General features: G+C 39.9%; 1 long non-coding RNA gene across 1 annotated transcript; it reads left to right on the top strand.

Moving 5' to 3' along the window:
• The first annotated feature begins 21,241 nt into the window (after positions 1-21,241).
• Positions 21,242-50,732, top strand: LOC135580265 (uncharacterized). The gene is made up of 3 exons (XR_010474942.1): positions 21,242-21,346; positions 47,390-47,481; positions 50,363-50,732. It is a non-coding gene; the product is annotated as an uncharacterized LOC135580265 (long non-coding RNA).
• Positions 50,733-72,089: the final 21,357 nt, after the last annotated feature.

Raw genomic sequence — 72,089 nt, 5'->3', positions numbered from 1 at the left:
TATAAGAAAGAAAAAAACATTAAAGCATAAATTAGAATTTTTTAGGTAACAGAAACCTGCACTGAGAAATCCAGGAGCCTGAGAAAAAACTCCAAAGCAAAATAAAGCACAAAAATCTGGAGTCTTTCTTCACAATTTATGCAATGCAGCTGAGTGCATCTGTAGTGGGAACTCCAGAAATCACTTGTCATTAAATCATACTTTTCCTGCCTTTAGTTTTTTCCATATGTCATAAACCAACATTGCTTTGCTCTCCTGGTCAGATGAGCCAAGTAGCTTCTTCTAGTGGCAGATCAGGCCACAGGCTGCATCCTGTCTCCCATCATAATGGCAGCACTTGGTAATATCTGCTTTATTGCACAAAGGTTATAGTCTCATGCTTCCCAGGATTGCTGGGCTGGGTAAGACTTGCTAAACCCTGTATATGCTGCAGGGAAAATTTTACATGCTTCAGAGGGGTCCAGGAAAAAATGTGAGGACAGACTACCATGATCAGAAAAATGCCCACTGCTTATAAGCATCTTCTTGCTTGAGGACATTCCCTGTTCACTTATAAAGGATTTGGAGCGAGAAAGGCTGAATTAATTGTCTAGCAAGGCTATCGGGATGGGTATCCCTTTCATAAACCTGGTGCTCAGCTAGAGCTTTCTTAAGCACTTGTGAATTTGAGTAGACTCTTAGGCTCTCAACTACTGAAGTCTTCTTTTCCAGATCAGTTTGCCAGCTGCAGACCATCAACATGTTTATGAACAAAACCTGTCACCATGCATCGTGCTTTAGGGATGGATTGTGGCTCTCTACTGACCGGAGTATGAACGTGATGTGGCTCAAGATGAGATAGTTTAGTCAATAAAAGCAAAATTCCACCTGTGGTCCTCAGGTCTGCCACACACTTCTCTCTCATTCTGGCACACAGGGTGGCCTATGGCCTCAGTCTCATTAAGACTAACTTTACTTCCCTTCCTGGAGATAACACTTCTGATCATGATGTTCAGAAAAAATATCCTGAGGGCAGAACAGAGACCTAAGACTAATTTTTCAGGCATTGTTTCAGTACTGGAAGGTTGATTATCTTCCCTTATTATACCATATATTTTGAATTTTAAAATATCCTGATCTGAGGGCAAGACAGACAGCTTTTCTCTCCTGCTTTCCAAACCTTAGAGATAATAAAACTTACAATGCTGATGTCCATTTATCTTAATTGCCAACATTAGAAAGAGTAATTCTATTTCTTCTTTCAGATCTCTTTTCAGTAAGCTTTTTTCCCCCATCCCTTTTATTTCTCTGTCTGCTTTACCCTCTCTCTTGGGGCTCAACCTTGTCAGCGTTCTAGTTCATTCGCATTTGGCATTGCTGGTCAAGGTAATGCGCTTAGGGTTATGAAATGTTGATGGATGGCCAAATTAAGCTGTAATACCATGGACCTCCTAATCTTTTGTATTTCATTAGAAATTTCTCAGGAACCCTCAATTCTTTAAATTCTTTCTTGAGTGAAATCTATAGGGAGACACAGCCTCCTGTTTTCTGTAAGAACACCAGCAAGGATCAGGAAAGTGCTTGGTGTTGATTATAAACAGCCCCACGAATTCAGGCTCAGCTGAGGCTGGGTTGTTCAATGAGCTAAGGCCTATGCTGCACAGGTAGTTATCTCTGTATGTGAGTTTGATCACAGGACTTTTGGCTAGTCAGTGTCGTCTATATATTACAATTGCCAGCTTTGAAGGCCAGGAATAGTTTGTAACTTTTAGGTATTTTTAGAAAAATGGACCCTGAAACTGTGTTGTTGAGGATGTTGCATTATGGAAACAGAAGGATCAGATGATAGAGTGTCATTATTTCTAAAATTTGGAAACTGTTATTTTCCTCTAAATCTAGTAGTAAGAATGGTAATAGTATGACTGATAGGACCTCACTTCCCTTCCTCCACTGGAGTATATAAAGGCTTTCCATACCATGTAGCTCGAAGTCTACTTTTTCAAAAATTCTTTTAAAGCCAAACTCTGAGAAATCTTTCAGAGTGAAAGCAATTGAGAAAACTCCATACTTCCTTCCCTAGCCTTTAGCTCCAAACTTTCCACAAGTTTTCCTGATACTCAAAAAAGGGACATAAATTATCCTTGTATTTGAACTGCTTATAGTAGATTAGAATATCTTTGTAGTAATCCTGTTTTCAGTCAGATTTTCTTTAAAATGGTCCATTGGCAGTAAAAATGATCATGTGTCAGCTCGGTTTAATAACAAATGTGTTTTGAAAAGAAAATTTGGAAGATTCGTTCAGTCATTTTGCAACTGTGCAAGTGTGACCGGCAAGTAAATTAAGTTAAAAAAAAAAATTGCAAGCAAATTTTATGACTTGAGATAGTTCTAAATATATGACTATATATTCAGCTGGTGTAACCACAAGTTGACTTGAATGATGTAATTAAAACTGCTCTCTTTCGATTTTGTTAAGGACACAATGACCTATGCAGGTCCAACTTGAAACAATCAGCTTTCTCATTGACTCAAGAGAATCTTGCCAAATTCAAAAGGGAAAAAACATTAATATTTTTAAGCTGTGACGGTTTAAAGTGATGAATTTGCTTAAGGTTGGGAGGAAAAATTTAATCTGACTTATTGTTTTGAATTAAGAAAAGTGCTTCCAGAGCCCTGAATTTAAGTGAAGGTTGGCCTCACATTGGTCCGTAACAGCAGCACTTGTCTTGGAATCTGAAGCTCTGCAGGGACTATGAGAACACGGAATTTGGAGAAATTTGGCTGAGTCAAAAAGTTTATTCCCCTGCAAGAGTTGAATATTCCATAAACAGATGATAGACCAGTCCTTATGTGCAAATCCTAGTGAATTTACACAGTGGGGAGACCAAAACTGCAGTAGCAGTTACTTAAAAAGCATATGAACTGTGATCACAGAAGATGAAAACTTTTCTATAAATTCTTGCATGTCCTATAGCATGTTGCTGCTGGATAGTGAGGATTGAAGGCAAAATCAGGTGTCGTGGGAACTTGGAAATATGATTACGATATTATTAATTCATTTCGTCTTTCTCTAAAGGTGATATTAAATAAATATTAAAGCTAAAGGTTTAACTTCAGATTCAGCTTTGGCTTGTTAAGTTTCTACACTGCTATGACACCTAACAAAATCTGAGAGTACATCCCACCTCTTGGCAGGAGCTCATAGGCTGATGATGCATCTTTCTTAGTTATTATCTGGAGACATCCTTGTTTACGTGGTTGGGAGACAAAGAAACAACAATTTACAACATTACTGGGTCACCTCTTGCAGCAGTCTGAGACCTTTTACAGATTTGCAGATATGTCTGTGCATGATGTCTATATGGATGATCTTTCATCATCACCTGACCTATCACTAAGGTGTACAACATGCTCAAACTCTGTCTTTCAGCAAAGAAAGCAAGGTAAGAGGTAAGTTTGAGTAATATTACTTTTTTTCTTTCTCCTGGCTATTAGGTTTTCCAGACAATGCCCTTCTCTCTTTTGGCAATTCTAACCACATGGAATTTGAAGACTGCCTTTATTTATAATGGATTTTCAGATGTTTGACAACCTGCTTGGGCCTAGTGTGTAGTTTAAGCCTTGCTCATTATGTTCAGAGATCTGTCATACTGAGCATGGGTGAGATAGTCTTAGAAGCAGAAAGACTGGGATTTCCATGGAGTTTATGATAAAGAGACAGTCAAGGACAAACAGAGGGAAACAATATTTTCCCACTTCGATGTATCTGTTATGGTATTTGCTTGCTTCTCTTTTATATCAAAGGTGTGAGTTTATTTGCCTTTTTTTTTATTTATTACTGTACCACTGATCTTGGACCAGATGTGCTAAGTCCTGCGCATCTTGAGAGCAGCAGATTTACTGGATGTGTGCAGACCATCTGTACCCTGCATGTGTAGCGGGTCCAGACCTTCCGAGAACTGTTACATTTGCTGAACTTATGCTACGTGGCTTGCACACCTCGGAAATGATGAGAGGAATTGCTCTAGTTTTTGCTCTTCTGAGGGATTAGAAAGAGGAAAAGAAATGTCTTCCACTGTAGCAAAACTGACCTTCAAGAAGGGGTGCTTCTCCATTCAGGAAACCTACTCTGTAAGCTTTGGACAGAAGGCAAATTCAGTGACTATGAAAAACCTTCATATCTGAGAGAGAAATCTGTTCAACAGTTAATATGGCTTTGGGCTTTATCATCTCCTGAGGCAAAAAAGCAAACTCTGTGCCTTAGAAACTCCTTCAAGGCATCAACCTTGTCAGTGTAACACTTGCGAACCACTATGCTGGCAAGCCAAGGGCATGGGATTAGATCTCCAGCCTGCAAAGGCTGAGGGTCCCAGATCGTTAGTCTGGTTGAGGACTGTGGAGCTGGTGTAGCTATCCACAGCAATGGGAAGTGAGTGAGATACCATGACAATTTTTGCACACAAATTAAGCACCAGGAGGTAGCTGATGGTGCTGGGAATAAAAAGGAAGGAAGAAAGTACCTCAAGTGGAAGAATGAAGCAATGAAATATTTTACTGCAGAGAAATCTCTGGATGTGTGGAAGATAACAGTAGAAGCTGTAAATTATCCTGTATTCCTACAAAAGGAAGGACAGCTGGAAGATAATAGGTCTGTCTGACAACAGGAGGTACTGAAGTCCTGGCAGGTTTCTTTAGTTCCCAGTAGCTTAGGCAGTCAGAATTAACTGTGAAAGTGTTCAGGAGTATTTTACTCTGAAATAATGAAATATGAGGGCTTTTGTAATGAGAATGTATTAAAAAAGAAAGTGAGATCTGCAATAGTCAAAGTCTCTGTGGCTGAAGAGAAAATTTTGCAATTTCATGGAGCAAGACTATGATTACTGACAACGTTGTAACTGGGATCTGGAAAAAATCGTTGGAACATCCAGAATTAACTCTTGATAAAGGAGTTAGAGTTTGTCAGACTAACCAGTTCCCCAGCTCAGAATGAAGGGGAGGACACAATGGAGAATTCAAAATAGTGCAAAGAAATATGCTTGATGAAGTTATAATTGGAGTCCTACAAGAGCAGCACCTGGATCTGCAGATGGTATGGAAAACAGCACAATCCATAAATTGGAAAAGAGTATGTACTAGATTACATCACTGTGAAATAGTTTGTGAGAAGCAGCATACAGGAGATCAATGATAGCACCAGTTGCTCTGGGGGATTCTTCATAAGAGCAATTCATCAGAAGATGAATGGACTATCACCCTGAAAGCAAGTAAGACATTTATTCATTTTAAATTGGATACTGGTGCACATGATGGTGTGTTGATTGAAATAATGTTATCCTCCTGACAAGAAGCAGATAATGGAGAGAAGAGGGAGGCTTACAGGGGTAAGCTAATAGCAGCTAAAATTAACGTGAAGGTAAATAAAGTGGACAGATGCAGTCTGTATTAACTTTATGGAAAAGAGAATCCATTATGGAATAAATAATTCGTTGAGCCTTTGTTCTCAACAGGATGATGCACCCATGGGGGAGGACAGGAGGATAATTTACCTGAGGAAGCATTAGAGGACACCAGTTAGGGAAAAAGCTGTCTCTGAGCAGAACACACATCAGAGGAGGGAGTCAGCCTCCCTCCAGTCCCTCTTCCTATTCAAATTCCTTCCCTCTTAAGGAAGAGGCTAAAAGAGGAACTGGGTGAGTTTATTACCCCAAGAATCACAAAATGCGTAGGAGGATGAACTGTGGGTACATTCTTCGTTCATCTCTGGAGAAGAAAAGAGGGACAGAATGTTTTGCATCTGGATAGACCAAAAGAATTGGGTAAATTATAAAAAAAAAAAAAAAAAAAAAAAAAAAAAAAAAAAAAAAAAGCCAAAAAGTCACAGTAGTTGTTAGGGGATCATTTTCAGGGAACTTTTCTAATACCAGATATTTTTACATGCTGAATGTATCAGCAGGGTTCTGGGGAATGTCTTTGGAAAAACACAGCACATGTTTTGTACATTTTCCATGTCTTATTGAGAAAAGCCTGTTTCTTAAGTCTTCTGTTTAGGTTGTGCACAGCACTCCATTTGTACCATCGGAAAATACAAAACCAGTTTTGATAGTACAGAAGGAATCGGGGCACCATAAATGATATTTTAGTCTGGGAAAAATGGTAAAAGAAACTGAAATGTCACAAGAGAATGACTGGAATCTCTGAGCATCCTGGAACAGAACCAGAGCTGCTGGGTTAGTGTGACGCCAGCAAAACGTAAATTTTCAGTAACATAAATAACACACCTGAGAGAGAAGGTTATTCAGCAAGACATACAGGTAACAGTGAAACCACTGCACTTGACAAAGAAATAGTAGATTTCTTGGAATGATGGATTACACTAGGACAATTGCACTTTATACTGCCGCCTGCATAAATAAATAGAGAATGCTCCTATGCAATGACATTGCCTGACCTTAATAAAAAAGTTTAAGAAGTAAAAGGAATTAATTTAAGAGAATGGTATGTACAGAACTATATTGTCCACAGGTACCTCTAAGAAGGATTTTGGTACAATCTTCTTTCAGGAGGGTGGACCCAGCTAGAGACCAAGGGTTTATGCATAGTAGATGCTAACAGGAAATGAGAGTTAATAAGCTCAGATAGAGAAGGAGGCTTTGGCATGGTTGTAAAAGACTTCATGTCTTAGTTGTGGGAGGCCTTAGCTATTACTATTTTATTAGCTGAAATCGACTGCAAACCACTTATTGCTGTTACTGAAAATGGCCTTGTGAACACTCCAGAGAATTCGCAGATTACTTTTTTTCAGCTACAAATGGATGATTTGTAAATTGAATCTGAACCTGGAAGAGATTTGGAGATGCAGACATGCTCTTTAAAGCATTTGACAGAGGTGGTAAAGTCCAACATTAGCATGTTATGCTAATAAAAATAAACTTTGTGTTCTGAGGCGAGCTGAGGACCATGAGTTTCAGACTGACTACTTAGGATGAGGCTGTACACAAAGTAATTAAGGTTAAAATGATAGTGGCAAAACCAACATATTCCTCATCACTGTTTTCGGTGTAAAGAGAACTAATACCACTGCATGAAATCTGGTTTCAAGAATCATTACTCCTAAGTTGCTGTTAAAAAATGTGCGAAAACTAGTTGTGGAGGTCGATAGGGATTCTTTGAGTAAAAAAAATCTAAAGGAAAGAGGAGAGTTATTTTGACCTTAAAAGAACAGTAGTATCAAAGAGGCTCTTAAGTTTTGCTGCACATGCCAGAAATAAAGATCAAGTTGTAGAAAAGTGTTGTATTGATGGTACAGAGAAAAAACTCACTGGTGCAAACTATGCATAGATTATTTACATCGATTAGGGGGAAAAAAAGTCCAAAACAGAACTCTATGAACTATGTACTTACTATTATTTTGACTCCTCTGTGATATTTTTGTTGGAACATAACAGGTAAAGAACTGATGATAGACATCAAAGATCTTGTCCTGCCAAATACACTTTACTTGGCAGCAGGATTAGGTGCATGTGAATGCAAACAGTTTGCAGTGCAATATTGGCTTAATCAGCTATGTTGGCTTAAACAGTTGTGTGTTAGTCCCGGTGAGCTCCTGTCCAGCAGGCGGGTGAAATGCAATGTCTGAGACAGGAACAAACCCAATGTGTTTAGACAATAGGTCTCCAGGTTATGAACTAGCCAGGAGAAGCAGCCATCCTGTCTTCTGACAGGAGCAGGTCTGAGCTTCCAGAAGAAGCAAGAACCCACTTCAGACACTGTTGGACAGTTTAGTTATTATTGTGACTTCATGTGTTTGCATTAATAATGATTTTAATTATAGCTGTCATTACATTCTGCCTTGGAATGGAACGTGTGGTATTTGGGGCTGCGCCTTCAAAGGCCAAGCAGCTTGGCAGGGCACTGTGAGGCTCTTGTTGCAGCGCACAGGCAGCTGGAGGCAGACAGAGGTTTATTCCCAGCACCTCCACTGCCCAGTGGCACTGCAGACCACAGAGGGAAGAGCTACTGAGGGCCAGAAGACAGCCAAGAGGCAACTTGCCCTCCACCTATGATTGATCGGCTAAGACCCTGTGGGAGATAGGCCATTTGCTCCCGCTGGCAGAGGAGATGCCAACCCACCCAGAGACAGGGATTCTGAGAAGTCTCTGAAAGGGGAACCTCAAGGAATGTCCGTCCTCCTGCCGGCAGTCATTCCTGCGGGAAACACCGCCTGCCTCTTAGGGAGGTGGTGAGTCCCAGCGTCTGTGACAACAGGCAGAAAAGCTCCTTCTGCCCATTTTCAGGGATGTGAAAGGCCATCAGGATTTGGTCTATGGACAGTAGAAATTGTAAGGCTTACGTTAATATGAAATAAGCTGACAGGTACTGCAGGTGAGACATTTTTCTGGTATGTACAACTTTGGCAGGTTGAGATGGCGTGACTTGGTTCCAAGCCTAATAAACCAACAGAACTTGTGTTTCCTATGAATGGGCTCATTCATTTCAATGGCAATGTGTGTACACATATGTTTGCGTGTGTGCCTGCATGTAGAGAGAAGAGAATCACTCCTCTCCCTTCTCCTCCTGGCCTATATCATACAGCATGCCGACATATTCAGTCTATCAAGTCCTTCATAAGGAATCTGAAAGAGAGAGTCCAAGGAAACTTTAACAGCTTCATAGCTTGTAATTCTCTTTTGGCCACATTTTGTTTGTCAGGGAGAGCACAAGAATGAGGCCACACATAATTTAACACCTTTCCCTATTTAGAATTTGTTAGTTTAACTTTTTCTGAGATTGTTTTTTTTAAAAATGTTTGTCTGAATTTAGTGGTTGTGAAGGAAAGTAACAGCCCTAAAGATGGTAGTTTTCCTTGCAGAATGGGCATGGGACAAGCTCCAGGAGCAGAGCGAGCTTCCCCATATTACCACCCTGATTTGACCTTGAATGACCTTTTGCAGAACTTGGTAGAGTCAGTCTTCATGTCTTCCCAGTTCTTGGCCTTTTTTCTAAGACTGACAGCTGGGCTGTGCTAAACAGGGTGGTGCTTCTGGGAGGCCGATATATGTCCAAATCAGAACCCGACTTTTTTCACATAGGCACAGTGTTGTAATAACCTTTCCAACAATAAGGAGGCTGGCGAGCAGAGCTAATGAAATGGAAATCTCACGGTGAGTATTTCAACACCTGCAGCCATGGAAGGGCCACCTTTCCCAAGGGCTCTATTATTACAGCCGTGTTTGGGCTCTAATGCTTGCTAGGCCTTGTATTAACCTAGAGCAAGACAGGAAAAAAAACGTGGGAGGAGGAATGCTTAAAGCCACAACTCCTCCTACCAGATCTCTTCAATAAAGGAGCAGAGTGAAATGTTAACAGAATAGCTTTCCCTACCACAGTTAAGTGGTCAAAAGGACTCGGCTACTCCAGTGTCCTGGTTAGCACGGTGCATTGATCCTGCTGTGTTTTGAAGGTGGATGATGAGAGGCTGAGCTTACCTGCAGCGAGTAGGTAATGGCTCAGGCAGCAACGTTTTACTTTGCTGCAAACCCAAGTTTCGATATGTTTTGGAGGTTTTTGAAAACAAGGTCCCACTCCTGAATATGCTTTAGCAAAAACTTACTAAAGCCCACCCCATAACATTTCTTAACAAAGATTCTCCAGTCTAGGCACAGTGTCCTCAAACCTCATGCTGGCATCACCATAGGGGCTGGTGAACTCGCCACTGCAAACAGTTTTGTGCTCATTCCACCCCTGCTTTAATACAACATTATTTATTTTTTTCTAGCAAGATGTGACCAAAATCTGAATCTGGATTTTGATTTCAGTGTCTGGGAGCATGACTCTGAACATGGTTTCTTGTGGGAGTTTATTTGGGACTGTAATAAAGACAGAGACATTTAGACTCTGTTTACCAACTTCCTGCAAAATTCTGGCTTTTAAATCCAGAAAGTTTGTTGGGCCTATCTCTGTAGAAAACTTCTCTATCGCATTTAATCTTTTTCACATGGCATCAAAGTTAGCAATGGCTAGTGAAGAAATTACTATTATTATTCATTAACTCTGGTCTCTCAGAGGAACCATATGTGCACAGCAGACAGAAAAGAATACTGTTGGTTTTTAATACTGAATCACTGTTGCTGATTAAGTATTTCTCTCTTTTTTTTTTCTTTCTGAGAAAAACAAATGAAAAAAGTCTTTTTTTTTGATGAAGCCTAAATGTCAGGAGAGCTGATTTCCTCTAGGTGACACAGTGTCTTCAGAAAGTCTTAGTCCAGCAGGCCACAGTGATATCAACCAGCACTTGTTTTAAAGGATATCTGTAAAAAATTCCTGGTTAGATTCCTGCATCTCAGGTCACAGGAGAACGTGACTATTAACAAGTTCCAGCTGCTTTATGGAGTTTCACCAGCCATTTGTGGATATTTTTTTTAAGGAAATCTTTTAACGGCATTTTTTTTTTTTTTTCCTGGAGGTATATTAAACCTTTAAATCTTTTTATTTTTTTAAAGTTCACATTAAATACTCCCTTTGTGTCCATGCTGAGGAAGTCTTTAATTACATTAGTTAAAAAAAAAAGAAGAAAAAGAAGGAATAGTTCTGATTTTGCTCTCAATTGCTCTATGATTGCGCGGTCTCCTCTAGTCAGGTTTTTTGTATTTATTTTCTCAGCAAGGTACCTGTTTTAATACTGCAGCTGATGATCTAAAAATGCATGAGATATGTTTTATTATACACAAAGCGCATCATGTGGATGGCCTGCTCTCCAGGGCCAGCTGAGCTGTGCTGCACTCAGCACTGAGAAGAGCAGCTCCAAACATCTTGCTCTTCCACACCAGATCCCCATTGGAGTTCGTGGCAGCCTTGGTGGTGGTGGCGAGGCAGCACCGTTCGGGCAGCACCTGAGTTCAAGGAGGTCCAGCTGTGGCTCCTTGCAGTCTCAGCCTGCTCCTCTTGCTGGAGCCTGTCCCAGCGGCTTGATGCCACCTAAGAACTGCCTTGCTCCCTCCTCCAAGGAGTTTTGCTCAGCGCCCCGCAGCTGCCAGAGCTGGGGCTCAGCACCAACCAGTCTGTTCTACCTCCACTGCTGTTCGTTCAGAACTGGAAAATGCTGAATAAGAAAAACAAATATAACGACGCTGTTTTTCTCTCCAAATTTAGGGGTCTAAAATTTTGGCAAGAAAATCTTTGTTTGGGCATTTGGGCCCAGATCATGAAGAGAGCAAAAACAGTGACTTACTGTAATATCTGTATTTGAATTTAAATGAGAGTAGGCAAAGGGATTTCTTCATTTAAAGTTGCAGTATTCAGAAAGTGAGAGTCTGCTCAAAGATGCATACCATGAAGAAACCGCAAGAACAACCCTTTGCCAAGTGATTATTAACAGCAACAAAAATATGCAAATTATTTCTTGCAGATTTGGTGTTTGCTACACTTGTGTTTATCCTACATGCATATATAGCCTCCTGAATGTAGGTATGAATATCTATATCACACACATGTGGGTGTGTACTTACAATATGTGTATATATCTGTCTATATATAAATATATATATTTCGTAGATGGAGGTCATCATTCTAGGTAAGGAAGACGAACACAGAATAAAATAGCATTTTAGTCAGTGTCTATTCAGGATTTTATAGGAAATCTGGGGCATTGCCATGACAATTCCAAAAATGGTTAGTTAATACTTTTGTATTCTTGTAAGCACGTACTCACTTACTGCAGCAGTGGTGAAAACTTATTGAGAGTGCTTGTTCAGGCCAAGTATACATAGAAAACTTAGAATAATCCTCCTTCTTCTGTAAAATTATTGTTTTTCTTAGCACAAATGTAAATTGATACAAATAAATAAATTCTAATTACCATGAATCTCTGCATGTCTACAAAGTTTGGCATGAATTAGGAAATGCACCTGGAACTTTGTAGCTCTTATGTAAAATTAATAATAAATGTTTTCTTGCCAACATCAATATGTTTATATTATGGTCATGGGACTCTCTCTGATGCCTAAATTATTTAACGCATTAATTTTTTATCTCCACTCTAGCCTGCTACAGAAAGTTGCTGAGTTTGTTATCAAAGGTGGCGGTTCAAATCAAACTGATATTGCATTTTAATTAAAATGGTGTGAGGACACAGCTCACGGCTCAGGCAAAATGTACTGGAGTAGCCAAACCTTGCTTTTCCAGCCCCTGCCTTCTCAGTCTCTGTGCTGCTCTTGGGTCCTCTCGGGTTCGGTGAATTTCACGTCTGGAAGAAACCAATAGGCAAACAGATGACTGTAAGCTACTGATGGGTCTTCTGCTTCTTCTTGTTGTAGCAAAAAAGCAGACCTCTACCCTTTTTGAGGGAGAGGTTTGTTCAAAAATTGAGAACAGCGATCTGTCACTACAGGAAGAAAAGACTCAAAAGCCCAGCCTTCCTCCTGGAGAGATGAGCTGGCATCTGGCAGTTTCCCAATGAAACTGTCATTTTGGAAAACACTGAGACCAACACACTACTTTTTTATTTTTTTTTTTTTTCCTTAATTTTTTTTTTTTTGCCCCAGGATAGCTTCAGTCACAACAAATGAGTGGCCTAGGATCTCTAAGAAAATGCTTGTATGGTACTTTTGAGTCGCGATGACTTAAGGCACTTGCTTGAGATACCTGAGTTTGAGTGATGCTGACTCTTATATAACATTGTGGGCATGCTTTTCTCAGTCCACTGGTGATTGTGGCACGGGAGAATAGCTGAGTAGCTACAGAAGGGCCAGTTGCCCTTTTCAGCACCTCCCCATCATGGCTGTGAGGTAACAAGGGTCTTGGCCATGTGATTGCCTGAGCTGCTGCTGTTTAAGAATTGCAGTTAATTGTTAGTAATTGACCACTGATAAATTAATAGTTCAAGGGCCTCTGGTATCCTCTCCCATGTCCTTTCTGTCACCATCTCATGCCTACAGTCTTCTACACTGCATCGTCTTAGCTTCATAGATATTTCATTCTACCAAGAATAATTACTTCACTATACCTAAATAAAAAATATGGTTGCCTGAAACAACTATGAAAAACTGAACAGAGGTTTATCAAACAGAAGAATAAGCTGGGCAATAGCGAGCTTGTCATCAGGTGATTGCTGATACAGCTAAAACAAAGGTTCAGGTAGGTGAAGACAAGTCCAGACAAAGCCTTTAGAGTTTTGAGACCTTACAGAATTAGTGTGAAGCCTGTATCTCATTACTAATGATTTACTAGGATATTGGACAACATGCTGCCTGGCTTAAAAACTCAGTCCACTTCCAGCTCTTCCCTATAATCACTCTGTAGGCAGCAGGCTCCTTCCCTGGGAGGATGAACGGGTGTATAAACAGTGAGTTTCCTTACCCTCTCTTGTCAGAAGCAGCTCTTTCTCTGATGAATCATTCTGTGTTTGCCTCACTCCCAGAGAGGGGAAACAGTCTCCTGTACAGAGCACCAGCTGCTCTCCTGTCTTCAGGGATATGTACCATCCTGTCATGGAGCACCTCTTTGTGTATGAGTTCCCATACTAAGCAGGGTGCTCCCAAATTAATTCACTTCTCAACCTCCTGTGAACATCTTCTGGAAGCCACAGCCATCATCTGAGCTTGTGTTTGCCATGAAATAACTCTGCTCTTGAAACATTTCTCTATACTCTGTTGTCCCTGCCAGGGCAGTTCTCCTTGAGGCAAGAGTGTTCAGACACTGCCTTTTATTCAGCATAAGATGAAATGAACAGATACTACTGAAGCCAAAGGCCTATCTCTGGATACTGTCAACATATTTCCCCTATTTGTTTTTATTTCCAAAATACTGAGGCCAGACCTTGCTACCCTGTGTTATATTCTCTCTGCAGCAGCCCCACAGGAAGATTTTGGGCCTCCATGAATCTATGTTTTGTGTTCAAGAAGGAGACAACTGTCATGACTGGTGACAGCTGACCATTCAAAAATGATGTTTGCACATTCCTACCTATCACTAGTCCTCTTTTAGTCCTCTTTTTTTTCTTTTTTGGTGTCACTATTTTTTTTCCTTATTCGCAGGAGGTGGCCCCTCAAATGACATTTGGTGCTGCTCCTGTTGAATTATCGTGCTTGCTTCCTTCCTTGCTACCTTGTGCATTTACCTGCAAGTTATCTTGCTAGGAGATATGTGTCTGTGGTCTGACAGTCTCTGATTTCTTCAGTAGCCTGCTCTCCTTCACCTGCAAGCTCTTTCTCTATGAAACTCTCTTTTGTAGTGATGTTTCCAGACAGACGCAACATCTTGCTAGAGATTCTTGTTTTGAATTGGAACTCTTCTTGTAAATTCTCTGGATTTACTACACATCAGGCTCTGCCTGCCATACACCTGCCAGTGAGCAGCCAGTGTTTTGGTCAGTACTTAATCAGATGAATGTTACTCCATGAAAAACAAGGAACTTCAGATATAACCCAGGCTCTTCCTTTCTAAGCCATTCCTCACAGGTGTATGTCTAATTCATTTAGCAGATCTCCATTTATGAGGTCTTCACAACATTTCTGCACCTGTGGCATTAGAACAGATCACAATGTCTAGCTTAAACTTCTTTTGCTGTAATTAAAGCCTGCTGGGTTCAGCCTATTTGTCATGGATGTGGAGAACAGCACATCCTTGCCATACTGTTTTCCAGGGAAGACAGATCCAGCACAGCTGTCCTTATAGACAGCACATGCAGGAATGTGGGGACTGAACTGAAAACTCCTGTGACAACAGAGGTAGTTGTTACTCATAGGAGCACCTTGCCTGTCTCTTGTAGGGAAATAGTCTCTGTGACTCTGAGTACCCAAGGGCAGGTCTTCACACTCATGGCGAGACCCAAAGAGCAGTGAGATCCATAGCAGTCCTACGCCTTTACTGACTTAAGGGGCCTAAAAAAAATAGAGGAGCCGTATTAGCATTGACCTCTAACAGATGGTAGCAAAATGACTGCTCCAGAAAGCACCATGACATTAGAATCACATCCAGCTTGGCAGTGCTGGAAGGGTCTATACAAGATCCTATATAAAACCCCAAATGTCTGTGAACGTTTATGACTTAAAAGATAGTGCAGGCTCTGAGACTGCTCACTGAAAGACAGCTGCCCGCCTACAGGGAAGGAAGAGTGTTTCTCTACCAGACTCATCCTCCTTCTGTTTACCAGCCCAGATGCCTCCCTTCCTCAGATCTGTTAATCATGATATCTGCTGCTGTGTGAAAAGCATATTAGAAAAGGGCTTTCTTTAGTTATAGCTTTTTTACCCTCTCCTATGGCCAAAGCAACATGCATCTTTTTTTTTTTTTTTTTACAAAATACCCGACCCATGATTTCTGACTTGTGTCTGGTTCCTTCTCAGATGAATAGTGAAGTATGAGCTTATCCGTCTTTTTCTTAAAATAGCATAGGTGTGAAATATTTTGTAATCCTTTGCAATTAGGGCACAGAGCAGGGCTTGAGTTGCTTCTCAGTGAAATCATAATCACAAATATTTCTTGTATTACATTGTTCAGTATGAGGGCTCTTGTTAATTCCTTGTCTCTGCGGAATGGGCATGTGTTTTGGCTCTATAATCTAAAAGTTCAAGACTAGCATTTTTCTGATTCTTGTTGTCCTGCATCTTGTAAGCTGAGTATTTAAGTTTTAAGAGTAGCATGTTTATTTATATATGTTGCTACTAATCCAAACTGTCTGCTAAACTAATCCCTTGTTAAAAGGAAATCAAGTCAGCTATTTTAGATTACAAAGTTAAAACAATAGCTCAGTCAGACACTTCACACATCTGTTTTACTTTTCCTGAGTAGGTATGCAGTTTTTCTTACATTCTTTCTCTGCAAAAGTGCCACCAATTAGCTATACTTTTTTTCCTTTCATTTTTCTCTTGTGACCTAAGTCTTTTGTTTTCTCGGTTCTATTGCTGATTACTTTTGAAAAGCTGGCTTTTTTATGTGTTTGTTTTCTTTCTCAGTAATACATTTTAAAATGGATAAAAATTTCATGCTTATTACTTGTTAATATGTTATCGTACTCTATTACCCAAATTTGGACCAGAGGTAATTCCAATGTGGGAAATGCCAAAATAATACATTCTTGGAGATGAGATCTTAGACAGATATGGCAACCCAAAGTAGGCTTTGATTTACTTACAGTCTACAGGAAATGAAGCATTACCATCAATGTGGTACATAGAGATTTTAACTGAAGATAACTTTATTTCCAGCTTTACCTGCTGCTTTGATTCAAAGTGTTTTTCACATCATCTAATTTTTCATAAGCTTTCACATGTTTAAGGTTTGGCTTTTTTTAGGGGATTGTATAAGTTTCATTTTGTGCAGAAACCCCCCTCTTATTTAGTGTACGTGGAAAGCATTTTAAAATGACATCAGGTGAGGGCTCCTCCAGACTTCTGGAGCCAAAAATGTGGAACAATACCCCTTGCTGCTGCACGTGGGGTTTACCTCACCACTTTTTAATAAACTCCATTTTGGACTGATATTCTGAGAGGATGGCCCTGTTTCAGCCAAGGTAAACTTCAGGCCCACTCCAGTCTGATATCTTTTTCTTGATCCACTTCTTGTGTTGGCCATCTTTGAAAGATGGAGAAGCAGCCTTCTGAGACAGATTGATCCCATCTCAGCCCTATATTTAACTTTACATCAACCACTTGGAGGATTATCAGCTGAGCAACTTTCAGGACTTCACCTGGCCCAGAAACATGAATGACTGTGTGTCATGGGGAGGTGAGAAGAGTTAATACTTCCTTTCCACTAAAGAGAAACCAAGGCATAGAAAAATCATATAAGGTAAATTCTGATTGTTCCATAACATAGGGAGGCTCTGACATGGTCAGGAAACAAAGCTGGCTCAGCTTGCCTACCTGACCTTGTGGGAGCCACATCTATGTGCTGAGCACCACACTGTCCTCTCAGCAGCCCTTCTGAGGGTAAACACCTCCTGCCACTGAGCACTCTTTTCCCATTACCTTTGCCTTCCTAGCAGGTCTTTTTAGCTCCTGTGCCCAAACACCCATGCTGCCTTGACCAGTCTTTCACACACCATAGCACATTCCTACAGGCTTTAAGTTCAGCAGGGCTGTGATACTGGCCTTAACAAGGACATATGGTTGCAGCCTTGGACCCAGTGGTAACTGCAATATTTACACAAGCACCTACCAAAGGTGTGAAAATCCAGCTTTACCTTCCCAAATGTGGGCCAGGCAGTCCACACCTCTCAGCCGGTGTCTGAGTGCATGTCCTCTCTGCCAAAGGTCTCCACATTCTTGGGCAGCACTAAGCAGCTCCCCGTAACTGCCTCTGATCTGAAGCTGGACTCACAGGTTCCTACCTAGCCGATATGCTGGTGGCAGTATGACAGGAGATCATATCAAGGACATTATTATTTTCCATGATGAAGTCCAAACCCTATTGAAATCATTAGGAAGCGAGCATTTTGCTTCAGTGGGCAGTGTTTAAATCAAGATGTCAAGACTTCATATTTCCTGCACAATTTTGTCATATGGTGGAAGAAGTAGGGTCTGAGTATAGTCAATGAGGACAAACACCTCCATAAGAAAGCTCAGTTAGTCCCTGGCAATGGGTTTGATATCTTCATGCCTCATGTGAAAGAAGCTGACAATTTTTTTAGTGTGGTGGCTGCTGTCTCTCAGGGTCTAGCAGGAGTAGGTGCCCACCATGGCAGACAAAACTGCCAGACACATGGTTAGATTTTTTTTGCCTCCTGGATTTCAGGCCTCCTGGCTGAAGGAGTGACTTCAGCAAGTCAGTGGTGGCACAGTGATCTCCAAATAACGTCCCTTCCCTCCAGACCTGCACAGACCCCACTCATTGCAGTTCCTGCAGGCAGAAGAGCTAATCTGTGCCACTCGGGGCTACCACTGAGGTCCTAAACTGCAGCAGTGCCACTCTAGAGGCAAATGGGGTCAGGCTACTCAGCACGTTAAAGCTGAGCTTCACACTGAGGACATATGTGGAAGACAGCAGGAGTTTGCCTGTGTAATTTTTATCAATTTGCTAGTGCGCATGAAGCCTCTACAGCCTGGATGAACCTCTGCTGTCACAGCTCCACCAAACTCTTTCAGGCCACATGTCTCCCAGCACTTTGTGTCCTTCCTGCACTGATACTCAAAACTCTGCTTAGATCTGTTTCCCGGGGATGGGAATCACTGCCTCGGCCTTCTCCTGTTGACAGCTGCATCTGAGCTGGTTACTCAGTGCTCTTTCTGTAGGTGATGGAAACAAATAAGTGCTTTTAGGATGTGATTCATATGGCTTCTGCTTTTGGAGGAAGTGAGTTGGGTCTTATAAGGGCCCATTTTCTTTTCATCAGCTTTAACAGGAATTTAGGATAGCAAACTCTGATGCAGATATCTTACTTGACAAGATGATCAATGTTATCTCAACACCCTGAATGTGAAAAACACCACGCAGCTACTGCATATCGATGTTTTTTTGGTGAAGGACTGTAAAAGCATGTGGCAAGTTAAAGTGTGTGGTGTTTTGCATACTTAGCACACTTTCTGGATGGGCTGTTATTTACTTTTCTGTTATCCCTGTAGCATATAGGCATGTTCAGTCCTTGATGAGAAGTGTACAACTGGTCACTCTTAAGGAGAAGAGTAGGACACTGCATGGGATGGGGGTAGGGGAAGAAGGAGGGAACAGGAGAAGGCAGAGAGAGTTGTGCAGATTTCCTGCCCACACTTCAAAAGGAGCTCTCTTCTTCTGTATTATTTCCTTTCTCATTAGCTTCACTTTGTTGGCTTATGGTTCCAAAATGCACCAGGAGTCAACTCCAGTGCAAACCTGATATTAAAAACTAACAGGCTAATGCCAGGGAAAACACACTCTCCTCCTGGTTTCAAAGACAGATTTTTTTTTTCCATAAGTGCAGCCATGCTTTTCTAATAAAAATTCATTAAACAATGGTTATGAAGGATGAAGGGTGGGGGAGGGGGAAGGAATACAATCAAGTGAGTCCCTTTGAACTCACTTGAAAAAATACAAAAGCAAACAACCAAGCTGTTAGTGTCACACGTTTCCCTTATGAACAGAGAGGCCTATCCAGGTTTGCTCACAGTCAAGAGAGTAAAGATGAGTTAGGCACCTTCTCTAAACTTCTCCCTCCAAAACCTGTAGGATTTCTATTCTGTAAACATGGATGTGGAGGCTCTTTTATGTTTCTTCAGTTTACATTATTGCGGGTCTAAACGAGTCTAGTAGAGGCTGCTTAATTCGTTTATGTAAAGTAAAAACAAATGTAGAAGCCCTCACTATTTTTTATTGTTAACATCCCATTGGGAGGCAGGAGAGTAAATATTTTAGAAGTTTAAAGCAATCTACTTAAGCTTAATAATAATGCTGGGTTTCAAGTAACAGAGAAGAGTACAAGTCACTGGAAGATCAAAGATTACACTGAGTTTTATAGCAAATCTGGGCAACGATCTCCTGGGAGGGGTAAATCTTCAGAACTCTCCTTTCCCAGTCTTTCATGGTGATTGTTTGACATCTATGGAACAAGAAAGTGAGGAAGCGAGAATTCAGGCAGTTCTGGGGTGCCCAGAGAAACAGGAGGCCAGAAAACTGAAGGAATTCTGGCATTTTGGATAGCTTATAGCTTAAAAATTATTAAAAAAAAGAGGAAAATAATAATTAAAAAAAATGTGCCAGAGCTACTCTTTATTTTCCTGATCAGCTGGTAATCTCATGCTAATTGAATTTTGAGTGACTCATCTCTAAATAAGATTGCTGACAGTTTGCCTGGGTTTATGTTAAGTGCTTTTGCTTGTCAGCAAATTTTCTGAAACATTTACCTGTTGAGAGACACTAGACACTCTTTACATTCTTCTGAGCAACATTGTCACTTTCATCTGAAACAAGAAGAAAAGATTTCTGTATTTTGGGCCATGGGCATGATAGTATATTAAAAATAAAAAGAAAAAGGAGGAAAAAAAGGAACATCAAGAAGATGAACTGATAATGAATGATGCTACATAGCAATACCGCAGTATCAGGTATGTGTGTGTGTAGATGTGTTCAGGGGATTGATATTTAGAGAGCATAATCAGGAATCTCTAACATAGGAACAGAAACTGGGCCACATTTTTTTCCCATGGCTGAGAAAGTTTCCACTGGCCTGGCTTCCAATTATAAAAACACTGGAGTCTTCAGCCGTCACACCAAAGCTTGTAAATCTGCTAATGAATATTTAAAATAACCCTATGGAGTTTTTTAATGTTAATGTATTTCAGCCTTTGACTAACACGAATATCCTACAGGGCTACCATCATGTTTAGCTACATGGTTAATTCCATTCTTTTCTTTTAATGCTAAAATATAATGCCAGAGAAAAAAAAAAAATCTTTGCTTCAGCTACTTTTGGTGTGCGTTTTGTGTGTTTTTTTTGCCACAACGAAGTTCCAGACACGGAGAAGACCCACACAACCAGTTTCTTTCTAGGCTCTCTTACAACACAAAAGTGATGTGTGCACTGCCTCCCCCCCCAAAAAAAAACCGAACAGTTATTGAAAATCAATACCATAATAATGGTGAGCAGAGCTGTGTTTTTTCCTTGATAGCCAATTATGAGCAATTTACTAAAGTTGTCAACTCATGGCAAAACAAATAGTGTTAATAGTGTAGATTTCATAAAGACCTATCTGTCTTGTTATTGCTGCAGTCTAAGCGGTGTTCCAAGTTCAGGCTGGTAATGGAGCAATAACTCACCTGGTGATGGAGAAAGTACCATCGCCAGCACCACTGCCTTTGCAGCAGCGGGACTGAGTGCTGCTGCCATGCAGTATGTCCAAATGTGATTCCCTCTCCATAAATAACCACAGGGTTTTTACAGGAAAGGTGGAGAAACACAATACCTAACAAATTTCTTATGTGCTTTTGGGGTGTTTTTGGACAAGGCAATAATCCATGGCAAGTATTTCGGGAAGAATTTTTGGACAGGGAAGTTAATGCTGTATTTTTGATTGCTGGCTTCAGGCTTGAAGGCAGGCAATGCAAGTTTGCCATGTGTTTGCATAGCATCTAGCACAACAGGAACTTCGCGGCTTCTCAGTGCTACTGGCATGCCAAATTATAAGATGAAGGAGCATAAAAGTGATGTTAATATAGTAGATGAAAAGTTTGGTATCAAATCAAACAGATTTCTTTGTGTTGATGACAGTGTTACTAGGACAAGTTCTGCCAAATTGCTGTAACTGTGGGAAGCTGTATCTCATACATTGCAGCATACATAACAGTCTCCGCCCTTGGGAGAGGAACACGGTGCTGATCTTGGCATCGTGTACTTGCAAAATTATTCTCATCAAGTAGGGCTATATTCTGCTTTCCTGCGACAAAAAACAGTGCAGAGAAGGTGAGTAAAAAGCTCTCTGGATCTGAGGTGTTCCCACCAGGGGAAAAGGTGTGAAGGGGACAGGTTTCTTTTTCTAGCCCTTAGGAAATTCTCAGAGATGAAGGGTGTTCATGTGAGATCAGATGTACTGTGTATGTCTTCCCATTTGAGCTTGACCATGACTGGAGTCGTTCTCTAAACTCTTAAAAGTGTATAAAAAAGTATTCTGGTGCCAGCTCAGGGCATGCTGAGAAGGAAACCCACCTCATCGTTGACCTGTCCAAATAGTCTATGCTCCTGCTGAAAGCCTTGGGAGGGTGAGCAGAGTTACACCAAGTGTGCACCTGCTCAGGCTGAGCTCAGCTCTTTCAAATCCAGGCTTTGAGTTTGTATCTGAACTATGGCCAGTCTTCAGCCCAGATCACAGATGGAAAAGCCCTCTGGAGAGTGGGACTTTAGCCCATGCTCAGGTTTCTTTGTGCTCCCCAGCTCGGCTCTCCACCTCTTTGGGAAGACACCATTCCTAGTCCCAACCTTTGCCTTTGCATAGGTGCAATAGCAAGATGTGGGAACACAAACCAGAGTCAGCAAATGTTCATCCCTGGATTTATGAAGGACCATTGCTGTGCATTGAGAGTTTCCAAGCCAGCCTCATCCTCTGGTCTTTAAGCATTGTGTAAACCTACAACAGCAAGGCATTATTCTAAGAGACAGGAGAGGAGACATGAAACTTCTTGTAAGCTCCTGGCCTTCCTGCCTTCTGAAAAATGTGTGTGTGTGTATTTGGCATTTAAGTGGAGTTTCCTCCTTTTTTATCCATCCAGCTAAGCATTGGAGAAGCAACATCGGCCTTCCACTTGCGAGTAGCTGCCAACAGCTGTGTCTGGTGTGATGTCTGCCACGCACATGTGGCGCTCCCTAATGACGGTCTGGCGAGGGTCTGAAGATAGCAGCAGCACTTGCTGGCAACTTTGAGGCACTGTTCTGCTTTCCTTTTGTGTGTCTCAGGCTCCGGAGCAAGTGCATGCTCTGCTCTCCCTCCCTAGGCACAGCTGTCAGTGAAGAAGGGGTGTCTACACTGGGAACTCACTCCAAATGCTCCCTTAAGCTGCCTTGTCTGTTCTAATCTACAGTCTCCTTTCCCACATACTGGAACAGCCGCCTACACTGCAAGCTCCAGCTGGTGCTCACAGGGTGACTTAAATGCCTTAACGTGTTTCTCTGCTGGAGATTGTGAACATCTCCCTTGTCATAATCCCAGCTGCGTGTGGCAGGGGTGGGAGCTGGTGTCCCACCTTTCCTGGACAGCTTTAGCAATGAAGTCTTTCTGGAAAACAAAGGGTTGATTTTTTTTTTTTTTTTTTTTTGCTTTTTGCCTAATCTCTTTCTAGCTAAACTGAGCCTGGTGAGCAAATTTTAGGTGCCTCTTTAAGCATTTGCAGATCCTGCTAGGAAAGAAGAGGAAACTGGCTTGGGGAAAATAAAAAACAGCCTGCACATGAAGGAGAAATTGGAATCAATTTCCATGTCAAGTTTGAGGTCTGTTTTAAAGTTGAAGTTTGAAGCTGAGGTGCAGAACAAAGTTTGGTAGCGCTGAAACAGGGCAAGCTGTTTTGTGAGTTTTCTTCACTAGCAGACATAAATCCAAGAAGCAAGCTGGCCTTAAGGGATTTCTACCATCTTAGGTTGTGTAGGAAAAAGAGCTGGAGTCCTTGGACCCTTGTTATGCTGGATTTGTCCTGACACTGAAACAAAAGGCAAAGTATCTCACTACTTAACAATGAATGGGTGGATGTGGAGATTTATTTAGTAGTTCAGAGCAACCTCCTCTGCCATTTTAAGGCATGAAGAGAGGAATAACAAGCCCTTCAAATGGTTCTGCAGGGAGTCCTTGATGAGGCAATGCTCATGCAATTTGACCAAGATGCTGTCATTAGTACAGCTCTTCTTGGTCAAAAAACCCCACACAATCTGTAATTGACCACAAGTTATCAAAGGAAAAAAATGGTTTTGCTGACAACAACAGGTGCATAAACTGGAGGAATACCACCAGTAAACTCTGCATAATTACCCGCATATGTGTCCAGTCATGACCAGAGCAGCAAAGCGAGTCTGAGGGATGAGGAACACAACACTGTAGGTGAGAACTAGTAGTCCAGTAGGTCTTCCTTTCCACACACAACACATCACAGCAGGCCTGTGTTGGGAGTGTAGAGGAAGCATCAGTTGAAAAATGAAAGGTTGGAAGATCTGGCTTGGGAAGGAAATGCCTCAATTTCAGTCATTTAAATACCCTCAGTTTGGAGCATGATACTATTACTTGTAACTAGATTTCGACCTATGAGTAGGTGAATGATTTTGATGCCATTTTGGTGTATCTCTGTACCTCTGCTATTTGGCTAAACCTTGACAGTAATTTTCCAGAATCACTGGTTCTAGAAAGTGGATCTCCCCAGAGAAGAGTCAATATGATTTCTGTTGAGACTACTTGCCTGAAACTCAGGTGTCATACTGCTGGTCCTTGCAGACTGGTTCTCTCTGCTTCCATGTGTATATGGGAATTGACCTTCTTGGTTGCCATCCAGTGGTTGCTGCATGACATTATAATGAATATTGACAACATCTCACTTTATGTCCCTAATGCAAGTGTCTAAATTTGGAATTTAGACTCACATTTCCCTCCGTAGTGTTCTCCAGATGGCAAAAGATAATATGAGCCCAAACTAAATAGTGTGAATGGTCCTCCAGAGCAGCCTTTCTGTCCCTGCTGTTTACAAAGAGGTTCTAGGAAAAGCCACACCCTAATTAAGTCCTGAATTTTGATGCCTTTGCAGTGTGAGTGAAAGTCCTCTGTGTGTTGTGCTCTACCAAAACCGTGACATCAGTGATCTGGTCTGTGGAAAAGGTGCTGCTGATAAAGCCCATTTGGAGAAAAACTGGGTACTGAAACTCTTTGTCTTGAATAATTTATTTCATACCCTGCCTCTCTTCTGGCGTGCGAATTGCGTGCTAATAGCTTGCAGTTTTCTCACATTTGTTGGTTATTTGAAACTATTGTCTGAATAATTTCTATGAATAATTCTTGATCTATAGGTCTTTCACACTCATTTCACTGGGATTATTTTAAAACTGAAATGCATCTTTCAAGCTGAGTTAGTTTTTATTGGTCTCATAGATCATAAAATGTATTTCTTTTCATGGAATTGACTGTTGAAAAGTAGCATGTATTGTCCTATGAAGAAATACATTTGGGTTCCTCATGAACAAATCTCATCTGTTTGTAGGCTTTATTTAATTTGTTTGAACTATCATTCATAGAAACAACCATGCTATCAAACAAGCTCATTGGTTCACCTAGCCCAGTCCCTTGAAATATCAGGTAATTGTGTAGTAATTAAAATATTTGAGTATTGATTCAAATACTTAGAGATTTTTAGTCTATAAATCAGCTAAGGAGTAACTTCCCTTATGCTTTTGATCAAGTTGCAAGTCCTGAAAACATTAACCATTTTCTTATGGACATTTTATTTCTTGTACATCTGGTTAAAGTTGCATGTAGAAAAGTCATAGAGAAACACAGAATATAAGAAAGGTAAGATGTAAGATACCATCACTAAGGCTAGGCAATATTTTAAAGAGGAAAAGATAAATATTTATAAGCCTTAGAGAACAGTTTATTTTGGATTAGTTTTGCATATGAAAGTTTGGGTTGGTTTCTTTTTATCTCAGGAGGCTCTGTTATGCCTGTTAGTCACTTCTCTGCAGGAGTACCTCAAGGAACTTCCTATCGCATTTGTGAGTAAACCGCAAACATTCATGTCGGCTGGCTGCTTCTTGTCCAGGAGTGAGACCACGTGTGGAAGTCCATTTTAATATTTAAGTGCTTTTTTTGTGTGTTAACATCACTACTATGCTCTTCAGCATATTCTCCTCATTCTTACTGGAGAATCGTTTTGCTTTTATGCACATCCCGCAGTGCAAAAGCAGAGAGAAACCAGGGAATTAGTTCTTGAGACACTCTGTTGTTAAATTATCTTCTCAGTATCAGCCAAAAATAACTGCAGTGAGCAGAACAAAATGTGATGATGGAAAGTCTTTTATTCCCAACCCCCAAAATTCCTACTTTCTAGTAACAAGCAACAAACAATTCAATACCATTTACACTTCTGTCAATTTGGATCCCATACATGAATTTTTATTAATCAGTAATTAATTAACCAATTCAGACTCTTGTTTCTCTATTAAAATTAGTCAAATCTTAAAGGTTCAATGCCTATCTTCCAAACCTTTGGAAACCTCCACCACACTAACATGAATGCTTCCACTGTGTACCATGAAAGTAACACTTCTGTGCTCACTGCCCATCTTGACTGAGTCCTTCGAAGAATATTTCCCCTAAATGTAATATTGTAATACAAAAGAGAGAGACTTCGGGACATGAATTTTGATTACCTCTGCATTCACAGACCCCCAGGAGACAGCTGGTGGACCAGTACAATCAGAAGCAGGAGGTGATGGCAGTGCTGTTCCAAAAATATATTTGGGCAGTAGGATGGTGCACTCCAAACCATGGATCTGCTCAAGGGGCATACGTTACCTGCTCTGGGATGCCAGGAGATCATAGAGCTGGAAGGGATCTTGGAAAGCTGCCTGGTCCAGCCTCCTACCCCAGGGCAGATCCATTATCTGTCTCGTTCTGGTGGGTGTTTGTCTAAGACTCAGTGATGTTAACACCATGGTCTTGCCAAGCAGTCTGTGTTGGTGTTAGAAAGCTTCTCCTAGATATAGCTTGAATCATTCCATCTATTATTTTAGCCCACAATTTCTGAAGTTATCAAACACAGGCACAAGGAAGAGATTATCCGCTTTTTGCAGGAGAACTCTTACACAGTCGAAGACTATTTCTGAGTTTTTTCACAAATTTATTTCTTAAATACTTCCAGTTCATTATATCTTTCCCCATTTCAGGTTGTTTCCTCTAGACCTTTATGTGTCTTTGTTCTCCTCTAAATGATACCTTCTTGCAGTGCCTGACCTGAATACAGGATTCCTGTGGTGGCCTGCTTACTGATGTGAAGGGAACTGGAAAACCTCATACATCTTGTGAGCAGTGCTTCTTTTTATATACAGGCCAGTACATTGCTTGCTTCCTTCAGAATAATGATATTGTTGCCCTGATCTTAATTCAAAGCTGATAATTCCTGATTATATTACTAATACACTCTTGAATTAAACCGTCTGTCAATTTCGAGCTGAGTAGCTTAGCTGATCCATGGCCATTTCACTCTATCATGCTGTACCTATCTTCTAGAATATGTTGCCAAAATCTTTGCAATTCCCTTAACTGTGTGCAGGCACAGGTAGGCAGAATACCTGGTATTGTATTAATACTGTTGCCACAAGCTCAACATGAACAAATGCAACATATATTTACTACTTGAAAAGAGCCTGAACCGAATAGCTATTCTCCTTTCCAGAGAGAAGAAAAAGATGGTTTTCAATTCCTAAGTTGTCAGCTTGCTTTCAGCATTAGCATCTGGGAAGCTCTAGCCTGGTCATGGTTATACATGAGGAAATCTAACTTGCTTCTAACAGTGCTACAGTATTACAGGATAAGTGAAGCCAAGTTCATCCAAAGATGTTGATATGCAATGCAATAAGCCCTTTGAAAATTTGCCCAGTTTCTGCCTATCTGGGGCTGGAACCATCTGGGAAATTTGGGTGCAGCAGGAAATACTGAACTAATTTGGGCTACCAGCTCAGGGCTCCAGAAAATGAGTTGCTGATGGAAGAGTTTTTGGTACCAGGAGGTTTTCAGCCAGTTGAAATGTTAGATCCCTTTTAATGCTTCAGCCTTAGCCTGCTCTACATTTACTTTTTAAATTCCTCCCTCTCTTCCTCAAAGCAAGATAACTAGACAGCTATGTGTTTGGGGTATGTTGGCAAGGATCCGCTACAAGGAGACCTGCTTTTTTCTCATTAATTTTGAGCAAACTGTTACCTCCCTTCTCTAGGGGTGAATGGTTAGCTGCATTAACTCATGTCTACTATTTTAAACCACATATCAGCCACCTTCACTGTAAAGTCAGCAGTCAGATGCGATAACACCCCCATTCAGCTACTTCAAACAGTTGTTGCACCACCTGTGTGATAGATAAAGTAAAAGACAATAGAGGGAAAAAAATACACAACTGTCAGTTTGAATTAGAGAGGTGTTTTTCTGCAGTTTTCTAACTTATCAATTGCTGACTAACAGCCATGTTTTTGTTCCCAGTATAGTTTCTCACTTCCTAATGAAGTATGTATGTGCTCATGATCTAAATGTGCATGTAGGCACCAAGGTTTTCACAGAATCACAGAATGTTAGGGTTTGGGAGGGACCTTGAAAGATCATCTAGTCCAATCCCCCTGCCAGAGCAGGAACACCTAGATGAGGCTACACAGGAATGTGTCCAGGCGGGTTTTGAATGTCTCCAGAGAAGGAGACTCCCCCTGGGCAGCCTGTTCCAGTGTTCTGTTACCCTCACTGAGAAGTTGTATCTTCTCAAATTTAAGTGGGACCTCTTGTGTTCCGGTTTGAGCCCATTACCCCTTGTCCAAAGATGTTGGTTGTCACCGAGAAGAACAGTTGTCCTACCGTTGGTTGTCACCCAGAAGAGCTTGGCTCCATCCTCGTGACACTCACCCTTTATATATTCATAAACATTAATGAGGTCACCCCTCAGTCTCCTCTTCTCCAGGCTAAAGAGAACCAACTCCCTCAGCCTTTCCTCATATGGGAGATGCTCCATTCCCTTAATCATCATTGTTGCCCTACTCTCTCCAGCAGTTGCCTGTCCTTCTTGAACTGAGGGGCCCAGAACTGGACACAATATTCCAGGTGTGGTCTCACCAGGGCAGAGTAGAGGGGGAGGAGAACGTCTCTCGACCTACTAACCACCCCCCTTCTAATACAGCCCAGGATGCCATTGGCCTTCTTGGCCACAAGGGCACAGTGCTGGCTCATGGTTATCCTGCTGTCCACCAGGACCCCCAGGGCCCTTTCCCCTACACTACTCTCTAATAGGTCATTCCCCAACTTATAGTGGAACCTGGGGTTGTTCCTGCCCAGATGTAAGACTCTACACTTGCCCTTGTTATATTTCATTAAATTTTTCCCTGCCCAACTCTGCAGCCTGTCCAGGTCCCGCTGGATGGCAGCACAGCCTTCTGGCGTGTCAGCCACTCCTCCCAGCTTGGTGTCATCAGCAAACTTGGTAGTACACTCTGTTCCCTATTGTGTCTCACAAGGCAGATAACTACAAAAGTAGACACATGCCTATGGCAGGCACCTGCATTTAGTTGCAGGTGACTACAAAAACTAGATAGGTCAATGCTTTCCATGCTCAGGTACAAAATACCCCACACGACCTCACAAAGGTGGATTTTCAAAGTTAGTTCTAGCCTGAGAAATGTGCAAAGGAATGACAGAGCCCTACTCCTTAAAAGCCCACCTGAAGTTAAATACAGCTGCCTCCAGCAAGATGATCAGCACAAAGTACCTTTCAGGCAGAAGGAGAGAGAGTGGTTGGCCACACACAGCATTTGCAAATGGAGGTTGTGAGCTGGAGGAGTATGGAGTGTTGTTTTGTTGTTTGTGGCCACAGGTTCATTGGTTTTGGAGCCAGACAAGGTGGTGGGGCAGGCAATTCAGCTGTCTATACCACCACAAGTATTTGAACACCTGCAGAGAACAGAGAAAGGGAGTTTCTCTTTGTCAAAACTTTCTGTTCATATCCCGCTTGTAGCTTTTCTAGGCATTACACTAACCACAGCCTAATAAAATACAAGTAGGACAACAGGTTCCAGCAAGAGAAAGACTCTGTAGTGTGGATGATCTTCAGGAGTGAGGACACTGAGTACATAACAGGAGCCCTTGGGCCTTTCCTTGCCTCTGCCACTGTCCAGTCTCCCAACCTAGTCTTTCTCTAACCATGTGAAATGTAAGACCTGGGACTTTCTCTTGCTCCATATTTGAATAGTACTTAGTAACAGCCTGTACATACTATTGTAATAAAAAGTACACTAATAAAGTTCCTCTAGACACCTGCTGGAGAACTGTTCAGCAAACAAATAGGAAACAAGATAATGTAAGGTGCAATATGTAATACCTCCCAAGTAACTATGCAGTGAAGATGTAGTGATCACGGACAGGTGACCAAACAATACATCAGCTGCAGAAGAAAATTATGCCAGTTTCAGAAACTGGAGAAAACTGTGATTATGAAATCCCCTTGAAAGTAAACCAGTCTTTAACTATCTGACCCTGAGGTGTCTGGAAGTGACTTGGCAAACAAGTAGGTATTTTTGATGTTGGGACTTTCAACAAGAATGGGATCCAGCTGCTCATGCCAGTGGTTGCTGCTGTGACTGCTTTTGCTCTGTTAAGTGTCTTTTGATTAATTTTGTGTAAATCTGGGCTCACCTAGTCACCATAAACAGGGAATCATTTTAATTTCTCTTTTCAGAAGGGGAAGTGCCTACTGGCTCCTTCCAGATACCAGATTTGGTTAATAACAGTACCAACCTGGTTTGCCACAGTACATGTGTTTCAGCTTTTGGTGTTTTCAATACATCTGAAGTGTTTGATCATCTGTGAAAGTGTACAAACAACCAGAGAAGAATGAAGAAATGGAAATCTCCTAAGGCAATGAGAAGAAAGATATTTTTGTCTTTTTATTTGCTCTGAAACCCCAAGTGTGGTAGAGCTTAGGTGGTCAGTTGTAGACACAGGAAAGATATTTTTGAGGTTACAGGACACTCTTTGAGATGATTGTTTGCTTGAATCAAGATCAGATAAGAAACTCTGACTCATGTCCAAGTTTGCTTGAGGTCTGAGAAGTGCAGGGCTTGGATCTCCCTTCAGTACCTCAATAGTGTAAAGCCCCACCTCTGTCAGTACAGGTGCACTTCAGTCCAGAGAGCTGACGGCAGCTCCTACAGGTAGATCCATATCGGCTTTTATCTACTCAGCTTGTGTATCAATAACTACAGAGTGAGAACAAGAGGTAACTCAGAGCTGGCTGTAAAAACAATCCCAACAAGTGATGGGGTATAGACTTCAAGAGCTACCTAGCTTTGAACTCTTGTGTTGTCACGGCTGAATGGCCATCTTGCCACCCCAGCTATCTAATTTAAAGATATGTCTGTGCCCTCTATGAATACTGTGTGCACTGTCATCCATACACAGATGGAGGTGAGCCTGCTCCCAGCAGATTGTGCACTGTGTCAGGGGGAGAGGAGCATAGTGAAGCCCCTGACAAATTGCATTCCTCATGTCCTACTGGGCTTCTGCTGGTGCTGCTTTGTGCAAGTTGACTTGAAATCAGGTTTTTGCTATAGCATGGAGGGAGGTTTTAGCCCTTAGTTCATGCTGCCAAGGGCAAACAGCCTAATTATGACTTTCTGTGATACTGGGTTTCTTGGTAGCTGAATAGGTGCATTGGACCTCCATCCCTTTTTCTGTCCCTCTGCAGGGCAGACAGACCTGAAGCATTTATTATTTCCTAGGTGGGAAGCAGGTGCTTAGAGAAGAGCATAAATCGTACAGAGCTAGGAGGAAAAAAAAAAAACAACCACTTGGTAAAATAGATGCTAGGGGAAAAAAAATACAAATCAGTAATTCTGCCACCAGGCACCTGCTGGCATTGTCAGCAAAGTTTAGTAAGAGAGGTGTACAGAGCCATAGCTTTTGCAAATGCTTTTTTTCGAAGCCTGTTATAGGTCTCTCTGCATGTTTATTTATTACCTTCTTCACAGCACTTCATTCAGGCTTTTTAAATGATTCTGAAAGGCAAGAGGTTTAACATCCACAGGTCTGATGTCATGCTTTAACCTCCAGAAGAGGACCAGCAAGGGCAGCATCTGGGTGACATTTCCCACACTGTTCCAGCAGTGTGTCTCTTGACTCCTCCTGGAAAACTGACTGCTTGGGGTGAGAGGAAGAGGTCATCTGCACACTCACACCAACAGTCCTTGACCTTTCTGTTGACAGTATCCACAAGGTGTCCTTTCTGGCAGCTGCAGCGACAGAACAGTTTTGTGATAGGGACACATGTTCAGGGTGAAATCATCAGTGCATTTCATCTAAGCTGCTGAGCAGCTATTAGAAAGTTAGTGCTTTTTGGCTGTTCAAACAACTGCTCTGATTTTGAACTAGTGGCCTTTTGGTGACAGGCTCTGATATCCTATTACCAATTCCCAAGCCATCCAGCCACTCTAAACACATGCACACTCAAAAAACAATTACATAAAAATGTAAATTACTCTGAAGTGTCAAGTGATAGAGACGTGACCTTCAGCTGGGTTGGTTGGATTGTGTGAGACAGTATGAACTGGAGGTAAGGTGACACCTACAGCTTTGTTGTCTTGGCAATTTCGGAAACAGACTCTAGCCCCAGACCCTTGCTGCCCTTTGCTTCCCTTCACCTCCACCCTGCTTATGGACAATAAAAACAAGACGCAATATATCACTTTTGTGATGGCTCTATTTTCAATCGAAATGGGAGATCAGGATCTTGCAACGACTTGTGAGATTTACGTTCGACTGCTGTACAGGGTTGTTAGGAAGCTGTAGTTTGGGTCACTTCAAAGTACTTTTATTTTGAAAAATTGGCCAGAACTTCAGCTGGTGTACATCAACACAGCTCTGTTGCTTCAGTAGAACTGATTTACTCCAGCTGAGGATGTGGCCTCATATCATATGGCTGTTTTTTAACATAAAAGTGTATAATGCTGCCAGGTAGAAGACAGGCAGACACAGGGTTCACTATGAGAGTACAGGAGAATTCTTTGCAGGAAGATCTTGCTCCTGTATAAAGATATTTATAGCAAATGATTAAGAAATTATGTGTCTCTACATTTTCTAAGCATGCCATGTTTGGATATGATTGTGTTACTTTGAATATTATTACTTCCATTTACAAAGTGAAATTCCAGCCCTGCTCTTTGAAAATTTGCCTCTTCGTACTTAATAAATCATAATTATACTGTCACAGCGGTTACCAGTGGACCCTAGAGGGTCAGTGAACTACTTCTAAGGGAATCACAAAAGGTAACTAAGAAAATCAAACCTATTGTTAATAATCTTGAATTCATTATGCACGGATGTGCAGCACCACTGAAAAATGATTTGGGGATTGTAATTTGTAAAAGGCTGGAAAGTGCTTTCAATGAGGTTATGTTTCTTTCCACCTTTCTTGTTTTTTCTCATGTTCTGTTCCTATTTCATTTTCAATCTCTTCCTGATGGTGTATTTACGTTTTCTTTCTTTTCACAAGACAGGATCTTGAGTCTTTAAAATGTATCTATCTAACATACACCAAGGCATCAGTGAATGTCAAGATATTATCCCCATCCTCAGAGCTTTAGAAGTGGCCATCACTGATGTCACTTGAAGAAGGTGTTTAGGACAGGACCAACTGTCCAGATGTGATATTCCCATCCTGACAAATCAAGTGCTTTGTGAATTAGCTGTGTTGTGCTTATGCTTCTTAGAACTTTGACTTTCTTTGGTTCCTGCTGTAAAAGATCTGAGCCTTTCAACTGAATAAATGCATTATATGAGAGTGGTGATCCTGTCAGAAACCTACAGCAAAATACTGAACAGATATTTATAGTAAAAAGATAACTTCTTTATCAAAGAATATACAGTCTAGACAAAGTGCCTTTAAACAACTCCTTGATACACTGCTGACCTGTGTAAATGGGCAACTTTCTGTCCCCATGCCCTTGCTTTCTTCTGTGTCCAAATTCTACTGCCAGGGAGCATGCAGCTCTCCAAAGGAGCTTGCTCATTTGCATTTTCATCTTTTGCTTCTCCCTGGATGCCAATAGCTTAGCTGGGACAGAGGGAATGAATTTCCTTCAAACACCTCATCAAACAGAGACTTCTAAAAAATGCTCACTTCTCACTGGCTATTTAGCAATTGGAGTTGATTTAAAATTTCCAGGGCCAATTCTTACATCAGTTGACATATACGCTATTGAATCCAAAATTGATATAATGAACACCAGGATGGGTAGCAATGAGGATTAAATGTACATATCATTAACAAAATTGTATCCTATTCTTACGCAGAATGAAAGGGAGAAACTGCTGCTAGAAAGTCCTCAGTCTTGGGTAGGAACTCTTCAGCCTAGGGTAGAAAGTGAGGACAAGAAAATACATCTGAGGTTTTATCCACAGCTTCTGTAAGTGAAGTGAAGTTATTAGCAGGGTACTCACCCTCCGAGGGGTATAAAAGTATTCCACAAATAAGGTGTTAGAAAAAGCTGATCAAGTAGCTTGTTTACTTTAATTGCTTGTTTGCAGAGACATAAGAATAGCTAAAAAATGCCCATTTTCCAGCAGGAGAATTGAAACATACTCTTTAGAAGTAATATCTCACACAACATTTTTTTCCTGAAGAAGGGAGGATACTTTGTCTTTTCCATTCTCCTTCATGTGCTGGCAAAACAGAAAAAAAGGACATAAAGAAGGAAGAGGGGAAGAACGTGAAAAAAATATATGTGGAAATGCAAAAATAGTAACATATATTAAAAAGTTCCTGTTTTCACTGCAAGACAAAAAAATTTTGAAGAAAATTAAAATATTCTTAATTTTCTTTCCAGAAATATTTTTGATCTATCTCCCTTACTAGAACTATTTATGGTGTTTATCAACAAATAGATCAGCAACACCACATAATTAAAAATGCTTTTGAAAAGAAGTAGAAACTTACAGCTTAGATGTGAAATAGCAATGGAAAACCCCTCTCTGGACATATTTAACTACCAACCTACAATTCTGTTTAAGGCTGAAAGAGAACAAGTTGTTATAATACCATATAAACCCCTCCTCAGTTTCCTTCCCAATAATATGTTCTTGTCTCCTCTCTTTGGGTCTGGCCAGAGCAGTCATACAGTTGGATAGCAATCTGGATTAAGGAACTTAACTGGCTGAAAATTGAACCAGGAAAATAAAAAGAAGTTTTTAGTTTTCTCACCAAACTGTTTTGTGGCCATCAGTGTGAGTCTTGGCACAAGAGAGCAATGAGTTCAGTCTGGGAACATCTTGGCCTTGTGTGTAGGCCTTGTCCCACATTTCGGGCCAGGTTTTTGGGATGCTGACTTGCACTGGGGAAATTCTGGAAATGAGGTTTTCTGTATTGTACACGTTGTGACCTGACATGGGGCTGACACAGGACACAGGACCTGTTGTTGAAACAGGCAATGCAGTTTGTTAAGACGGAGCTCTACTTCTGCCTTGACTTCAAATGTAATGGCTTCATGGCAGCTACTTCTTACTCACATCACAGCAGGAGAGGAGATATTCTGTGTTTAGCGTCATAACATTTTAACAAAGGGAAACTGGAAAAATTGCACCAACCTTCAAATTATTTAACTTTTGAATATTTTCTTACAGGTAATTAAATGCATGACATGGCCTTCTAAAATTGTACTACAGCACCTACCTACTGGGTATATATTGTCAGTTCTGTTTCCTCTATATAGGCTGGGAAACTGAAGTACCAACAAATTAAACCCAAAACCACACAGCAAATTTGTGTCACAGGTTGGACTAGAACTCAGATCTCCATCAGGAATATTTAGCAAAATAAGCTATACAAATATATGTGTATTTCTAAGTAGTGTAACAGAATCCATTGGAGGACTAGGTAGATAGAAATGTTGAGGAGTTCTATTTTTTAAACTGGCATAGGAAAGAAAGATAGGTATCTTGCGGTTCGCAGCCCTTGATCTGATTTTTAACCATCTCACACTGCTGCAAACTATTTGCCCAAGCTGAGGTGAATGCCTGGCCTAAACAACTCGCTCCAATACACACAGAAGAGTTTTTTGTGAACTTGAATTTCCTTTCAGATAATTTTTCACCGTGTCTGCCTGGACCACTTTTTTTTTTTTAATGTATTCCTTCAGTACCATTAGTGAGGCAGTGCAATGCCATTTTTCTAAGGTCCCGAATGTTTACTTCTCCAGGTAGGGTGATTATGGGCATGATAGAATGATGTCTTTAGTCAAGTGTAGATCTTATCTTCCCATGTAACAAGGTAGCCTAATGAAATGAGTTTTATTCAAAGACCTTGTCTCATAACGCTTCAGGAAAACATGATAAATTGAATGATTCTTTTAGCAAATGCATCACACAAAGCACTGGCATATTGCTTATGAAGTTTAATTTTGTAATAGTTCATGGGGTATAATATACCTGTAGCTATTTCAGTGGAATGAATCTTACAAGCTCATTACAAAAGCAGAACTGTTGTCCCAAAATATTGCTTTTCTTGTTGAACTGTTGCTCAGATTCAGGGCAATTTGCATGTATAACCTCCCAAGGAATCTCTGCATCTCACTTTTAATTTTTTTCCTTTGATCGTGCTATTATTATGAACTATGGAGAAAGTATTTTATCTAAGTACTGAGAGCCTAGCTGTTATTAGCAGTGATTTTACTGACCAAATGTGGCAGACAAAAACTAAATCCAGAAATAAATTAGATATTTTTTAAACTAAGAAAAGTTTGGTTGTTTAACAGCTGTAAGAATGTAAAATTAGACAAAAACAAACATATTGTGATTTGGACATACATTTGTTGTCTTTGATCTTAGACTTTTCTTTAACTTTTCTTAAGACATATATTAACTTTAACTGAAAGATGGCTGATTCAATTACCTATAAAAACGATAAATTACTTTCCTGATACAGCTATGTTTCCAATAGTAATTCAACATTCCTGTTACTCTAGAAAAGTGCATAAGGTAGTGACACTTGTGATAAACCTTGTGATTATATTACCTGTCCTTCATTGTCCATTTGGGCTTGTCTCTATCTGTGGTGGGCCAGGAGTGACACTTGTCACTCCCATCTGTGCAAGACTTTCAGTCCATCCAGGATTTCCTAGTGCATTTCCAGGAGTGGTATCATGAGTGTGGGTGTGAATACAGTGTCCCACTTCCCACTTGCATGAGAACTCCCCTTCTACTTCAGCAGAATCTCCACATTTGCTCTTATTGGCTGCTGGGGAAAATGTAAAGGTTGATGGTATACTTTGCTCTAGTGAGAATGGGTGTGGGAGTGACCCAGTAATATGCATGGGTATAATCTAAGTGATTTACTAAAGTTTTTGGCAAAGTATGTACTTGGTGTCTCCTGGTCCCTGGAGACTGGTACCATAAGCATTTCACTGTTTATCCTTTCTTAAATAGGGCAGCATATTTTTAAGTACACTGAGTTGCTGTGTGTACAATAGCAGTTTCTTGAGACTGCTAAACTGACCCTCCAATGAGTGCTGTGCTCATACCCACGCTGTATATCCACTACCTCTTCAACTAGAAACCAGTGTGAGAGCAAGAGCTGATACAGATGTAGGTCTTGCCCCTGTATTGTTTTGGGATGCAAGAGTACTCACCCATAGGTTCCTAGACCAGGGGTCTCTAAAACACTCCAGGTAGACCTTTTTGGATATAGATAGTAAAACATCTGTAACTGTCACAACACACTGGGGTCGTTACCTTTCCATGGCTTTTTCTCAGCTCTATTTATTTCTTCTTGCTGTTTCCTTCCCTAAAATATCTCTAGAATTAGAAAGACTGTAAAGTACAGAGGATGAGTTTGTGGAAGCAGGATCAAAGAGCAGAGCTGAAGTCCGTTGAAATCAATGTGAATTTTTCAAAAGGGTAGAATACCATGGGCTTTTTTAATGCTTTCATTCTGTGTTGTTTGTGTTACAGTAGTCTTTAGAGGAGCCTAATGAAACTGGAGCCTCACTGTCAGCCATGGCAAATGCAGCACTGGCTAGATCTTCGGCTTCCTTGGGTTCATTGGAGTCATGCAAAGGCTAAGTAGTGAGGCTCTGAATCCATCTCTGCTGCAAACATCTTGCTGGATGGGAAACACCTGGCCTCAGGAAGCTCAGATCTGGAGCCTTTACACTCTAGTATAGCAGAAAAGCCCATTACTGCTAACATTAATGTTACGGCAGGGGAGTTGAGTGATTTGCCCTAAGTCATGCAGCAGGCTGTGACAGGACTGAGTCTCCTGGGATCCAGATGCAGACTCTCAGTTCTTTTCTGTCTGTCTGAGGAAATGCTCTGTCTGAGCATTGTGCCACTCCGGGAGCCAGTTCCAACAGTGATTTCCATGTTTTGGAGGTGGATGGGAGAAGTACATGGGCACATTAACTAGGAAGAGCAAAGGTGGTGCATTTGCTGGAGTCTGAACCCACACTTGAAATATTCTAGGTTCTGAAGGGCAAAAAGTTGGAGTGCAGTGAACTGTAGTATTATCTCAGTTCGTGTTATTTAATCCAGTTGTAATGAGATACACTTTTTTTTCTTATTACTACAAATCTCTCCTTTTTGGCTCCTGAGTTAATAAAACGAAAGTTTGGTAACTTGACTTTGAACATTGAAAACTGTCAAATATATATATATATATATTTAAATTATTGATTTATGTAAATCTACAAATTATATTCAGTTTGAAAACTTGGACTCTCAAGATTGTTGAATCTCTTTAGCCATTGTTTATCTCATTTCAAAGCACTGAAAGATGCCTCAGGGGCTGCATCTTGTACAGTCTGGAGTCTACTTTTCCACATCTTTCCGAAGATTATTGGTTAGGATGTCCAGGCCGTTTAGCTTGCAACTCTTAGTTAATGAAACTTTTAGTAACACTGAACTTGGTAGGATTTATCATGGGATAAAGGATTTTAAAATCTCTATGGAACTGGTTTGAAATTTATATAATGCATGTACTGTATTGCACATATATACCACAGTCAGTATCTTTAATCACATTTGGTGTCTCTGTCTGTCTGCATATACTTCACAATTTTTTCTTCTGTAGCTTCAATTAGTGTTTAATGAACTTAGTGAGAGTTAATTATTAAAAAGCGACTTCAGGGGTCAAGACTGTTTTACTTAGATCCACAAAGACACAGCATGAATGTGGTTTTGCCTCTGTGAAAACTGTAGTGAAAAGCTCATTATTATTTTTTTAATCAAGGAATATAAAGCTGACCAGTCTAAGTATCCTTTCCATAACACATTCTCTGGCATTATTACTATACATATTTATAAAGCAGCAATCTGTCCTGTGTTCAGGTATACCACTCTTACAAATCTAACAGCAAGCATCCATTTAAGTCTGACAGCATCATTCAGTTCTTTCCTCCTCCTCGCTGATTTAAAAATGTTATAAAATTGAAGTAGACTGCAGTAAGTACAACGACAATATGTTATTTTCCTATTAAGTACTACAGGATGTGGTCTTATGTACCTTGCTTCAACGCTTGTGATAATTAAACGTTAGGGAGGGGTGCTGAATGTATTTTTTTTAATGACATCAGAGTCACAATGTTAATGCAGAGTCAACATGCCTACAACATTTTAGACTCAAATTCATAATTTTTTGCTGCCAACATTGTGTTTTGATGAATGTCTGCACTGTCCTTTTAGCATTTGAGTCAAAACTCAGGCTGGCATGGAATATACCTTCCATCAGACCTGAGTAATGCTTGGGCTGTCAGGCCTTGCACTGGCTTCTCCTGATCAAACAAGGAGCAGTGGGTTCTCCCTGCCTCTGCCTGTATTAAGAGCAGAGGGCCAGCAGAAAGCTTCTGTGCAGTGATTAGGGACAACGCATACCGGGACACAGACAGAAATTCACACAGAGATCTTGTTCTGCAAAAAAGCACAGAGCCTGGCCAAGCAGTGAGCTGACCTAGGCCACTTTCTTTATTCACTATTGACAATTTATAGGATTTACAGTTACGGGTGTGGACTAAGATGTTTACATAAGATGTTTTTCCACTAATTGTTATTAAAAACACACTAAACTCATGTGGTGTTTGTCTCACTTGTTCTTCCACTCATTCACAGACCAGGCCCAAGGACATTCACGCATCCCATGCACTTGGGGGCAGTTATCTGGCCCAAGATACCATTCTCACGAGTCTGGGCTATAACTCTTTACAATTATGAGAAATGTACTTCAACACAATCTGTCCAAGGCCCTTTATATTTTATTATGATCTGATTATGTTAGTATTATTTATTTGACCGTCCAGATGGTCATGTTAGTATTGATCTTCCTTTATCATCCAGGTGGCTGGAACCACACATCTTGCTTTCCCACATTTTTACTTTCCAGCACTCCTGTACACCTTTGTCCCTCTCATGCCCTTGTCAGGCCTTGTCAGGCTGACCTGTGCTGCTTTCAGGCCTTTGTGTCACCCTGCTGCTTGACTATTCCAGGGCATGGATAGACTCAGCTGATAGTTGGCTCTTCTGTGCCTCAAGTCATACCCCAGCTTTCACCAGCTAATACTTTTAGGCTGATAGTGCACGGCTGGTAATAACGCTGAAGATATTCAGATTTAGCCTACTGATTGTTAACACTCTGCTCTAAATAATAACAGAAACATATTGTAGGTTTACATTGACAAGAGCATTCTGTGACAATGAACTCTGCCTCACATTCAGAGAGGTCAAGCTCTCATTAATCTTCTGCTGTCTTCAAGGATCACTGTTGACTGCTGCTTGGAAGATTCAGAACTGTCACTTCAGTGGCTGATGGAAACTAAAGTCAATCTCTTTTGCACGTAGGCATTTGGTGGTGTTCAAAACCAAGACTCAAACACCTGACCTTTAGCTTTTCATCCTACCCTTATGTTACAGCCACACAGGATGCATTTTATTTGAAGTGCCAGGGCAATTTAGACAGAAATTGCATGCTGCATGTGGTGTTTGTTACCTTGTTGTTTGTCTGAGCCCACACAGCCGATCTGTGGAGGGACTGTGCATGTTTTGTAATGATGGAGCCTTGGTAATTTGAGATGAATTATTAAATGCTGACAATAAATGAGCATCAATACACACACACAAAAAAAGCAATGACAAGGAAAGGCAGGAGAGAGGGATAAGAAAAATGGCAAGGTTTCCTGAGGATTGGACAAAGATGTTTCTTTGGGATTATTTTGACTGATGTCAACTCTTCCTTTTATTTAGGAGCAATTTCTTTCAAAGCAATAAATATTTGAAAACTTCATATTTATTAAGTGTTAATTTTACCCTTAGGCCTTTTGAGCTAAAAGTTCAAAACACAACTCTGGAAATACACACAGGCTCCATCTGTTCATCTCCTGCTGCTTGCTTTGAAAAATGTCACCTAAAGCCTTCGTTTTTTTTAGTGGTGCTACTTTTTCAGGTTTCAGGTCCTTGCTTTAACCTTCAGTATTTGTATCTAGCAATCTCTCTGTAAGTGACCTCTTCAATAGCCTGTACAACTATGCTTGGTCACTCACTGAAGCTCAGGGAACTCAGGCCACCACCAGGATAAGACCAGTTTCTATTTTTAATGATGGCCTGTGGGCAGGGATCTATATTCAGGACTTTGGCCCACTTTTATCACAGAGGATTTCCCACTGGTGTCACTGGAAACCTGGGCACAAAGATGAAGGGTAGCAAATGGCTTTTTACAGGAACCAAATCAACAACCATCACTGTTATTTAGGTGCCTTGTTTTGTCATTTAGCAGGTGCTCACAGTTTAGATTTTTGGAGGACTATTTATTCTCTGTCTTTCTCTCCTGTGCTCATTCTTTTTCCTCTATTTCATTCCCTTCTGCCTGTTGTGGTCCACCTCCTAACACTTTTCTTCAGTGTTTCCCTTTCTTCAGCAGCTCCCCAAACCTTCCCTGTCTCATAGGTTGAGATGATCAGAATTTGAATAATCACTGTTGACACTTTTGAGTGCCATCATTAGGGGTTCGGTTTAATCCCTTAGGAGAAACAGAGCCCTGGGAGCTCACAGCTTGCAGAGCATTGTCTTTAGTTGTCTGCATGTTCAGCACCATAGGGCTTACATTTTGCTCAGTTTTTGAATATTTTGTAATTTTGTGGCTCATTTAAAGAGAACGACAGTTCAGGTTCTGCAGAACATCTATCATGAAAACATCAAGCCAGTCAAATCCTGTGAATAGAATACAAGCAGGATCTGCTTTGAAAGGTTTTTCATTCCCCCCCCCGCCCCCCTTGGGAATTAGGTTACCTATTGTAGTAAGTGGAAACACTGTACGTCTGGTATTTCAATGCTTCTGTAAAAGAGGCTATTTATTTATGTGAAATATAGATTTAGATGCAACACTTGAAGCTCCACATCTCAAATACCTTTTTGTGTTCTTGCTGAGAGTAAGTATGAATTCCGCCTCATATGAAATACTAAAATGTACAGGTTCTTGTATTTTGGGTGATAGCTCTTTCCCAATTTCAAAGAAGGCATCACTGAGATTTAATTTCACTGCTACTCCTGAAATTCCTGAACATTATCAAAATGACTTGGAGAACCCTACTCTACTGAGAGACCTGACCTGCACTCCATGATAGGTAAAAGAAATGCTTGTCTCAGGGAACAAAGACATGTATTAGTACTCAGTGCAAAGCCAGGGTATGAATTAAACTATGTATAAAGGTAAAACCTCAGGGAGAATATCATAATCTTTCATCACTGGACATAAAGAGAAGCTGATTTTGAGGAAAGGCTTGAACAGACAAAGTGTCATCCTAGGAGGTGAAATTGGTCTCATTAGCTAGCAAATAAAAAAGCCTCTGTAAAGACTTCATTTCGAAGAAAGCTGATGATTTCTCATTTTAGAGTCACACTAAACGATGTTGATGAGTTGTACTCAGGATGTTGATTATAATTAACAACTATCGTTTGATAACTCTGGGCTTTGCCTGTAAAGAACTTGTGACCTCTGATCCTAGGACTTCTGAGTATAAATTGCTGCAATGAGACCACTCTGAGTTTCTTATTTCCCCATGTGCAGATTTGTTCTCCTCTGCAGTTCCATGTCTCCTTGTGGAAGCTGCACTAATCCAGGCAAACCGCTCTCCGTGGCACAGAGATATTCAGCCTCTCTTAAAGGGAATGTGCTGGTTCAGGCTTTTCCTGGTTCAGGAGCATCCTTGCCCTACTTTTGGGCAGCACTCAGTCAGGATGTTGGTAGCCTTAAACCAGAGTACCTAGCTGCCTCCAGTGAAGCTTGGACCTTCCCTGCACAGTGGGGTGAAGCCAGAGAACTTTCTTATGCAACATCTCCCATGGGATGACAGAAAGGTATAAAGCATGGAGCAAGAGGCAGAAAGATGGGTCTTATCAAAGCTTCTGTCATAAGACTACAGAAATCACAGGGTCTCAAAGAGAATGGTTTGTTTTTTTTTTCCCAAGCAGGAGCCATTCCTGAGGACCACAACATCTGACCCAGCATCTGCCTAGTTTTGCTCTAAGGTGCTCATCTCCTCCAGTGTTACAAGAGCCTTGAAGAGTTACCTATGTAACCCCTTAAGAGTGGCTTGCCTCTCACAGACACCCCTCTCCTCCCCTTAAAGGGAATGAGCATCTTATTAGAGGTATTACTGACTAGTTATAACAGATTTGCACTCAGGAATCTGTTTCTTTAACAGCTTTTAAAAATTCCAGATATAGGGGTTTTGGTTGAAAGGGTTGGGTGAAGGACAAGAAGTCTTTTAATTAAGTGTGTACATTCCCCTTTATACCCTGAGTTGGCCATAAACCTGGGAACAGGACACAACTGTTTAGATTCTAAGTCCAATTATTCAACTGTACAGAATGTTCCTTTTACCATTCTAAATATTAATAACAATAATTTATTTTAATTTCACCTTCAAAGAGAATGGCGAGAAAAGACAGGTGAAAACAGGTTATTGTAAGAGAATATGGTTGACTCCAGACTTGACTTAAAGGTTAGTAAAAGTAAACCAATTTTTCTGTGTTACAATTGTGGAATTTTAACAGCATAATTTTAGTGGCATATATATTTTTTCAGTGTCAGCCTTTCCTTTTGTCTCATCTGCACTTAAGAAGTGGCAAGCTTGTTCTCAAAGCATGGCACCCAATGCTAGGCATCTTATACACAAGAACCTGTCTTGTTTCCTCACTTCCAATTTATACTACTGCAGGATGTGGTAACATATTGAGTTATCAGTCAAGCCATTAGGCTGGCTGTAACTATTTTTAATAAAATACCACAAAATGATAGAAAAAAATATTTGAAAGATGAGGATTTGACCACTTTACATGTGTTATAGATTCTGAACATGATGTGCAAATGGTAAATTCTGAAAAGTTATCTTCCGTATAATGTCATTTCTGCAGAACTCTCTTGCCTCAGGGTTGTGAATTATTGTGCTGTGAACATTATAGGAGAGATTATTTACAATAAATCGTGTAAAACCCCAAATGTTTTGCAATCAGAATATGTCAAATGCTGAGGAATGAGGAACCCACTTTGGTTTATAACTTCCTTCAAGTATGAGCCAAAAAACTGTACAGTACTGTACCTAATGGAAAAGCATCCAGACCAATCTCTATAAATACTTACCACAATCCCATAAACTAACTTATTAGAAGCACTTGACTTTTTCATTTATACCTGTAGAACTGTTGAAAAAAGTTACATAGGCTAAGCTCTTTAGTGCTTTCTTAACATTTCTCACACACAAAATAACTTACAATATGCTCTAAAGGATTGTTCATACAATTTTTTTGGCTGACTGTCTGTTATCTAAAATATGGTTTATCTGAATAATACGAGTTATACTTCCTCCAGTTCCAAAATTATGGTGTTAGAGGCATTCTTGTTTACTTCTCCAATATAGTTAGTATGCTGTAAAAATCTACTGGAATATTCCCAGGTAATAATGTAATAGGAGCCTTCATGGTATTTGTGAAACTAATATAGGATCGTACATTTGTAAAATACTGAAGTTTTTTTACCAGAAGGTCAGGAAATTAATTCTGTCACATTACTTATCTGCAATATTTGATATACATACAAGATTGCTTTTTATGCTGTGTATCAACATACAAATTTAAAATGAGAAACAGAAAACACTCTGCTGGGAAGGATGTGGGCAAGTAGGTTAACCCACAGATTCTCTTGGATTGCCCTTCAGTATTTGGGTTGCAGATATAGAAAACTTAAAAAAAATGTTTGTGAGAGCTTTTTGAGAGAGGCTCAGTATGCTCAGGACTGGTAACAACACTCCCAAGTCTACTGAACAGAAAACAGAAATGGCAAGTCAGAATATTAGCATTAACAGTAGGAAGTAGATGCTCCTATTTTTGAACTGTGCAACTATGAAGGCAAATAAAATGCAAGATGTGGAAGGGGTCACAGGACAGATTATTTCACCCTTAAAACCATTTGAAGAAGCACTGAACCTGAACCCTGTGAGCCAAAAGTACAAATGAGATGCAGAACCTCATGCTAAAATTACAAGATAGAGTTTCATGCACTGCCGGTACCACATCCTGCGCTAGTGCAAACTTGTGTCTCATCTGCTTTACTAATAATTTACAAACTGTTTCGCTGAACGTGGCTGTGGAGACACTTAAAGCATAACCATAAGGGCAAGGGGTGGGACAGTTTCTGCACCTGACTGCCAAAGATACCAGCACTCAAACAGCTCTCTGCTGCTCACTTCAAAACAGTCTTTTTGGAAGGAAAGAAAGAATGCAAGGTACCCCAGAAAATCTATTTTTATCAATCACCTGTGCCTATCAGTCATGTAGATGTAGCATTTCAGTGGGAAGAACAAAGTCTTGCAAACTGGCATTGATTATAACGCCACACAGCTGCTACACCACTTAGTTTCCAGTCTACAGCCTGGTGATCACGAGCTGCTTCACTGCAATTGCTGTCTGAAAAACCCAGGAAGATGCATGCTTGATGAACACTCTCACCTTCTGTTCTTATATTTCACACCAAAGACAGTGACATGCGTAGTGTTGTACACGGCGGCATGTACTGAACTGTCTGGGTGTCATTTTGTTTTCAAAAAGAGCAGTGAATTTAAGGTCAGGCTTCTAGGATTAAGAAGCCCTGCCTTTCCATATAGTCTCTGTTTACGGCATGGTCACAGTGCATCTTTTTCAGTAAGAGCTAGAAACTCAAGCTTTCAATAAATCTGCTTACGTATTACCAAGGCAAATAAATAATTGCTTTGGAAGCACACTGTATGTGTTGTTAATCCTACAGTATACTGAAGAGGGTATATTTTCAGAGAAATTATATAAAAACAAATTTTCAAATGTTATTTTAATTCCACATGCCCAATCTGATATTTAGTGGTTAAGAGCAGCTGCTACATAGCCCATCTCACTAAATTATTAGGTAAAATATCAACATGTAGAAATAAGATTTGTGATATCCATGTAGGAAAACCAGTAGTATGGTTTCATTTTTATTAGCTTTGTAGGAATTTTGATGAGAAATGTAGCTTGTAAAATTTGCAGTGGTATTTCAATTTGACCTGAGTAGAACAAAAGTGCATTTCTGGTCAGCTCATAGAATATACTGATGCTAACAGCATTTTACTATCCAACTCATTTTTATGTTATTTGGGAATTCTTATGCCAATACTTTTGACAAAGCTGTTGAAATGTGTTGACCAGAGAGAAGATGTTTTTTACTTTACACAAAAAATTGTATTCAACTACAAGAAAATCAAGCAGTTATGCACAATTCTCTACGGTATTTCAAGAAGAAATTTGTCTAGAAAGAAAGTCTAAGTTATCACACAGAAAAGTAATCCTGAGTGCATAGGAAACCAGCACAAAAAATGGCAAGTTGCAGGTTACCAGGAGCATAGCAGTGCTGCATAAAATGCAGAGCACATTACATTACAGGTAAGTTAGATGAGCAAGACATTTTGTATTTTGTAGCTGTCCTCCTGATAAGATATTTCTCTCTTTCTGTTGATGATTGCCCTTTGAGTTGTTTGGAAAATGTTGATTTTGTCTGCTGTATGGGCTGTAGGAAGCAACAACTGACTTTACCTGTCAAATATCTATAAGGACTGCAGCATTTACTCTGGTATTTTTCCTAGCTTTGAGGGAATGCTGTGCCAGAATCATTGCTGAAGGTACAGGGATGCACAGACACTCTTCATTAGCACTCACATGAAACCAACAGTGGGTTTCTGTGCTTTCTCAAGACCAGTTTGATGGTTTGGTTCTAGGTTTGTTATTCATCTTTACTTACAAAACTGCTTATGTCTGGTGACCGCTAGAGGTATCTTCACCACAAGCACTCTCTATGATGAGTGGAAAGAGTTACAGACCTTCAAAAGAACATGTAGCCATCTAAGAACGTGTCACCTGAAGATGAGTATTTTGTAAGAAGGAGCCTGAGTAGAGGAATCCACACAAGTACACACTTCAGTCAAATTCCTGAAGTCATGTGGGTAAATCCAGGTCCTTTTCCCCCCTTTTTACATCTGTAAAATGTTTTTGCCCTTAAATCTTTTTTGCAGAGCTGAGAAAAGACAGAGCTGCCATGTCAGAGACTTGTCCCCTGCCCCTCCACCCCCCTCTATATTCTATGTTCTCTTATTAAAGGAAACAAAATGGTTTGGAAATTTATTCCAGACACAAGATTTTTTTCCTTAATGTATATTTCTGATGCAGCCACATGCTGGGTTCTTTACATTAAACACATTTGGTGATTCAAGTTTACTTTTAGAAACAGCCTGCTTTGTTTTCTGTTCTTAGTTTTCTTTTTTAATCTTTTTTTAAAACCATGAGTTTACTTTTTGTACATCTTGTCCTTTTAAGGAATGCAGACCTCTTCTTCCATCTCCTATTGTTTATTTAGTGCTTTGTGGAAACGCACTGATCTTCATAGCCAGCAGCCCATTGTCAGCCTCCTTGGGTTGCCTCTGGCATTGTAGCTTTAAAAATGATGATTTACATCCAATAAGAGGTAACTTAATTTTGGTTCGGGTTAATCTCATTCAGCTTTAACTGCCTAAAGTTAAAGTATCTATGCCAAGCTAGCTATATGGGCTCCTTCTGAACTTATGAGGGAAAAAGGGACCTCCAGAAGGTTACTTATCTCAACACTACTGCTTTGTTTGATTTTCTGCATTGGCAGAGTGCCTGGATGATGACCTTCAGCTCTGAGTGGACCCTCCCTCCTAACGTGTGTTTTGTATTTCCAGGTTGACCTATGCAAGGAAAGGATGACAAGTCTGTTTTGTCATAATGTCCCCAACACACGTACTGCACTGTATGGATAATGCTTTGGCTTAAGGTCTGTTTGTTTCACTTTAGCTTAAATCTCTTCCTAGCTGCCATTTGCTAAACTTAGATTTTAAGTGAGTATACAATTGTTCACCTGCACTTTTGCACCTGGTTAATTAAAAGAAAGATAAAAAATGGATTGAGTTGATCTGATGAAACTCCAAATACAAACAGCTCTAATTGCTCCTCTGATTCTCCCTTATGCATCTAATTTTTCTATAAAAGGCTGCTCAGGGCCATAGGTTTTGTGTTGGCCAAAGCCAAACAGCCAACAGCCAAAGGCTGTTTTTCATTCTCAAGACCACAAGTACAGTATATTTCTTTTGCAGTTTCACTCTTCCAGATTCCCTTTGTATTATTATAGATTCCCTCTCGGGATCAGCACAATAATATGTGAAGAATATTAGTGATATGGAAGCTTGCTTCAGGGTTATCTTTAGATATGTGAGTTGAACTCTACCAGTGAGGTACTAAATCTGCCTTGAGATTATCAATACAAGAACAAGTGAAAATGTAGGCTTTAAAAATAGCTTGTACTCCTTTTGTTCTAGGACAGGAGGAGAAAATGAACCCAGCTCTGCAGTCATTGTTGCAACCCAGCTGGCTTCACTGAGCTGGCACTGAAGTGGCTGCCAGCAGAGTAAGGCTACATGTATCTTATTTAAAACAGTCAAATATCACAAGGTGTGCAGATAGTATAGCATGAGTAAGGCCTAACAGGAGGTGCAAATGACTGCCCATTTTGCATATAATCATCCTGAGTGATGATGATAATAGTCACACTATGAGAGTCTTTGACGAAGGTACATATAAAAATGATTTTACAATAGCTTAGAGAAATGACAATACAATAACATTGCAAATGCAAGACTTAAATAAATCACATCGTTACGTGTTCTCTAATATCTTGTGCATGGTTGGCATTTTATCAATGGGCTAAAAAAACTTCAGTTGTATAATTACATCTTGCTACTGAGGTCCACAATGAGCCCAGTTATTTTCAAGGAGTAAAGCCAGGCTTCACTAATGCTTTTCCAAGGAGCCAGGTATTACCCTACTCTTAAGGCTGACTGAGTGAGTCTAAAAATTTTACAAGAGCTGGCTGAGATTTAGACCAATAAAAATCTGGTGGTTTTTTTCTTCTCTCATTTTGACAATAAAAATCCATAGGTAAAACAAAGTTTAACCTTTAAAGGTGTAAAGCTCAGGTTATTGGGCTGTTTGTAATTTTTTTGGCCAAGTTGAAATAATGCATGCTTTTCAAGGAAACTTCATACTCTATTTCTGGAGGACCTGGATATATGGAACCTTCTAATAAATCCTTTTGTCTTTTAAGCTCTTCCACCACAGAAGAGTTCTGTTTTCAAAATAAAAATGCAAATAACCCTCTAATAGATTTTTTTTTCACAAAGGACTGTTCTGTTTTTTCATATTTGTTCCTTCAATTAGCTAGTCTTGCCCAATAAATTTTAGTGTTTTGTTACTAATAACTAATGAAGAACAGGTAACAAAAGCCACAACCGCATATTGTACTCATTAAGAATTGGATCAAGCTAGCTTGCACATCGCATGAAGCACAGCATCACATATAGAAAGCATGAAGTGTCTGGGGCAGCATACATTATTAATTAGAGCTGAAGCTGGACTTCTGTTGTGGCAATCATGACTTTCATGTTCTATTACTTTCATGTTCTAAAAATACTATGCCTGACTCGATGTTTTATGATTTCTTTATGTGGACATTAGACACATTTCATGAGGGGATGCAAGCCTAAATTCTCCTCACTAAAGCAGAGAAGTTCAGCAAGGGCATGGTAGAAACACAAAGCTCTTCTGCTTGTGAGTGAGCATCCATGGAGGGCAGAAGCCATTTCCTGGCACCTTGAACTCAGTAGGATGAAGCTGGCACACCTTTCATGACCCAGAACATCCAAAAATCTCTGGACATTTTGTAACCCCTTCTTTGTTTTGTATTTCTCAAGGCTGCTGGTGCTTCTGGTATAGGAGGGACAGCATTCCATGCCTATCCTCATATTCACACTTTGGCTGGAATGGCAATTTCCAGCTTTTAAGATTTCCTGCCAGTTTCTGGAGTTCACTCCAGAAATACTCTTCAGGCATTTCATGCTTGCACTGTATGAATAGTCTGAGTGCAGGAAAAATATTGACCTGTTTTTGGGAACTAATTAAATCTGTCTTGTAATGAATTTAAGTATGACCAAGCTGATCATGTTCTTTTCGGGTAGTGGTGGCTAGGTGGGCAACAAAGGTGTCAATACAATGCTTTCCAATGGTTGGATCCTCCTTTCTGAAACCGAATAAGAAAAGGTGAATGTGAGACTTTGCTGTTTTCTCTGTTAGCATGGACAGGTGTATAAACTTGGCAATGTACAGCTGGAAGGGTTAGAAGATGGTCTTCTGACAGGAGCTCCATTGGAGATCAATAGGTTAATAGGATGCAATCAAATGTCTTTTTTGTGTCATGATTGAATAGCTAAAACACTTATGTGGGTCCTTCAGGCTGAATACTTATATTTTGTGCTGAAGAAGAAGAGCAATATAAGCATAGCTAAATACTACATTTTACATGGGGGCGAGTTACCAGCAGCTGAACAGCAGTGACTTCCTAAACTGATGGAACTTGATCCTCATGATTTTGATTTTGCCTTCAAGTAGTGGTAATCACAAGCAAAACTCACTGGGAAGGCTGTTTGCATCCTTTTTGGTGTCATAGAATGGACACTGTAAAATCAATTTATCATTTTGCTATGAAGCCACACTGCTGACCTAAGGAAGTTTTTTATTCTTATAGTTGAAATTATTACTCTATGGAATGCAGTGCTGCTCTTGAGTGGATATTTCTCCATGTATCTCATTCTCTTCTATGACAGGTGCAAGATCTTCTGTCTCAATCCAGTGAGGTCATCTACAAGCAAACTGTTCTGCACATCCATCAAGAGAGACAAGATTCATGACATCATCCTCATGTCATTAGTGGGAGCAGAGGATGCTTAGTATCTCATGAAATAGTAATACTGGTGTTATGTCTGAAATTTCTTGTATTTGCAAAGTCAAGCAATTGAGAGATGAGATCAATTAATTATACCTTCTAACACCTTTTTTCCTCAAATAAAACCGCAAGTATTGTGACTGGACCTAAGCCACCACAGGGTTTTAATGGAAATGCCTAGTATAAATAAAAATATATAAACAAAAATGAAGAAAGAGGTTAATAAGATTATAACTCTTTGTGAGATCTATCTTTTGGTCATCCAGTAAAGTCTTCATAAACAATTTTGATTGCTTCATGGGTTCTATTTTCGTTCCTGAAAGATCTTTGTTCAGCCATTTTTTGAAATTACCAGCACTTTCCAGAGCTATAATCTGCTTTGACTAAAGAAAGTCTGAAGATGGTTGATGTTCCAGGGAACATGTGTTTTGAATTGAGGAACAATGATACAGTTTTGTTTGCACTCATAAATAATGAATCTTTTTCTGACCACAAGTAAAGATTATCTAAATTAGTCTCCTGATTCAGTAATTGATCTGAAGCGTATGCTGTGTCAGAGCTATCAATATACTGATGACTGCATATGTCTAAGAGAGCTACAGTAGTGTTTATGAAGGACATTATAAAAATATAAAGGGGGTTAGAAATGAGCTTTGTGGATTATCTTCGGTTAATGGCATGGCAAATGTCATTTTATGGACCTAATTTACTGAACATTAATAATGCTACAGTTGAGGTAAATCATTTTAATGGCAAGATTTATGTGACTAACACTAGCACTAATTTACCAATGGAATTTACAAAATCCATTTAGCTCTTCTAAAGAGGCGTTAAGTGGATGTTATGGCTTGGTTTTAGGCTGACACTATCATGGGAGAAGGGCAGCCCTGCTCTTTCTTTCTCCCTTGTGCTTGTGCATAGTGAAAGCCAGAAGATGAGTTCAGCAATAGCACTTGAGTGAGTCAGAGAATAACACTGAGTGATCAGCACACATTTTTTCTATGCCTTCAGCCAAAAGCCCTTGATTAAAGCTATGCCAAAGCAATACTGGGAAGAGGTGCTTGGGGATTGCACCTTCTGCACAATGTCCTCTCTGTATTAAATGAACTTACCTTCAGATAGCTAAGCTGACGTGAAGTCTTCGGATTCTTTAGGGGTACAGAATGCTATTGGAAGAGCAAGATGCTTGGGGTGAAGAAACCCCAATGCCCATGCCCATTTTGTTTATGAAATTATTAACTGGTGGTATTAAATGTAGCTATAGTATCTAGGGTGTGGAGATGTCCAGGATGACTGGAGGGCATTTCTCTTCCCAAGAGATGACTGTGTCTTCTTAAGCAGGAACTCTCGTGGCAGATAAGGTCCATGGGGCCAGCAAGACTTTAGTTAGCAGGCAAAACTCCCAGGAAGACAGTGTCCTCAAGAGATGGAGCAGAAACGATGCAGAACCTTCTGCCCCCATCAAGAGGACAGTGGTGGTTTCTGCCTTTCAGGAACAAATACAGAAGTCAGATTTTTAAGCCCTAGCATTCAAATTCCATGGACATTTACTGTAAAAAGCTGTTTATTCTCAAGGCAAAATGAGCATAACATAAGTAATTGACCGACTTATAAATTAATCAAGTTGGGAAAATAAAAAAATAAAGGAAGAAACACAATGTTATTTCTGGTTTTAAATGTATAGAAATTACTTAGACACTGTCACAGTAGGGAACCACGTAAGTTGGTGGGGACAGGGTGGGGAAGAGAGAGAGAGAGATAGCTCATGGAAGAAAAATGAGTAAATACTGTAGTGTTTGCTAATCAGGTGTCTAGTATGAACATACAAGCTGATCAAATAATGCATAATTATCAGTTTAAAAATTATTGCATAGCACATTTGATCATTCACAGAAAGTTATGGGCTCAGCTGAGTGTGAAATTTTATGCATGTCTGTTGGAACTGGTTGTTTATGATGTGACATTCTTTAATGGTAAAATGAAAAACAGCACAGTTCTGTGCCAGGACACAGGAGGGTCATAGGGGGAATGCATATTTATGAAGCAAAATAAATATGAAGATGGAACTTCACTCTCCTTTTTCCATCCCCTGCTTCTTTTTTTTTTTTAACTATACAAAGCCCATGACATATAGTTTACACTGGCTTATATACACTGTGGGACAGCTCACGTCTCTGCATTTTGCTCTGATTATGGTATGGTGTTGCAGGTACCCTCTTTGAAAAGTGGGTGCTGTTGAAGACATAATTTTTCCTTTATTGCTTTTAGAAGATTCATGTACTCCTGAAATGATGCAATAAGCCAGTTTAGCAGAGATATAGTTCCATTTAATCCATCTATTTTAAGTAAATGTAGATACCTCTTTCCTCTCAAATCTCTTGCCATTGCATTTCTCTGTATTCCATATTGTGATCTGTAATGTACTTACTCTCAGGGAAGAGAGGCTTTACTCCTAATTTTATAAGTGAGGACCCAAGAAAGAGACTACTAAAGGTTTCAGAACCAGATTGTGTTGGGGTAAGAAATCAAAGAGAGATGGCTTACATTCTTAGCCTGCACATAATGTACCAAAGTGACTTTTGTTTTCTTAATGTTCTCTAGTATCCTTTTTTTTTGGGTGCTTCTCATGCGCTTGCTAACATAGGCAGTACTTGGCATCTTCCCTCTGTTTGTCAGGCTGTAATTTGGGTAGATCTGTGCCCCAGGTTTCTCATCTGTAGCTTTAGGTACATGACTGAAGTACTTAAACTATCTTAGTGCCCTGAGAAGCACGTACTTCTGTAAAATGATTCAGCCCTCACAAATTTTGATTTAGCCATGAGGATGACAGTCTCCCTTTTACTGGAGGGAGGGCTACAGTATGGAGGTCCTAAGGTAGGGGCTTCAGTTAGGTGACTGAGGTTGGACGGGGTACATGTAAGTTGAACATCTCAATAGTGAGGCAGAGCCTTGATGTCTTGCAGAGCCTGATGGGATCATGATGCATTCTAGCAGTAATTATCAAAGAGAACTGCTCTAAGGAGATGTGGGTAAACTGAATGTGGGGAGTCTGCTAGCACTTATCTTTGCTCATTCATTGAGCAACTATTGTTCAATTTTGCCAGAAACACCTCTTTCCTCCAAGAAGTCTGTTTTTCAGTCCTGGGCATACAGTTGCCAGCTTGTCAAATAATGAGGTGTTTTTTGTAGTGTGCACAAATGAAGATGAGAAAAGTGCATTCCTTGTAAATACATTCTCAGAGGAAAAAGGAAACCGGAGTTCTGGATGAGACACGACACATGAAAGTGTTCAGTCTGACTCATATTACCACTAACTCATCATCGCCTTTCCCAATAAAACCAAACTGCCTAAAAATTGTGTTGAATATTTTTTTTTTTCCAGGGAGGAGCAATATTTCAGGTGACAGAGAGAGAACACAGTAGACAGCAAAGAATTCAATACAGATAAAATACTATGTTTTTGCTCTAATTCTTTTCTTCACTGCAATTTGGTTTCTTCTGAATTCTTTATGGTCTGCATTCTACTGGGGGAAAATGCCCAGAACAAAACAATTCCTAAGAAGCAATGTGAATTTCAAAGACAACCTGAAATGAAGAGTGAACATTCAAACAACTGAGAGGAAGCATATCCCTCCTTTGAACTCAGGAGGTTAGTACCAACTGGCAATACTTTCTTTCAGACCGTTCCTCAAAATTAAGTACAGAACTGATGAAAACTAAGAGAGGAGATCAATGATGTGTCCTGGAAAGAGCTTGAACCCATAATGCAGCAATCAAGAGCAAATATTTTCTAAACATGGGGTTCTCACAGGGATCAAAAGAATTGCTTCAATAGTCTGTTTATTTACTAGCAAAGGTACTTCTATTTATTACGCTACTGAGAACAAAGAACCAGTGCTGGTACCTGGCGGTTTTATTTCCACAGCTCTGCTATCACCATTAGCAGCTGAGAGAAGTTCCTCAACAGAAACAGAGAACGGGATTGCTCACTTGCCCACAGCTAAATGGTTTGAAGTAAGACTGTTGCAGTGTAATTTTGTTTTCTTGTCTCTAGCTCTCTCCTGTTGAAGAGAGAAGCCCATCTTCCTGTCATGGTGCTTGCTTGCACTGCCCACTTACACATGGTTTCTCAGCTCCCAGCCAGGAGCATTTGCATTACTTTCCTCAGAAAGAGCATCAGAAATCCTGCTTTGAGATGCCACAGGGCAGGACTTCAGTTTGTGTGATCTCGGTGGGGAAAATGATAGCTGAGAGCTTCCAAAAGGTAAAGTAGTTTAGTTGTGTCACACAAATGAGTTTTATCATCAGGAGACAGGATGCTAATGCAAAGTTTTGTTTCCATTCCATGTATTCTACATTATTTTAATTCTTGGGAATGAGCTGGAAAAATACATACTTGGCTTTGTTTTCCTTTGCAGTGTACAGAAAACTGACCATCTTCAGACCTAAAACTGAGAGGACACAACTTTCTATCTAATTCCGTACTTGAACGTTTGTGAGTAATGGGCTTGAGGTGGAGGGACACAGAAACTTGAATCTCTAATCCAAGAGACCACTTACAGACATATTTTTTTTTTTTTTCTCAACATGGGAACAAATCCATTGGAATTAAGAATTTTGCTGGACTGGGGTCAGAATGCTCATCATCTTGTTTTGAAGAAACATGGGGAGAGAGCTTAGGGATGCATCCGCTCACTACAGCAGCACCAGGCAGAGAGAGCCTCCTGGTGAATCTTGCTCATTGTTTTACATGCTATTTATATATTTAAAAGTGTAACAAATGGAAAGATTGTTATAAAATCATGGCAAGTGTTCACAGAATTTAGGAAAAACAAAATAAACAGTCACAGACTCTGAGTTAAAAGGATGAAAAAAAGGAAATTCTTAATTTTTCTCTAATGATAGATTCTATCCCCTGGTGTACATTCTTAGTATAATTCATACAATGCAAAATGAGTAAATACAAGGAAAATCCACAATGTGAGCAAAAAAAAGAGGAAGCGGAATGACTCATTTTTTGGCAAAGAATAATCTTAAGAAAAATTAGTATCTGCAGGACCTGTTCACAGAGCCTCTTCCACTTGGATGCAATATTGCTTGGATGCAATAAACAAGAATCTTAGGTTTTAAAATAAAACTTTTTTTTTTTTTTATTTTTAGTGATGAAAAATATCCTTAGAGACCACCTATGAGTTATTAGCTCTTTATCTGGGTAGTACAATTAATACTAGAAATGTGTGTCAAAGCAAAAAATAGGTTTCCCTTGTAGCTCACACTTATTCTGTGTACTTACAGTTGCATCTTTCCCAGTTTAATGACCTACTCACTTTACTCTGTGCAACTTACTCAGCTATGTAAGTCCCCAGTATTTGGAATGAGCTTTAGGGCACCATCCAACATAGAAGTCAGTCTTACATAGCAGCCAAATGGCCACAAAGAAGTCATGGTATGTGTGGGATATTTTATCGTTTTTCTAGGACATCCACACAGCAACTGAGAAACTTTGTGTTAAATCAGCTAGAAATGGTGAAGTTTTTATCTGTTATAGCATCTCCAGCCAATCTTTGATTGGGGAAAGGGCTACGCCTTTTATTTTTTGTCCTTTGTTTCTTTTGGTTTCATCTTCAGAGGGTCCTAAAGATTCTTGGAGATCCCTGTGGTGTTGAGTTGCTATCAGGGCAATTAGCCATGTTGTTTCAGAGGCTTGCCATGTCTATGTTCCTTCTGATGTGGCTGAACAGAAAGGTTAACCAGTCCCTGTTAGTAGTTATTGGCTAGTTCTTGCCTTTCCTTTACTCTTTCTCACTGCCCTTCTAGCAACATCATTTTTAAGGATAAAATAGATGCAGACCCTATGTCCCTGCTCTTGCTGTAGGGTTAGACATATGTTAGGGCGTGGCCAGGTGAGAGTAGACCCCATGAAGAGGTTCTTGGGGGCCTCCTCGACACCTCCCCATGCCCAGAGAATGTGTTGAAGCATATTTATTTGTTCCTTGACAAGGCACAGTAGGATCAAATCTGCAGATCTATGGTGATGCCATTGTGGGCAATGATAAAAAAATCTCTGCATAGCTCAGTGGTCACAACATAACCAGTCTTTTAGCAAGAATTGAGTAGTGGTGGACACAAACAATAGCACGTTTTCCTAAAGTTGATAGGAATGACCTACCAAAGCAAAAAAATTGTATTCAGGTGCAGGTGATGGGCAATTTTGACCTCTGAAAACATAGTATTTTTCATATATTCAGCTACTGTGATATTTTTCTATTATGCTCCCTGTAACATTCAGGAGTGTATGTAAGGAGAGGAGTCTCCTAGGAAGAACATTCCAGGGAAAGTGGGAACGGACTCTTTCCAAAGTGCTTCAAATATCCAAGAACATCTCTAATATATAATATGGAATTTATTATATTGGGTATTGCCAGCGAGAGAATATTTGTAATGTATCATACACACCTTTGGTGCCTGAGAAAACTAATAATGTGAAGGGTAAGAACACATGACATAATCACAGTTTCAGCCCGGTTCTGTCTCCACATTTTTGTGTCTCCATGGGATACTTAAGTTGCAGTCTTGAATGCATTAAGTCCTATACACGAATTCACATGGTTTGAACTATGGGGCAGACAGAGATTAATTGATTTATAATCGAAAAATACATGCCTAATGCTATTTTCATTGCACTGCGTCCTTTCCTGTGTAGTGACTAGTAATCTTTTATCTATCTGAAGGTTTAAATCTGGAGCATTATTTACCCTCATTGATACAAACCTTGCAAATGCAATGCTTCCTTTTCACCTGAATCACAGGGTAATGTTCCCATCTCTTTGGTTTGTTTTGTGGTAGATCCCTCTGTGTACAACTTGTAATTTTGAATGTCAGTCTTGTGAAGAGCTGTCTCTGTTGCAGACACACTCTTGTGCTGCTGCTGCTTCTTTTTCTGCTAGGATACATGCTGGAGGTGCACGCATCTAGTTAATAAACAGAATAAATATCTTAGATTTGTCGGTAACAGACTGTCAGAGTAGAGTGTGTGTCTGTTTTGGGAGGTGGCGGCGAGTGTAGCATATGGTCTGCTATCATCTTACCCCACTGAGGCTGTGCATCTCATTCCTTCTTCACAAGGCCGTTTAGAAGTGGACTAGGTCCACCTCTGGGCTTCTCTCGAGCCTTTCCCAGCACATTTAAGATCTGTATGTCTGGTGCATTGCTATTCTTAGTCTTCAGTGTGTGATGGACCAGACTGAACTGAGCTGCAGCGGGGTAATGTTTTGGTCCAGCATGACAGTGTTTTTTTGAAGTACCTTCATGACGGTGTGCATTTGACAGATAAATGTCCTGACTTCGTTCTGCTGGACCACTTATCACAACTGTAACAAGTTGTATAACATATAGCCATATCTTCACTTTGCTTCTCAGTTATGTTTTGGTATTTTGGTGCTTTTTGGTCTGCTTAGACAATTGGTTCTTCAGGGAAGGAGCCTGCTGTTGTTAAACATCTGCAGAGTAAAGTTCCTGTCAGTGCTATATACATCAAAATAACAAATAAAAAGTGCCTCACTTTTGATTGTACTCACAGAGCATGCCTTATTTGGGGATAGACACAGTGTAGCTGAGTCACTTGCACTGACATGCAGTGCATGTAATCCTTGAAGGCTGCACCAAGTCCCTCTGATGTGGGCTTGGACAAGATATTGCTTCGTTGTTAGTGACAGAAAGAATGGGTGCTCTCAGTCTCTCTACTGCTGTCACACAATGTAGATCTCCTGCCTGTTGGTAAATAACCATCTCCACTCCATCTTTGGTGATAAAAACACTAATAGCCAGAGTTCACTTCCCAAGGATGCTTCATGATTTTAGAGGAACTAAAACTGTACTTTATTTCCAAGGAAATTGTGACTCCCTTTCTTGAAAAGATGTGGTCGTAATATGTAGCTGGTAGAGCAAGGGATTTGCTTTGAGGAAACAACATGCTTTCAAAAAATGCCTGCCATGCAAGATGAAAAGAAAGTGCCATGGCTTTCAGTGCATTCCTTCCAACTTGTGTCAGTTTTATCTATACCTACATGTAAGTATGCAAATCCTAAAATGGTGTATGCTCCTTCTCCAGCTTTCCTTATGTTGGGTGCAACCCCAGTCCTAAAGCTCTCACTTTTCTCATGAAAGATGATCCAACTTTTTTAATAGCTAGAGTTCAAAAGATACCTCTGCCCCTCTGACTTAGCAGTAATTACCCTGCCTCATTTACAGAGATGTCAAACACAGTCCTGAGGTGGATTCTGAAGAAATATTCTGCCATCATCATTCCTAGTAAATTCATAAATTTGATTTAAGCTATCTTTAGAACACACATTTTGTTTCCCAATAAAGAATTCTTTTTGTGACCTCCTAATTAATAAGATTAAGGGAATTTAGCCTGGGAATCTGACAAAAGGCAGCATTCTAGGACCCTCACTGAATATTAATATCCATCTTGTAGCAAAAGCAGAACACTTGTTTGTGTATATTGGAGCCCCACTGGTTTAGGTCTTTACTAGGAAAACAACAAAGAAGAGAAAAAAAAATAACAAATTACAGCTGAAACAAATCATCAGCATTGCTGTTTTCAAATTACTATATTTCTGGGGAATTTCAGTCAGTTACATGAAAAAGAAGACACCAGTTTCAATGGAGCTTTGATAGTCAGGTTATGTTAATAATGGGGACTCATGTAAAATGCATAAGGTATACCTTACAGATGAAGAAGATTGCTAATAATTATTCTGTATGCTAAGAGTGTAGCTCTTTCTGAACTGATACATAAAGACTCCTTTACATCCCAGTCTAATTACTTATAGACAGTTGAGCACAAAATTACTTTCATCTGTTTGAACATGTGGAAGGAAAGAGATTAGAGATGTACCTTTCAAAACAGCTGGTTGGCATGTTAAAGAAGAAAACCTACTGGTTCTTCGATTCTGACTGAAAAGTGCATTTCTTTATAATTAGACCTTTTAAAGTAAATGTCATGCAGGGGGATTCTCAGAGGTGGTGACTGGGGTGCACAGCATGAAAGTCAGTTGCTCTCTTATGGCTGCTCTAGAAGCTGGAAGAGTTTTCAAAGTTGAGGAAAGACAGGACCAGGTGTTTTGACACCTTGTGTTTTTCCCTAGCCATTTTAGGATTTCTTTTGGTGCACTGGCTTCCATGGAATGGGAACGAGGGTTCCCGGGGATGGCAAATGCCTGTGGGCAGCCACTACTCTGACCCTTGATGTCTTTCTCTTTCTGTCCTTCAGGAATAAGTTAATATGAGTCCTACAGAAAGCAATGACTTACACAGGAAAAAGTGTATGGAGAGTCATAAAGGCATAATGATGATGTAGTTAGATGAGTGATCAATGCATTGAATTTCTATTTGTTTACTTTAGCTGATTTCAGGGAAGGTGCTGTAGGAAAGGAATGGGTATACAAGGGGCCTAATAATGTACTGATTTATAACAATGAAATTGAATAATGTGCAGTTGTAGCAACACCAACAAGAAAAACCTCTCTTGTCTTTCAAGTTTCTAGTTCTGTCCAAGGCTTTTAATATGTTCTGAGATAATAGCAATAGTAACAAGTTCTTAGGAGTGCTCTTATCCAGACTTTTCTGAGCATTTCACAAAGCAGAGACCTATTGCTGTCCTCCTTGTACCGAAAGAGTAGTCAAGACTGCACAAGGAGAAGGTGTTATATCAGAAACGTGGGACGACTATGGATAGATTAGGTGCCTCCTCATTTTTCAGGTATAGAGCAAAATAAACAGCCTCTGGGTCTCCATGAGGAGGGAACTACGCAGTGCTCTCCAGGTCATCAGAAAGACAACCGTGTACCTGGTGTAACTTGTTCATGTCTGAAGCATGAGCTATCTTGCTGTTTGCTGTTTGGTCTCTGCTCTCTGTGAGATCATGTAGAACAGATGGCATTGGGTTAGGATGTAAAGGTTGATGTGGGAGAGCAGAATTCTCCCCTTTAAAACACTGTGAAGGTTGTTTGCCTTCCCTCAGTGCTCATTAGGCCACATCTAGATATTGCATCCAGTTTTTGTCTCTCAGTACAGGAAAGCCAGGGACAAACTTGAGTGTTGGAACACTTGCCCTTTGAGGTCAGGCTGGGGGAAACTTTTTGGAGTCAGCCTGGAGAATGGATAGCCTCAGGCACACCTAATACCCCCGCAATACCTATGAGGGGTTATTGAGGAGATGGAGTGGGGCTTTTTGGAGCAGTGCATGGTGGGAGGACAAGAGACAATGGGCATAAGTTGAAACAAGAGGAGTTCACACTGGGTATAAGGAGAAACTTTTTCCAAATGAGGACAGCCAGCAAGTGGGGCAGGTTGTCTTGAGAAGTTGTGCAGTCTCTTGTTCGTTGCAGGTTTTCAGGACTCAAATGGACAAAGTCCTGTGCGACCAGGTTTGACCTCATCTCTGTCCCTGCTTTCAGCAGGAGGTTGGACTGGAGATGAGGATCAGTTCCAAGCTAAATTATCCTGTGATCCTATGTGCAAATGGAATACTTCAATGAACTAAGACCAGCTTCAGTCATGCTAACTCATGAATGAGCTGGCCTCTTGTCTTTAGTTCTAACTTGGTTTGGACTTTCACCAACTTTCAATTCTTTATGGATAAAAGATACTTCTGATTAAAAGATACATCTCGATTTAAAGGACAGTTAGTGTGTCGTACACATAATACATGGCTACCAGGAGTGCTACTGATTGCTGGTAGTTTAATTCCTATAACAGACTAGAGAAAGCTTATTACCTGGCAGCCAGTATTCAATCACTATTTTCTGAAATAAATAGCCTATCAGACAGCTAACGATAAAAAAGCAAATGTGATGTCCTTAATTTTGTGTATTTTTAAACATTATATACTGTGCTAACAGAGACATCCTAAAAGCTGTCTCCCTGTTAATCCTTCTCAATGGCTTTTTCCTGTATTTGTGGCATGGATTATTTAAGTAAATTGTATTGTTACATTAATTTTAAAATCTGATATATAGGCTAAATAAGGTAGTATAGTAGAGCATGAAATACACTAAGATGTTGTATTCTGTGTTGTGCTCATGTGGTTCATGGTTCGTTTTTAGTGTGTTGTAGAAAAATAAGTATTTTAAAATAAGTACAACTGCTTATGTATTTCCTTTCATTATCATTGTTCCCGGAACCATAGAAACAACCGGAGGAGAAAAGACTATAGAAACAGACAGGCATCTGGGCCACAGAGAACTAAGTACTATAGAAGAAAATAATTCTCCCCACCTCCTCAACAACCCAAACCCTCATTTGCTTCCACAGAAAACTTGGTGTTGTAATATGACAAAAGGTAGTAAATGGGTTAAGATTGAGGTGTATAATGGAAGTAAGAGGGGAGAATCTATTTCATTTTAATTAATTTATAACTCAAATGATAGAAAATTCATGGAAAAGACATCAGTCCTTTCAGTTACATGTCTCCTGCTGACGTAGAATGAAGTCTGATGTGACATCAGTTATAGATCAAATACAGAGCTAGCTGTGAATTTTCAATAAGTTTTTAAAAATAAATATTTTTTTTTTTTAATAATCAAACCATAATTAAAAGAAAAAAGTTTGGAGTTGCTCAGTACGCTATAAGTAAAAATTGGCATACTGAGGTATTAATTGGGGAATCAGAACAGCCCGAATCAGAACACTCTATTTGCCTAAGAGATGCAAGGCACTGTATTTCAGATGAGTTGAACAATGAACCTGTATCTACCTACGATGCCCCATGGGACCATAGGAGCTGCTTTTTTGGGGTAGTTCACACTCCTATACTCTTGTAGTTGCCTGTCTGGCTGCTTGCATTTCCCACAATGCACCAGTCTTGTCTCTCATTGACTAAGTAATACATTCAGCTGAAACGTAGGATTAGTTCATAGGTCAGCCCAAGACTTCTCAAGGGTTTAGAGGATGCAAACTTTCCATTGGAAAACAGACTGAGTTTCAGTTTTGATTGTCATTAATTCAATTCCAGGTGTTCTGACCTTGATAATGCACAATATAAATCTATCCCACTACAATATATGTAATAAGAATAGACAAGTCTGTCTTTATTATCTTGAAATTACCAAAGTTGAAAACTGAGACTGAAATAAAATTCTGTTAAAAAAAGGCAATGAGAGAAAAAGGGGATAAAATAGTGAAAATCAATTCAGAGATGGGAGTATAAGTGTTGAACAAAACTCACATACAGAGATAACATAAGCAAGACAGTGGGTTGTTTCCTTATGGGGATACTGGGGTTGTGGAGATTAAGGAATCTGCCCCTTTTTACCTCCACTTCCCTTTGCACAACCTGGTTATATCCTAAATGTACCAACAAGCATCAAAGGCTATCGACAGGAAATCAGGTCACAGTTTCTGCTTCCTTTTGAGTGTCCATCTCAAATGATCAGTTGCAGAAAGATATATACATAAATATATATATAACACTTTTGGAAGAAATGGCTCAGCTGCTGCCAGCTATACCCTCTGGCACTCCAAGAGGCAGAAGCTCCTCTTGGGTTTTGCAGTATGCTCTGAAGTGGAGTTGTGTTTTAATTGCTCCGTCCATCCCTATTAATGGACAGGCAGAAAAGGAAAAAAAAATCTAATGAGAAAACAGACATTGTATATACATTACACTAAATACCTGTGGTTAAAGGAACATTAAAGTTGCTAAATGAAACACTGAAAACCCAGGAAATATTGTATTTATGACTCCTGGTGTAACCTTAATTTAGCTTCTGCAGTCAACAGCATTATGACACAGTTCCAGAGAATTCTGCTTCACCTAATGAACGACTGACTGGTCCTTCATGACTTCTCTACTCTTGACAGGTGCTACGGAGTCCCAAGCCTTATTTATCCTATAAAATACAAACCCTATTCTAAGGACAAGGTTATTAATTTCCCCACAATTTTTCATTTAGTCCCCCTACTACAGTCTTTTAATGGTACTCGTGGTACTCATCATTATAATATTAAATGTCTTCAAGAACATTCAATAATGCATTTCTGCAAAAATCTGGAAGGTGGTGGATGATGGCTATTATTTTTTACATGTGTTGTTATGCTCACAATATTGTTTACGGGCAAAGAGGAAATACACTTTATATATAAAGCTAAGAATTTTGTGTTGTCATAACTAAAATCTTTACAGTTTAATCCAAGAATCATTTTTCCAAAATTTAATTACTTTAGAAAAGAATATTTTCATACAGAAAGTCTCATTAATAGTAATAATATAGTTTAAATTGTTACACACACACATTCAGTTTCTACCCCGTTTTCTGTTGCTATGCTCAGCCTTTCCCTGCTCCTCTGTGTTCTAAGCTTGGGATTTTCATTTTGCTCTTGAGGGTGTTGGGAGTACAATGCAGATTTGTCAGCACTGAGAGTCCTTCATTGAGAAAAATATGATGTTCATCTTGATGTTTTCTTCTCCCTCACTGTAGAATCTACTTGAGTGTTTTTTTATGCTTGCGAAAATGTATTTATTTGCCCTTCCCTCATGTGTCTGCAGCTTTAAGTTACACACAAATTTAAAATATATGGTGCCCTTTTGGTATACTAGATATTATGCCTTTATTTGCTGTCACACATAAATCCAGTTTCGTTCAGACCCAGGTCTGCATTTCTTTAACTGACCACTGGAGATTTGCTTATAGCTGTGGGTCTCAAGTGCCAAGCCTATGTCACATTTCTTATCACCTCAAGCAGGTTTTCCTCTACTCTTCATCCTGTCTCTCCACTTCTCTGCTGTAATACCAGGGCTGTATCTCTCTACACTACATAATTATGAGTTAGAGGTGTAAAATCATGGAGGCACCATACCTGCTCCGGCAGGGGGATTGGACTAGATGATCTTTGGAGGTCCCTTCCAATCCCTAACATTCTGTGATTCTGTCAGGCATCTTCAACTGAATTAGTAACCTTTCATTCTCTTTAGAGGTGATGGTGTGAAAGATGCAACTATATCATCTCACTCATCTGGACACATAATCTGTGAGTTCCAAACGATGTTAGAATTATTTTATAACAACTTTGAATGGAATTGTCATGTAAAATTGCTTTCACTTTTGGTGAAAGTTTACAGTACCTTCATTCATACTAAATACAGACTCACAATAAGTTGGCAAACACAAGTCAAGAAACATGCCTGTGGAGTAAAGTACTTCTTGGCATGAATAAGATCCTCACAGTCTGCCCATTCTGGTGCCAGCTCCAATCTGGCTGCTCTGTACTGCTCTTATAGTGAAATTCAAGTAGCAAGGAAAAGCTAGCTGGTCCATATTCTGCATAAGGTCACAGATTTTTCTGATGTTCAGGGTAGTCTTTATCATGACACCGATGTCACCTTTGGTACATTTTTCCCTACCAGAGGCAAGTCCAAATTTTCACAAGATAGAAATAATGTAACATTACATAAAAATATTTCTGGCTTGAGTCACTTGAAGCACAGCCAAGCAAAGCACTGGGGACCACATTGGAAGGAATGTCTTTTATTTTTGGCAGCATAGATGAGCTAGCTGTCCTAACAGAAAATAACTATCTCTAATATCTTTGATTAGAATTCCTTAACTTCTGGCATACATTTATAAAAGCGTTGAACTTTAAGTTTATACTTTACAACAACCTTGAATAAAAGTTCCGCAAACATGACTTTTCTCTTAATAAGAGGTGCACTAGTGGATAGAGAAAAAGGACTGTGACCAAGATGAAGGCTAAATAAAATATTGATTATCATAGAATCATAGAATTCTTTGGGTTGGAAAGGACCTTAAAGACCATCTAGTTCCAACCCCCTGCTATGAGCAAGGACACGTTCACTGGACCAGGTTGCTCAAAGCTCCATCCAGCCTGGCCTTGAACACTTCAAGGGAGTAGACATCCACAGCTTCTCTGGGCAGCCTGTCCCAGTGCTTCGTCACCCTCAAAGGGAAAAATTTCTTCCTTATATCTAATCTAAATCTACCTTCTTTCTGTTTAAAGCCATTCCTCCTTGTCCTGTCACTACAGAAGAAGTTTTATACACCATACTTAAAACAAGTTAAACTGGCATTTTCTTCAACAGGGATATTAAATCTAATCCTATTTTTATGCTGTGATTAGTTGCTACATTTTATTTAATGTGTTTTACAATAATAAGGTTTTTGTATAGGTCACGTAGCAATGCTTTTAAATATCTACATGAAAAGCATGACCTTAAAAAGGAGGCAGGAGGGACAGAATAGCTGAATTGTTAACACATGAATAATTGGTTTTGAGAAATGTCAGCAGAGCCTGCTTGTCTACACTACAGCCGTTCCAGGAGAGGTAAACAGAGGTAGTCTTTTTGCTGCAATTACATGTGCAACATTCAGAGGGATTCTTCTAATGACCCACATGCCTGAGATTACTTGGTCCACAGCGGGCTGGAGCCAAATCTGAATCAAGTAACACACTGCATGGTGACCAGGTTATTAGTCCAGGAATATATTTATTTAAAATAAAGGTAGTAGCCCCAAATTAGGTGACAATTCTTTTCTTTTCTTAGGCTGTATGTTGAAGCAATAGCTAAGTCCACCCAATACAGAGAAAAAGAGCAGCCTGTTCACACATAGTTTTATGAATACTTAGCTCCCAGCTGGTAGCAGAAACTTTAAGGGCATTCATCATTTAAAAAATGGAATTTGGAGGACCATGTTATGCAGAGGTTGCACAAACTCAGCATTCTTGTACTAAAAACTTCATTGCATAAGTAAACAGGGTGGACAGAGGGTGGGAGAAAGAATGGGGTGGTCTGCATGTGTTCACACAGCAGAAGGAGTGGTAGGACCCAGGGTGTTCTTTATGCAGTCGTTGCATGATCCTGCAGTCCACCCTGCTACCTCTCAGACTGCATAGTCCTGCTTTTCTGCTCTGCAAAGTCCTTCTATGTAATAGCCTTGTTGCATATACCCCAAACAATAACCCAGTGGGTCAGGCATCACTTTATTAATATTGCATTGATTACTGTTTTGTTGAGAAACTGGACATAACTATTAGGACTTCTGGACTATCTTATTACTTGAAGATTAACTTGTGACCTAAAATGCATCCCTCACTCATGCTGCAAACTGCAGAGATCATCCTATCTAGTTGAAGTACCTGTCATATTCTTTTTAGGTGAGAGGTTTTATTTTAAAACAGATATCAGGAGATATTGTTGGATGTGTGGTTTAAAAGGCTTCCAGAACTCCCTGCTAAATTTCTTGAAAGTGTCACTAACATCTGAGTTCAGAGAAGAGTCTGTAGTTACAGACTCAGATGCTGCTTTGTGTCTTCATCTACCAAATATCTTCGCAGTCACCAGCCTGCTGTGCTCTGTGCTTGTGTTTGCTCACTTTCTCATCATCACCCAGTTCAGCTGTCTACCAGCAACCTCAGGCTCCTGCACTGGCCCTCTTATCCCTCCCCTACTTCTGTATTAGTCAAAGCAGAAATACTTTAAAAAATCTCTTTTGACTATCGAAGGTTCTCATGAGAACTCTAATTCCAAGAATACATCTGTTCAGTATAAGATCCCACTTGTAGGATTAAACTTTCTAGAAAGCAGAAGTCAAACAGTGCTGTGTGAGAGTCTTTCCTCACCCAGGACATGTGGGTTACATGTCAGAACCATGACCCACACGTGTACTTTTATTTATATGCTTTCCTCCCATACACATGCGCAGATATGACTAGTCACAACTGTGTCTGTATACAGCAACCACTGCCTATATAGCTACAGGAATGTTCAATTATTTTTAAGTAGTACTCAATATAGGACCTTTTCATCTCTTCTGTACCTCTGTGACTCTGTTAGGAATTACCTCTTGGTAGGTACAAACAAGAAATTGACAGTTTTAATTGACAGCTTTCATTGTGATCACTGAGATTTTACAAACTGCAATAAATATAAGCAACATATGTGCTGAAGTTCTTGGAAATTATTTTACTATGCACAGAAGTGTAGACTTTATCCTATTTCCTTTTCTCTTTTCAGCAAAATGTTTCTGATTGAAGGTACTATTGGATGAGTATTTTAATGGACATAAAGTGTGAGCTTTGCTTTTGAATTTCTAATTGATCAGTCTTAATATGGCAGGTACCTTGTATCAGGTTACATTAGCTGTTACAGTATAAGAGTCCAATTGGAGAAAAAAGTTAGAAAAAGAATCCTATCCATCCAGGCATTGAGGCAAAATGCCACCTGTTTTTGATGAATCTGCACTTTTGGATCTGCTTATCTTCAATTAATTCATTGATACTTCTTGCTGATTCATGCCCCAAGATCCTCTGTATTACTTTTGCATAACTATATCAGGCACATAATATTTTTCTTATTATGTTGCCTTTTTTTGCTTTCAAAAGCCATCTCTTTCCTTGATGTTAGCAGTGTGAACTGTTTGATGGGGTAGCATTTATAAACACTGTCCTTTAGAACTTGCACATCTGGCTGAAACCAATAGTTCTTATAGAAGTGTTTCCAAGGCTAAAACACTTTTATGATGTTTCCAATTTTTTGTTTCCTAGAAAAAAAATGACTGAAAATCCTGGATGCGACTAAAAGAGCTCATATTCTACTTCTTGTCTTTCACTAATATTTATTATTTATCATTGTCTTCACAAATTTAGGCCAACATGTTGTCATATTTGGATACAACTTTAAAGTACCACTGAATGTTAAAAAGAGAGGCATTACAAAACAAACCACATCTGAAACTATGTGCTTATGGTTTCTGGATTCAAAAAATAAAAAAAAAGAAAGAAAAAAAAAAGAAAAAAAAAGAAAAAAAAAGGTAGTCAGAAAAGGTTTGGAGAAAACTTGAAGATTCTGGATTATTAGCTACTTCTAGGTAAACCAGACATTTTTATATTCAGCTTATGCTTCTTCTCCAAACAATCAAGCCACATCTTATGTTTAAATTGGCCATGATCTGTATTTTTTTAAAGGAAAGAAATGCAATTGCATATAAATAGAGAGACAGATCTGGAAGATGTAATCAGGTAGCTTCACTCATATGTGTAACTTCACTCATATTCATTACTAGAATGATTATGGAGTGGGTGAAATTATGCAAGAGTCTAGCAATATGTCTCACTAGATTGGGAGTCTCTCGTGAGTCGTCCTGACTCCACACCAAGGTCAAACCCCAAAAGGAGTGGAGCGTTCAACCAACAGAATGCCCATTTAAAAAGCCAGAAATGTAGGTAATGTGAGCATGATGTATTGTCTGTGTAACAAGACTGAGCACTTACTGGAACTTGATCATTTGATATTAGCCAGTTTATTCCCCATGACACAAGAGTGGTATCACATAGTCAGTAGAGCACAGATGTGTTTTTAGCCCTGAGCTAAAGTCTCGAGCAACAAACAGAACTCAGGGGCTCTTGAGTTTTCTGTGGTTGTTATCACTGTTGTTCGTTCAGAGGGTTATGGAAATCTGAGGTACTCTGTATTTCAGTATCCCCTTACCGCACAGTTGTACTTCATATAGTTGTTTAAAGGATTCTGTTGGAATTACAGTCAACCTCAAAAGTTATCACAGATATTGGACCAATCATCCCCCAGGCACTCTGGACATATCATTAGGGAACTGTCCAGCAAATATTTCTCCCTTGAAGAACGTTTCAGTACCCTGTCCCTTTCAAGGGTGTTACCAGCTGCAGACAGGGAAGGGCAGACTGTGAAGTGGCAATAGGTGAGCTGAGGGGGAGAATGTATCTGCCTGTGGTGGGCTATGGCTTCCCCTCTCTGCCTGATCCTACAAGGAACAGTTGTTCTTCAGATCAAGCAATAGGGATAGATTCAGTTCCCAAAGACGACTGAGGTGGTAGTGGACATATGAGGAAAATCAAGCTTCTCTTCCATTTAACTGCCTAATGCAACCCACTGTCTGCCCACAAAATGCAAAACCTGGGTGTTGATGCATGCTGGACTGGAAGTAGAAAAGATGGGCAGGTCATAAGCTTGGCACTGAGCCCAAATATTCAAACTCCCTCTGTCTAACTCTCTCTGTCTATGATTACTTCTGGTCTTCCTTGGCTGGAGATTTCTCTCTTTGCTTTCAAAATTCTTTCATAAGTTGCTGCAGAATTTTTTTGTGAAAGGGGTCTACCCATGTATCAACCAAAACTTGAGAAGTTCAATATTATTCAGTCTTCTATGCAGAGTTCTTTGCATGCAGTTGGACATTTTACTACAAAATATATTCTTATTTCTTTGACAGTAAGGATATGTACGTAGTGGAAATTACCTTTTTGTCTGAGCATTCCTTTGATATGACTCTTCTTTTGCCATTTTACTTCCAGCACTTTTTGACCCCGGCTGTGTTCTCCTGCTTAATAACATGCTAAATGTTTCTGCCTACCCCTCCACCTACAATGAGTCCCCTCATTAGTATCCTATCAGATACCTTGCATGGATACCTAGTGACGAGCAACAAACATAGCTGAAAGAGTGCACAGGCAATTCCAAGACAGAAATGATATATGGCAAAATGTCTTCATTCTGCTTACGTAATTGTCTGGCTCTTGATTTAAGATTCTCCTGCTGCCAGAAATGAATTATGCCACAGAACCTGTGTTCTTCCCATCTGAACTCTGGAGTGCCATTAGTGGTGATTTGTGACAGATATCATTAAAATTATGCATGAAAAATACAAATTGTCTGCAAAGTAATTACAAGCTTGCAGTTCCAGACCATTTTTGGTCACCCCAAGCTCTCTCTGTTTTGAATGAGAGTTCTACATACAGAAAAAAGAAGGCTGTCTTGGGTCCTTGAAGTTGATTTCAGAATTTTTTTTCTTTTCTTCTAAAGCAGGCAGTGACTCAGGAGCTCAAGTCTTATTTAAATGCCAAGTGAATTTGTTGCCCAAGCACCTTAGCAAGTCTGGGTGTGAGAACACCTGAATTTGAGTGTACTTGAGATATGTGACTCTCGCTGAAGTAAAAACAGCCAGTACTTCAGAACACCGCAAACCTGAACTACTTGTTGGTATGTTTCATTTCTGTGATGTATTTAATTCAGTAGAAATGTGACTGCTAACCCTCATTTGAACTAGGTACAGTGCGGGCAGATATTATACAAATTTCCCTACACAAGATCTGCTAATGTATCTCAGTTTGAATTTGTAGATCTGCCAAGTTTCTCTCATTTGGAGTGAGGTTTCCTCATCTGGGATTAATTTTAAGACTCTTTTAAAAAGTGTCTCCACTTGTGATGAAACATTTTGCTGTGTGTGAATGAGATGTATAAAATCTCATTCTAAAGGCCAAATTCATCTCTGGTGTAACTTCTGTGGAATTCCCACGATGCTTTGAAATCTTCCTCATTCAGATGATTACAGCTCAAGGAGCTTGAACACTCCTTCAGTTTGATCCCTGTGTGTTTTGCATGGAGTACCAGTCATACATTGGTTTTCTGATATGTTCATATGGAGTGAGAGATGAAGTAGTCACAGATCATTTTCATTTTAGCCTAAGCCAGGATGAAAACTCTACTGATGAAGTGAATGTGACATACAGCTTAGCTGTTCGTACTAAGAATAATATACACCTCAAAACATATAAAATGACATATAGAATAGTAAAACTTTCCTTTTTCCTTTCTTCATTTCTCCAAAATAAACATATTAAGAAAGCAGCTAGCAAAAGAAGCTGCTACTGGTGTAAAGACATCTATATATTATCTATATATTATAACTGAGACACTCACCTGCCAAAAAATGTCCAGGAACCAAACAGAAAACAAAAACCCAAGACAAAACCAAACAAACCCAAGCCCAAGCCCAAACAGTTCATGCTAGCCGATAATATAATTCAGGACTAAAGATTCCTTTTGTCTTCTGTGTGATACTAAAAATCTCTCAGGCTGATAAAATCAACAAGGACAGAGCAATTGTCATTGCTCATTTTATGACCTCGGGCATTGCTCCAGTGCCTCAGACTGCCTTGGCACCATTAGTCCCCAGACTGCTTCTGCTGATCTTAAAGAGACTTTTGTTGGTAATCAGTACAGACTCTGGAATCCCAGGACACCACTGCTAGTTGTGCAGAGCTAAAATCATAAGGAGTGCAGGCAATAACAAGCACCAAGGCCCATGCTGACCCTCAGCAGCTGTTTATATGCAATCATAACTGAGCAAATGACTTTCCAAATGAAAAGGCATGTTTTTGAAACTGATAATAAATCAATCTTTAAAGAACGAGAAATACTTATTAGTTTTATTCTCTGCTAGGTTGTAAAAAAACTAAATAAGAACCCCTGCCTTAGAGCCAGACGGTTTTCACATATATAGGGAGATTTAAAGGGGTTGCACATCAAAAGGGAGCATTTTTAATACAGCTCACATGACAGAAGAACACTACTGCATTTCTGAAAGTGATACACTCCAGCTTAATGAAAGGTAACCTTCAGAAAACCAACTAAATTCCCACTAAATCTCTGGCAATTAGTAAAAATAAAACATATAAACTCTTAACAGTGAAAAGGAATAATAAACAACATAATTCTGATAGTGCGAATTTCAGTGTCATGGATAATGTGGTAAGGCTGTTCTTACTTCAAAAAGTTTGAA

Source organism: Columba livia, chromosome 1 (assembly GCF_036013475.1).
Source record: "Columba livia isolate bColLiv1 breed racing homer chromosome 1, bColLiv1.pat.W.v2, whole genome shotgun sequence".
Taxonomy (NCBI): domain Eukaryota; kingdom Metazoa; phylum Chordata; class Aves; order Columbiformes; family Columbidae; genus Columba; species Columba livia.
The sequence above is the reverse complement of the archived record's forward strand: the minus strand, read 5'-3'. Positions and strand labels throughout refer to the sequence as shown.